Source organism: Tinamus guttatus, unplaced genomic scaffold (assembly GCF_059628265.1).
Source record: "Tinamus guttatus ecotype Peru unplaced genomic scaffold, ASM5962826v1 Tinamus_guttatus_pri_ptg000419l, whole genome shotgun sequence".
In the NCBI taxonomy this organism is placed as follows: domain Eukaryota; kingdom Metazoa; phylum Chordata; class Aves; order Tinamiformes; family Tinamidae; genus Tinamus; species Tinamus guttatus.
Window position 1 is genome coordinate 386331 of NW_028288953.1, and position 72089 is coordinate 458419.

Consider the following 72089-nt stretch of genomic DNA (forward strand, 5'->3'; position numbering starts at 1 on the left):
GGCTCCTTGTTAGCCCCAATAACAAATGTCATTCATATTTCTTTAATGGAAGTATGGTATCTAGCCCAGTATTTTCTAGTGCCTTGACCTTTTGATGTACTTTTGTGTTGCAAAATGATTGCATAAATCCATACGGTTATGCCAGTTCTCCCAAAGGCCTGGTGCCTTTGACATGGCAATTTATGTGTAATTCCTAGAGCAGACAAATCTCCAATGCCTTGTGCTAGACTATGGAATTTGGCCACCCACGTGGCACTCACCTGATTGATTGATTCTTCAATTTTAAACTTTGTGAGTGCAAATTTCCTTGAAGCTAGCACCAGGCTGCATACAAGCAAGTCCCTCACATGAGGTTCTCCATCCTACATGGGATCAGCAAATCCAATAATACTGTGATTTCATGAAACTTTGAAAGGACTCAGAAATTGCCAGTTTGAAGCAGCTTGCAGTGCCTTGCCTAAATCAGGGCCAGAACTGCTACCAGGTTAATTTCTACTGCATAACCCAACAGGTCTCATTTAGATATCCTAGATTTAATGTAATTAAGATTTGTAAAGATGCACTGAGAAGTTACTTAATTCATTGCTTTGGTGTTTCAGTTTTCAAAGGTAGCTATTTCCTACGATACGTGCTTTTGTGCACTCCCTGCTGGCTTTTCAAAATGTTCCTGGGGCAATTTATGCCTATGGAGATATAAATCAATTTTCATCCACATGTATCAGTGAAAAGACATCTGCCTCTGATGCATGCTGTACAATGCAAGCCATAGTGGGGCAGCTTATCCCAGAAAGAGGCAAAAGCAGCCTGAATCTGCTGTGACATAAGTTCACACCAATGAACTGTAGTGGAAATATCCATGCTGGGAGTGGGGTGTAGACAGGTGATAATTGCCTTTCAGGTGCTTATTGACTGACTTGCTAGGCAGGAAGGCAGAAGTAGCAGCTCTTAAGCCATACATACAGGAAGCAACTTGGAAAGCTGCTTTGAGTTCTCACAGGGGATTTTTTCTTACTTACAAATGATGGTGTGCAGTAGCTAGAGGGGCTTGCCAGCAGAATACATTGTTATTTCTTCCTCTGTTTTGAAAGGATGCAGGATAATGAGTAAGAGCCTCCCTACTAGGCTAGAAAGGTCGAGATCCTCTCTATGGCTCTGTCAGTGTTCTTGACTGATTTTCTACTAACTGAAGATAAAAATTTATCTTTTTTAGTGTGTCGAAATTATCTAATGAGAACTTTTGCTGAGCAGTTTGTTTTTGTAAACCAAGTATTTAGCTACTTTGAGGGAGCTACTTTTAGCTCTTTTCCCACCTAAGCTGAAATTTAAACTCTCCTTCATCCCTCTGCTGAGCCCCCTTCTCTGTTTTAGACTCTTTTTTGTGTGTGTTCTTCTCTTCTCTGACATACTGGAGGTGGGGCTGGGAAGGGGCAAGAGGCTTTCTACTGTGAGCATGAGAGGAAATACTTGAAAATATTCTTTTTTTTCCCCTTATATATTCCCATATTTAAATTAAATGCAAGGCAGAAGACATACAAAGAATTGGACAGGAACAGTTACTTTAATATTAATTCTGAGATACTTCGGATTCTCACTAGAGTCAATTAACAGAAAAAAAAAACATATCATTGTAAAGGTGTATACTCAACGTCCTTTCCTTGGCCTCAAGGACAGCAAGTTTCTGTGCTATCCTATAACTAAGTAACATGCACTGAGAAGATCTTTCTGCTGTAGGAATCATGACAACATGGTGAGGGAATAATTCAAACCAATGCCTTGGCAGCATTTGCCTCTCCTCTTATTCTTCTAAGTGTCTGCCAGCAAATTTCATTCCTCGCGAATTTGTCTTTAAAAGCACTAGTTTCTATTCCTATTGTATTTCTAAATTTTAGCTTAGCTACCTTTTCTCATCTGTATGTTTTTAATTCTTAAATTAGGTGACTTTTGTTTTAAAATCATATTTCTAAACTGAGTGCTAGGGAGAGTGGATTTCTGGCAAAACCTGATATTTGAGCTGCTGTCATTTTTATTTATTTATTTACTTACTTACTTACTTATTTTTCACTAGAATGTCTTTAGAAAGTTCACTATAAAGCAGGACCACCAATAAAGGCAATTCAAATGTGTAAACTTGCTCTGCATTCACCAGCCTCTACTTCAAGCTTTTAAAAGCCCTTCACACTGGAAGCCAAAGAGAGCTCACTGTTGGAAAAAAAAAAAAAAAAAGAAAACTATTTTCTGACTGCTTGAAGCAAATAATTTTCAAGAAGGATAAGTGGTGTGGAAATAAGCTATACGTACTGTGCCTTGAAAATAACTTTGACTGTATTATAAGAGACTTGGTCTTGATGAGTGAGAGAAGCAAAATACCTACCTCATGATCATGTTTTAAAACTTTGGTAAGATCCCAAATTTCACTTTTCAAACCTATTTGTTTTAGATGCACTTTTATTTGAAAAGAGACTTGTGGATTTTCTCTGTAATCTTGCCAAAGTGATCCTGGCAATAAATTAAAAACAGTTCCCTGACCACTGCAGACTTGAAAGATTTTTTCGCTAAAAATGAATTTACACAGCCATTTCCTCCTTTTATCCTGACTTCTGTCTATATTAGACAATAACATAAAGAAAATATAGTACTGAAGGAAGACGTTGTTTCTCAGCTCTAAGTGAAAGAATCTCAAGTAATTATGGAGCCACTGAAAATACGGAAGGCAAGATGTGAAGAGGCCATCTTATCACCCAGACATGTGGCTCAGGACAGGTTAAAGAATACCCAAAAGCAACACAGTCCTTGTGCAACAGATTTTTCAATATTTCATTATTTTACAATCTCTCTCTGTCTCTCTCTCTCTTTTTTTTTTTTTCTTTTTCCTAGCCCACTGTATTTCAGTACTGTTAAGGGAACATCAGCATTTATAATTCTTTTGGATGATGACAGACAAAAACATATGTATGTGTGAAGGTAGGGGGTGGGAGTCTAACACAATTTTTAACCAAATCTCATAGGCAAGGTATGAAAACACACTTTGCTGAAAAAAAAAAAAAAAAAAGAGAGAGAGAGACAGGAATTTGTACATTGGGTAGCTTTTGTGAATGCCTGAACCACTTAAGAGGCTAATATTGTGACTTTGATGAATGGAAAGGTAAATGAAATTATTAAAAGGAGTCTATTTTCTGTCATTCTACCAGTAGGCTCATTTCAAAAGAGCTCCATTCTTCTACTCTTAACTGAGACTGTGATGCTGTTCTTCGTGGTACAGAGGAACTGCTCTCTATGCAAACATGTTTATGGGACTCTGCATAGCTTCCCCACATATTTCAAGAAGACTGTGGAAAGTAAATTACCTTCAGCAACTGGGAGAGCAGATATATTATTTGCTTTCTCACTAGGAAAACTCTTAAACTGTTAGGTTGTAGGGATTACTCCAACATTAGGATTAGGACATTAAACATAGCAAAAAACATCTTGGATATACCTACCATCACAGATGACATTGCAATTAATTGAGGGAAAACTGCCAGATAGTAGATTTGTGTTAATTAATAAAACAAGCAAAACTAAAGTACAAAAAAAAAAAAAAGGTCCATAAAAAGCTGTTTTTGGTCAACTACCTAGCCCAATACTCTGACTTTGGCCTCCCATGTAAAGGGTAAACTGCACAATTGCCTTAGCTTTTTAGCTCGCACTAGCTTCCCTCTCCTGAATACTACCGTTAGCAGCTATTCACAGCTCCTTTGAAATTTCCTGGGCTTCTGAGTGCCCAGCAGAAATGCATGCCAGCAGCTCAAAAGGGGGTTTTGAACTGAACGAGAAAATGTGCATGTGCACACCTGAAAGGAGGCCTCCTTTCATTTATTCTTGCAGAGCAAAGCAAGTATGAAGAGAAGAGTCTCAAAATACTCGGCCGGCAGAAAACATGTATTTTTTTCTCACTGTTCATATTCAGATTTACAGGGCAAAAGAGGCCAGAGCAATCCCAATTGTCTTTGGGATTACAAGAGGATTTTTCAGTTGTTTTTTTGTTAACAGAAGAATTTTGAAGAAGTTAACTAGCAATAATGGCTTCTACCAGTGGTTTTAGCAGGCCTGTGAAACTGAAGGAGATATTTCTTCTCTTTCTGATTGTGCAGTGATCTTTTACCGACTTCTGAAGAGTTAACAAAGAAACAACACTACTGTCAGGGATTCTCAGGTCACTATCCAGGGATCTGCACACTCCTTTCTTGTGGGGGAAAAGTGGGAATTCATAAATCAGGATCTTAATGATGATCCACAGGATGTCAGTTTCTTAAAATGTATGTAGAAAATGATTGTTCCCTTAAAGATATATGGCTTCCACAGACTGCAAGAGAAGCATATCAGTATCTCTATTTCCCCAAGTTATTTTTTTCTCCCAAATACTGCAAGATAAAACTTTTTTTTTTTCCTATAAGAAAGATTCTAAGGTAATATATTAGTTTAAATGATTGGCATGAAAGGTATGATGGAAGATTAAATAATGCAGTACCCATTTAAATCATTTAAATAAATACATATTAAGTTTTTTGTTGTTGTTGATGTTGTTTTGTTTGTTTGTTTTTCCCTAGGAAATTGGGCAACTTCAGATACCTGAGGCGACTATTCCTCACACCTTGTAAGTGTTTCTATCTCTATCTCATCAAGAGCTTTAATTTGAATGCTACTTAGTTTTACTTTAGATTTCTCTGTTTATACCTGTCTCCTGCCATGGCTGGAAGTGCTCCTGCCATTCATGTGCAAATACATTGAGAGAATTACAAATTTAATTGTATTATAAACTGCTATTTTAGTTATCTCTATATCTTTACTACAATCATGACAAACCAAGCAAACTCTATAAAGTTTCCCAGACCCTTCTTTAAGTTAATTATTTTATAAGAAGCCAAAGTGTTTTCTGAAAGTTTTAAAGCCTGGAAGTTTTCCCTCCAATATTCTTTGAACTGTTGACAATTTTTAAACTTCATATTTGTCTGTAGAAGACACTTTAGAAACAAGTTTAGGAACATTAAAAAAAAAAAAAAGGCAGCATAAGGTGTGGCATTTTTACAGTTTAAGACCTTTTTAAGGTCTTTTGCTACATTGCAGACTTTCAAACTTGGTTGATTTTGATCTCAGCGTGGCCATTTCCTGACTACATGGTCCAGGCAGAAATGCCTCTTCCATTGGTGTGCACAGTGGTGGGAGTCTCTTCTAGCAATGACTCTAATGGGCGATAGCTTGTCCTCACAACTGCTAATAGCCTGTGATTTTCCATCAAAAGCAAATCCCCTCCTGCTACCGGGCTCCCCTGGAAGGACCTACCTTTGTTTCAATCAAAGGAACAGAGAAATTTAACAACAAAGGCCTATTGTGGTATTAATTTGTGCCACCCGAGTTTCCAAAAATGACTTGGACTGCTGACTGAAGAAGGGATTCTCTGCAAATTAGCAGCTATGGCTTTCACGTATAGGCTTTACAATAGCATCACCTTGTCCTACCAGCAGGCCAGAGATCTCAGGAAGATAAGTACGATATAAAGAGAGGAAACAGATGCTGCCTTGGGGGGGATTACAGCCTAAATCAGGCAGAATGGACTAGTGACAGAAAAAGTTTAAAACTCATCGTTGTTTTAGGGCTGAAAATTGAGATCCAGCGACAAAGCAACTGTGGAAATAAAATGTACTTCTGGAGGAAGGAAAAGGAAAAGGAACCAGCCTTGTGGTGAACACATTGCTCCCAAAAGCTAAAAATGAGTCTGTGAGGACGTATCACTAGGGAGAAATACATAGTATCTTCTAATTGTTTTGTGTTTATCCAGGCATTAGCCTCATTTCAAATCTAACTATTACTTGACTATCTTCCCAGGATTACCTCCTATCAGCTGCCCAGACTGGATGTATTTATGACTTGTGGGACAGTATGACCCCTCTCTCCCTCTTTCTGATACTTTTATCAAAAAAAAAAAGTATGAAAATTTATAATTTTTTTAAAAAAAAATGTATTGCCTTCTCTTTCTCTCAGTTTCCTTTCTAGTTTCTAATCTTGTCACCACTCTAGATACCATCTAAATTGGTTAATAGACTGCTGCTGTGGAGCACTGAAAATCTGCCTAGGCAATCAGCGCTCTGTTTAAAGCAGTCAAGTGAAGATTAAATTAAAGAAGGGGCCTGCATCAAAATGTTAGGTCTGAGCTCTTTTACCTTGTGGGGCCTGAGTTCACAGTCATGTTTTGTGGCCCTTCTCTGAGCAGTTCCTTATTTCACTTCTCCCTATTTCACAACTATCAGTGGGGACTCAATGGTTTTCTTCAACAGAAAAAAAAAAAAAAAAAAACATGAGGATTCATGTAGAGGTATATTAAACAGAAATGACCGCCATTAATTAATTAATGCCAGCCGGTGAACTGAAAAGATCCACAACCTGCTCTTAGGAGCACATAGGTAAGTCCAGGTTCCTGCTGGCCATGGGGCACAGGTCTCCCTTCAGGTAAGGAGGAAAAGATGTAAATTTCTTCTGGTATCCATGGCACAACTGATCATATCAAAGAGGACGTTAGGCCAAAAAGTGCAAAATGGAAGGGTGTCCACAAGAGAGGTCTACTGTGCTCCAGACATCCCTAGAAGAGCGGGGAGATCCTGGCACAAATGTGATCCCAGAGATGGGGTGGCAGCTGCTGTTCATGGGGACCAAGGGGCTGTAAGAGCCCTCTCCAAAAGCACTCAATTATTGTCAGCACTCCTGATTTAGGCGGAAACAAAACAGCTGCCAGTGACAAGCTGTTGGGAAGCAATCCAGCAATTTCGCCCAGGAATCCTGGCTATGATGCATCTCGTGGGGACTCTTGCATCTCCCCATGACTCTTCATGGGGAAAAAAAGAGGTGGGAAGGATGGGGAAAGAGCTTGGAGCATCCCTAACTAATGCCACACACCAAATCTAGCCTCTGTGGGCCCTAAACCTAAAAAATGGTGTAATGCCAAAGTCAGGGCAAGGCCTACCTTTTGTCTTTGTTCCTTTTGGAAGAGTATCACAGAATGACAGATGCTTAGAGTTGTCAAACACACATACCCTTAAAAAACAGTATTGCCATTATAAATATGAGTACGACACTGCAGGAACCTCAGCATTGGCATACTGAGACCTTAAAGGAATGTTGATAGTACAAGCCTAGTGGGAAAAAAAAAAAAAAAAAGAAAAAAGAAAAAAAACTTTTTGGGACTCTTCTCATTTTGACCTACTCAATTCACTAACTGTACAAAAATTCCATTCAGCAACACCCAGCAACTTTTCCGCTATAACTCGATCCACACCATGGATTCTTTATAGCCATAACTCTACTGAGTACCTGAAAGCAATAAAAGTACAGGTTTTGCTGACCTTCAAAGAAAACAGAAAAAAAAAAAAAGAGGTATTTTGCTTGTGCAGTTGTAGCTAGAGTGAGTTTGTCTCTTTTTGGCATCTCTAACTAACAAAAATCTCTGTACCAGCAGAATTTCTATGTACAGAGAGAGGAAGAGAGAAAACTTTGCAAGGCTTTGACTTTTTCTTTTTTTTCTGGAAAGCGGGGGGCAGTCTGCATATTTGCAGGGAGCGCTGCTAGAAGCAGTCAGGAAATGCACCTCTAAGGCTGTGCATGTCTTTTTGTTGTTGACTTTTTGCAATCCTGTTTCAAGATGGGTCTATATCCTCTTGACAAAGCCTGGCAGTAATATGTGTTCTTCAAGAAGGGATAAGGAGAGATGCTGATCCTCTTTAGTGCTGTGTTTCGGGGGGGAAATGCCTGCTGTGCACAGCAGGAGCTGGTGCCAGGCTGCAAGCTCACAGGATGGTTTGTGACAAGATCTGCTTTTTTTCCCATATGTTTAAACTTAACCCCCTGCCTCCAAAACGTTTGTAACTGGCTTCTTCATTCCAGATTTTCATTGTAACTTAATTACACCTTGTAATTATTTGTTATTTGAGGGAACTTTCTTGGGGGAGGTTTTTTTTTTTTTTTTCCAACTTTCTAACAGGCAGGTATGATTCTTTTTTTGTTGCTGTTAGTATGGCACTTTTTTTTTTGCAAAATAGTCTTCCAATAATATCATTTGTCTTATGAGTTGATTGTCTCTTTGAAGAGATGATCAGTTGAAGAGGTGATCAGTTTATCCAATGTTGCTAATGTAAAGTTTTAACATAAATTGTTTGCTTGACCTTTTCAAGAGTGAAAGTCGTATATTTTCTTAAACTCATAACAATGTATTTATTTGGTAAAGGGGAAGAAGGCTTTCCTCCCTATTCACCCTTTATTTCAGACTGATAGTAAAGGATATGCACTCCGGTTTTATAAGCTATAAAATAAAACTCTAAATACCTCCATACAGATCTCTTCAGTCTTCGCTCCACCCCTAAACCCCCCGCCCCCAAAAATAGCAGTACGTTTTATCAGAATCATTGTCATTTATCGTCCAATTCTGAAAGTGGTGCCTTGTTAACTACATAGTAAATATTTACATGTTACCTAGAATGGTAGGCTAAAGCAGCTCTACTGACTTAAAGGAGAGGAAACTATAACAGCAAAAAAATGGCACCTAAGCATTTCTGAAGCATGCAACTTCTTTATTGGATTATAAAAATATATTCACACAAGGGTTTCTATCAGGAAATCACACCACTTACCAAAATGATTGCAATAAGAAAACACTTAAAGTTCAGGCAAGCTGTAATGATCTTTCCAAGGTATCTCATATATATCTTTTCTATAGGAGAGTTTTCATAAGGACTGAGGCCTTCTCTTGGGTACATAGTTATAACAATAATATTAGCTATGTATTAGGAATCACCAGGCATCACCCTACGCAGTAGCATCCCAGTGTGGAGACGCCGTGCCCCTCTTGCTTAGGCTCATATAAAATGCATTGCTGTTTTCCCGAGAATCTTACATACTCCTTAGCATTGGGCTCACAGGAAAGTAGATGCACCTACCCTGTGTTTCAAGTGCAAAACGCATATAGAATTAATGAGCAAGTCAAAAGAACCTCAGGATTGTGCTGCTTTGCTAAACCCAGACTGGATGCCAAATTTAAATTCTGAATTAACTCATCAACTTGCCACAAATATCTCCGTTGTTGTTAAATTTGGCAAATTGTGTGAGACCACAGAGGTAGCCTTCTTGCTCTATCATCCACATTGTATATGTTTTTATCTAAATCCATTTAACATGCTTGAATACAGAGTTTCAGGAGCACAATCTGCATCACAGTATAAGAGACCTGCCCTTAAACATCCATTTCTAATGGTGTTTTTATGTCAGAATGTTTCAGACAGTATTTTCAAGGGCTGAAGAAAATCTTTCACTCTGTGTTTCCATAATTATGATCAGCAGGATTACATCAGTTTTGTATCAAGGTTTGATAATTGGTCTGTGGGTGGACTGTTTTTTGAATGAATAAGATACGATCCTTGAATATCCACCAATTTTGTGGAGGAACATGTGCACAAGACAAGGACAGTGGCATCTGTGTGATGATATGTCTTAGCTTCTTAAAACAGCTTGTAGCTTGAGACTAACATTTTAAAGATTAAATTGCCTCATTTTTTCCCTTACGCCTCCTGAACTTGGCAACAATCATATTGTAATAAATTCAGTCCTTCTCCTGATCAGCGATGAACTAAAGCAGGCAGTTGTTGCTTGCTGTTCCCACTAAAAGCCTTCACTGTAGCACCAATAGATATAAGCTAGTTATAGAATAAGCTGGTTGCCTAGTTTATCCTTTCAATTGCTTTTTCAGAGATCTGAGCCATTACATCAGCATAAATCCAGACAGATGCAATTAATTTCAGCACTCAGGCTGGACACAAGAAAATGGAAGCAGAATTTAGGTTTCAAATATCCATAATTTACACTGATTACAGTCTTAAGTTTTTGACCTTGGTGGAACCTCAAAGTCTTAAGCCCAGGGAATTAAGAAGCATTTCATAAATTACTAGTGCTTCCTATGACACTTTTCATATTCTATGAACAGATGAAAAGTTTATTTATAAAGAGCTTGATTCTTATCTTCAATAGGCAAGAAATAAGTAAGATCCCAGCAAAAGCTTAAGTCCGCAGAAATGAATAAATGAGAATTTCAAAGTTTCAATTTTCTGAGACAGAATAACGAGAGTGAAATCTAGTGTAGCTATCTAGAGAAGTTCCTGACTACCCAAGCATATACATGCAAAGCAACACAGAAAATAAAAACTGAGGACTTTGTCAAGGGGAACAGTCCTAAAGTATATTCAGTAATAAAACTTATTAAAAATAAATAAAACAACTCATTTTGACCTGAAGCAAAGAAGAGAAAGAGCTCTCCAAATGCTATTTGATATTTTTAGCAGCAAAGGGAGAAACAGCTGTTTCAGCAGATGTCTTCATTTGCATTGAGCTGTATTTTAGCAGGTGCTTGGATGAAAAATACTCATCCCACATCTTTCCTGCTACCTGCGACCAGATAATTTCTGTAGAAGTGAATCCGGAGAGCTGAGACTGCGAGAGATGTTAGTTCACAACATCTACTGCTATGACTCTCTCCAGGTGCTACTCTCTCCAGGTGGAGACAAAGGCCTCTTTAGGAAGATTAATTCACAGTGATGCTACGGATAATGCCACAGTAGGCACTGAATAGTGCAAGTGAAAAGTTACATGGTGTAATGAGTTATCTATAACCCATAGTGCTAATGAGTTATCTACAACCCATAGTGGGAGTTTTCTGCTGATGATTCCCTTGCCATTATGGGTAGATCAATATCAAAATCCTGCTGCCGCTCTCTGGCTACCCAACCTGTGCGTGCATAACTGACAGCACAAGTACACGTGGTCTTTAAGGAATCAAGTGATCAGATGTCTTCAGCTGACAGAATTACAAGTTTTCCACCCCTGAGCTGATACTCATTTTTATACAAACAGCCATTAATCTATAAGTGGAAAATATATTTCCCACTGTGGGCAGCCCTCATTCCTCCCCCTCCCTACAAAGTAGAGAGCCATAAGCCCCAAGTCATCATGTAGGTGTCAGTGAGGGCATCCCTCTGCTGCTACTGAAGCTGTGCCATCATGCAAATGCACAGGTGGGATTCACAGGACCAGAGAGAAACCAGAGAGCTGCACCTTTGATTTAGTCTGGCCTTAGGGGCACTCGTCTTACAAGCAGAGATCTTGGCTACCATTCTCCATTTACAGATTCCTTTCTAAATTACACGGAGACAGTTGAGGCAAAAATGCATATATTTGTCACTGTACAAGGAGTACAGATTTATGTGCCTTGTTCTTTCTAGCCCACAGGCTTTTTTGGTATGCAGGGACATAATTTTAAAAGAGCAGTGTGGAAGTTTAAACCTCCTCTGTGCTATGATGTGCACATGTAGTCTAGTGGCAAGGTCATTCTCTGCAGACCTAGAGGAGCTCTGTCTGAATTGCCTCAGGCTGAGAAAAAGCTGGAATATGTCTCCAGCCACCTGCCCTCTACAGCTCTGATAATAATAACCCTCATCAGTGAAGCATTCAGGAAGAGGTGCACAAAACCCTCCTGGATGGGTTTTGAGACTGAAGCAGAAGCAAAGCAGACCCAGGGACGCTCTCTGGACACCCAGGCTCTGTGTGTTACTTACCAGAGCAAATTAAGTGCAGTAGAATCAAAAGTACTTCAGTAGCCTCTGGTACTGTTCACATAAAAGGTGAGTTAATTGCCCTTTTGCTTCCACCTCCTTTCCTGCTGAGTCAGACAAAGTGTTTCAGCCTTAACTCCATAGACACTAACAGGAAAAGATTGCAGGCCTCAGACTGGCAAGAAAGAGAAGTTGAAAATCAACATTTTACCTTTTTGTGGCTCCTAATAATCCTGCATTTTCTTCTTGTATTTGACAAGGAGCTGGGATTATCCCAGAATCATTTATTCTTTTGCATTAGTAGCACAGATTTCTTTGTTTTTGTAGGCATCTAACAGAAAGCCTACAAAGCCTGGGAAAGCCTACTGGCTCTTTCCCAGTATCACAAAGTCTAGGTCCTCTTTACCAGCAGGGCAAACTTTAGCAGGAGCTGCAGCTGAAGCCCCATCTCTGGCTGTGAGATGTTCAGCCAGAAGGGACACCCAAGTGGCACCCTTACTGTTGGGACAATCTGTGTTGTGGGCTTAGAGCATTTTAATGAATATTTCATTAGTAGCCCAGCTGGAGCAGTAGCACCATCAGAACTCCCTGAGGTACAGAAGTCCTAGGCAAGCAGGCGCAGAGCTGCATTATCCACGACATATATAGAGAGCCTTTCTTTAATCTATCCAGGATGCACCACACGAACGAGCCAGTGTATCCCAGGCATTTCACGCTCAGTGTGCTTCTATGTGAGGTATTGATTTCGTACACCAAAGTACGGACACCCTGAACACAACATAACAAGTGACCATGTACCAGCAAACATACTTGTTCTGATTCTGTGATGAATATGCTGCCTTCTGGTATAAAAAAAAAATATATCAATAACATAAGGTAATAGTTCTCAAATGAGCCTGCCTGTACCTCACAGCAAATGCAAGATAATCAAAGGTAATGTGCATTTTATAGCTACTTAATTTGAATGGATTTAGGGGGAAAACTGTATCATTAATCAATGCTGAGATTTGAGGTTTCCATATCTTCAGGGTAATAATGATTAGAGAAGGAAGTGCTTGACAAGGTATTTCCTGTATAGAGCTACATCGGTTGAGTTTATACTGCCCCAGAGCCTGGTGAATTCTTTTTTTTTATTTTATTAGTATCCAAATACACATATGAAGGCTACTACAAGAGATAAGTTTTGCTAATAAGTCTTGGTAGCATAGACCAGGCTCAAAGGCTCCACAAAATCTACATGGGACAGCACTTCTTCTTCTGTCCTTGTATCCTTTCTGTGTCCATTCCAAGCTCCCTCTCGGCTCCCACTATCTCCTGCGAAAAGCAGCATTAGAGATGTAGGGGCAAGGAGAAAAATTAGGGCAAGAAAATGTTCTCTTCATCCAGGAGTCTGTCCCCCATTCACCAAAAACAGAGTTGGCTGGATCACGAGGCATGTTTCAAAGAAGACCCGAATGCAACTTCCTATTGTAAAGTTGTTATTACACTTCTCTACCTGCTGACAAACGAAGAGATCTGCCAACACACTGCCAAGTAAACTACTAGTTGTGGAAGTAAAATTTGATCCATTGCTTGATCAGGCTTCAATTCAAGCTTTCCAAACTTCTATCAAGATTCCTGAAGTTTCCTTCTTTCCCCCCTGTCCTCAGGACTTGTCTTTTTTTTTTTTCTTTTTTTTATCAAACAACACTTAAAAGGAAAAGATATTGAAATCAAAAACATCAAAAATGCCAATATTAAGGAAGATTTTTTTTCACTCTTTCCCAAATATACAAGTGCAAATATGAACTGAACCTGGATTTCCTGCTTTCTGAGAGTTTATTTAGCAACAGCAGCAAAGCTCATTGAGTCTGCACGCACACACATACGCAAAGACAAACCAGACTACAAGGGAGCACATGACAGGTCTGTCACGATGGGAGAGAAGAAGCCTGGTGGTTGCAAAATAAACAAACTAATTAACAAGGGTTAGTTTTAAAACTTCATCTTTGGAAAGCAATATGACTGTAATAGAGATTACATGCCAGTACTGGAGCCATGCAGAGAGGAAAACAGGCTAGATTTCATTTCACTGCCTGTGGGCTTTTTTTTAAAAGTCCTTTTTTTTTCTAAAACTCCAACCAAACACCATCTCTTGTTTTCCCCAACAGCTTCTGTTGTTTTTCATTATTATTTCATCCTATATTTTATCACATGGTTTCTGAAGAATGTTCAAAGTTGCTTTTGTTTTTCACTGTTTGTCATGCCCTGATACATTGAGTAAAAATCTCAACTGCTCTGGCTAGAATCACACATTCAGTCTGTGGCCCATAATGGTCCCCATATTTACAGCACAAGCATCGTTCTTGACTCTCTGGCAACTGCACACAAAGATGAGGCCACATGCAGCCCCAGCACAAATAAGAGGCAAGACTTTGTACATCCTCTTCACATACTGAAGTTATTGCACCTCTTTAGGTGATGTGTTGGTCCACAGCTTACGTCTGTCTGCCTCTCTTGGCACTATTTTACTCTACCTAGCGCTGGTGACGCTGTACTTGGAGTACTGGGTGCAGTTCTGGGCTCCCCAGTACAAGAAGGACGTTGAGTTTCTAGATAGGGTCTAGCGGAGAGCCACGAAGATGATTAAGGGGGGTGGAGCATTTGTTGTATGAGGAAAGACTAAGCGAGCTGGGCCAGTTTAGTCTGGAGAAAAGAAGGGTGGGAGGAGATTTCATTAACATGTTCAAGTACCTGAATGGTGATTGTAGGGAGTGAGAAATGACAAGTTTTCCTTATGGTGGCCGTACAGAAGAAGCAACATACACATGTTGCCGTACCTGAATGGACTTCACATGATGAACAAGTCCAGATGTTGAAGGGCAGCCTCCTCCTCCAAGCAGCCCCAGTTCATGCAGCCCATCAGCACAAAAGGACTAACGCACATCCAGCATCTGAAAAACAAAATGAAATATAATCAGCAAATAACTGCAGTTGGTACAGCGCCTCTTGCTGGCTTTTCAGTACATCCTGCATTCAAAAAGGGCAGAGAGCTTCACTTTGTTTTATGTTGCCCCCTAATTCTCACTTTTCTTTTTTTTCTTGGCCACAACAGATATTTTTAGCCACCTGATATGAAAGTGTAGACAGCAAGAAAATGTTTTCAGTCAAGTGAAGAACAAACATAGTCTTCTAGGATGCTGAAAAGAAGAGGAATGGTGAGGATTTTTGCTGTGGAAAAAAAAATGAGGACCCTCCTTTTTCCTCATTTTGGAATGGAAAAAAATTAATTGATGGCTGCCTGACAAGCGTTATTTTCTGTCGGTCTCTTTGCCTGCACCTATGCAATAACAAGTAGACATTGGTCAATAATAGGATCAATAATACGAATTAAAGCTAAGGATATTAAAATTGCTATAATTATGCTCCAGACAGAGCTAGGCAGGAAATTGATTCCCTGTCTTGCAAATGCTGAGATGTAAAACATTTTCCTGCTTTGCATCAAGGCAAAGCCAAGGGTTTTTCTTTTGCTTTGGGTTTTGTTTTTTCAAAAATAGAAAGAAACTCAACTAGACAAAAAAAAAAGACAGAGGAAAGTAGAAACAGATGAACAGAGATAGGCTTCAAAATAAGTGATATACTTTTGGCTAGGATACTCAAATTAGATTTTCTGAAAACCCAAGTCAGCTCCTTAGGCTAAAACAGAAAAACTAGGAATTCAGACCTGGGTCTCACAAATCCCTGCTGAGAGCTACAACTGTCAAGTTATTCCTCTTTTTTGAAGGCGAGTACCTGTTCCTGAACAATGCTCTGTCAGAACGATGCATTTCCACAGCCTCTCATTTGGACACCAGGCCTTTTCCAATTTGTCAACAATTCCACCCAACCATAGTTACACGAGTGCACTTTTGCTGTCAGCGTAGCAGAGCATTTGCTTGAGGCTGCTTCTTTGCAAGCCCAGAAATCCAGCCTGGCATAAAGACAGAGCATTTTAATTGTTTCCTTTGCACTTACAGATAAGTCTTTTTGTTAAGTGGACACCTGGGAGTGGACACTTCCTGACACCATATATGCTTAACAGTATAAACTTTACTTAAAGTAGGACTTGGCTTTAAAAACAGTAGGAAAAAACCTTCACTTAAATTTTTGACAGCAAAACATTTTCCAATATAGTTATGATTTTTTGCTCCCATCTTCCTGAGTAGAGGCTCAATTCCCCACTCAGAAGCAATATGGCTTTACAATATTCCCACCTCTCTGTCCCTTTCCTTCAATCCCTACCTCAGGACAAGCCATTATTTCAGGCAGGCTGATCAAGTGCTTGTGAAGCTTATGCAGTAAATTAGGTGGGGGAAACAATGAGACCAAAAACACAAGCTCTGATCACTAGTTACTTAGCTTCTCTGGAGACAATTTTCTCAAAGTAAAATCCTAGTGCACACAGAAATTGTCTAGTCGGTCAAGGTCAGGTGCACAGAGGTGGGCATTTTCTCAAATCACTACCAGGATAGTAAAACATTACATATCGTAAAAGCAGCACTGCTAGTCTAGTCATTTGTTCATGTATCTCTGGATTTGATTTGCAAATTACCTTGCTAGGAGTTTCACAGGAGCTTATAAATGGCAGTCCATATATGACACAAATGGGTACCCGGTTCAGATTTATCGCTGTGGGATCGCCAGGGATGAGCACTTTGGTGATGTTATCCCCATCTGGAGTATTGTGTGCAGTTCTAGGCTCCTCAGAACTAGAGGGACATGGAGTTTCTAGAGAGGGTCCAGTGAAGAGCAACAAAGATGGTTAAGGAACGCGAACATCTATGATATGAGGAAAGACTAAGCGAGCTTGGCCTGTTTAGCCTGGAGAAGAGAAGATTGAGAGGGGATCTGATCAATATGTAAAAATACCTGAGGGGAGAATGTAAAGAGGATGGGGGCCAAACTCCTCAGGACAAGGGGTAATGGGTACTTTAACACACAGGAAGTTCCATTTGCATATGAAGAAGAATTTCTTTCCTATGAGTGTGACAGAGCCCTGGAACAGGCTGCCCAGAGAGGCTGTGGAGTCTCCTTCTCTGCAGATCTTCAAAACCTACCTGGATGCCACCCTGTGCCACGTGCTCTGGGTGTCCCTGCTGGAGCAGGGGAGTTGGACTAAATGATCTCTAGAGGTCCCTTACAGTGTCAACCAGCCTGTGAATCTGTGAACACCAGGCCCAGCTGACATAAGGATTCCCCATCAGAGGAGATATCATAACCATGTGTCTCAGCTCACCAGCCCCAGGGATGCACTCATCTTCCGCAGATGCTCCTACTTTTCTTCAGAAAAATAGGATCTATTCTGTGGAACATATTTAATCTGTAATGAATACACAAAGGCTAGGCCTGTTGAAGAAGTCCTACACTACCAGGGAAGCATCAGGACAATTGGCTAATAGGGGGAAGTGTTTTTTTCTTGTCAATTTTTATTGAAGGGCAATTTTCCAAATGATGAACTGTCATAGTATCCTGGAAGTCTGTCCCTCTGTAAAAACTGGAAGATTTAGCAGAGCAAATGGTAGTTTTTATAAGTGTTCCCAAAGCATCTATTAAGTGCCATTTTAAATGAATTAAGCTAAGCCAAGTTTCACCATAAATGTTAAACATATATTTATCTCAAACTATAAACTTCACCCAAATTTGAAGATATTTCCTTTAGTGTCAATGATCCGATGAAGTTTACTGCTCACTAGAATTCCCCAATTGTCTCTATTTCATCCTTAATCAAACAATATTGCATTAACAAAACATATACACACTGCGCTCTCATTTCAGGCCTCTATATCCCTTGGAATCCCAAGAAACAGTGGAAATCTATTAAATCAGTTCAATCCTTTTCTGCTTCTTTAAAAGGTTTACAAGTGCACGCTGCTCAAAAATCACAGGACTTGCAACTGATTTTAGAGTTTCATTCATGAGTCTTTCAGATGTACCATATTCAGAGGGGCTGAGCATATGGCCAATTTTTTTATTTAAATATAACTATAATGGTTCAACTATTTGTGAGGCTGCCCAATACATTTTGATCTGTAAAACGACCAAATTTAAGCAAAATAATTAGAGACTTGAATCTTTCCACTGTTCTAGTTTGAATGATGATATGAACATTGTAGTCAGCATAACTAAGAAGACAGTAATCTGTGGGAGGAGAAGCAGGGCAAGAAGCTCATTAAAAAGTCATATTTTCTGCCAAAAAAATAGTGACATACTATGCCATAGTAGCATATAGATACATATATCACAATTGGAAAACTGCATCTGTCACCCTGTTTTGTGCCCTCCAGTATCTTTACTATCAAGTAAAACTTTGTATTCCAAAGAAGTCTTCATATCAATCTACCAATTCTGGCCTGTTCCTCAGGACATAATATGGTTAATGATAAAGCAGTCACACTATTAATATAGCTGGTTACAAAATGCCTTTCTACTTGACTCACACTATTTTTACCCTCTTGTCTTCAGGGAAGTACTCTAGTCACTGTCCCACCAAGTTAGTGTGGGACTAACTACTATGTTACCTAAATCCAAAAGTGATCTCACAAGGCAAAATCTCAAGCAGAGGCAAGGATTTGATCTTTCCCTAAGAGCATCTACAGAGATCCCACTGTCACTTTTGCCATCCAACCCTTCAACCCTGTGGCTAGCACAGAGCCCTTCTGCACACCAAAGCCACCAACTACTGGCAGAGCAAGGGCTCCTCATTTTGTAGTCCTGGGCCTGTCCTAACTACTTAAAATCATCCTTATATTTTTCACTCAAAAATTGCTAGTTCGAGCTTTATTGTTTTTTTCTGGTATTCTTAGAAGAAGTTCATAGGCTGTCCCTAACACCCATTAGCTGAAAACTTTCAAAACTGTTTTTTGATATGCTATGCCCCTTTGTGGGTGCCTGGATATTAGATATGCTGGCAAATGCACCTTTACCAAACATCGTCCCAATTGTGCTCACTCTAGCACATGGATGAGTTTTTTGCCAACCTCCAAGACTCAGTTTCAGTTCAAACAGCTACTCAGCCAGCGCGGACTAAACCTTAAGCTATTATAATGGCAGAAAATCACTTGATCCTTCAATATGCTCTTCAGTACTCTCTTGGGGAAAAAGCACCCTGTAACACAAGCCATCTGTGATTGGTGGCACACACAGTGCATTTTGGATGGTTGGGCCAGGGCTGAGGTAGAAGCTGAAGCTTGTTGCTTCCAAGCTGTGTGCTCAGTGGGGCGTTACATGCGCAGAGGCAAGGCAGCACCAGCTAACAACATGCTACCCCTTTCTCTCAATTCCTCACTTGTGTTTTCAACTAGTACACTTAATTTGGAAAAGATATCCATCACTCCATTCTTGAAAAGCTGCAAATGCTTGTGCAGTCTTCCGGGTCTTGATAACTTACCCTAAGGCCATGATCTCACTGTCACTTTAATCCTTTATATGTCTATAGTGCCATAAAAAGGAAGGGGATGGATTACCTCTGCCTCTTCCAGCTGTTCACTCTTGCTCCTTCCCTGCTCAGTCATTGCACTCTAGGGCTCATCTGGCTGAAAAGCTAAGACACCATAAGTGATTCCTGCCCTGTTTTACCAGTTCTCTAGCTCCCAGCATGGCTCTGTGAACACCAGTGCTGGTACAGGGGAGTCGAGCAATCAGGTGGAGACAAAAGGAAGGTCTGGACAACTTCCAGTAGAAATACAGATTATTATATGGCATTATTTCTATATGCTAATGCTTATTTACATTTAAATATTATTACATCAGATTAAAATAACTGCTAAATCTCTCATTTTTGCCTACCACTCCTCCTGCCTACAGGTATAACGTGTTATACAGGTATGTTTCTATACATATCTCATTACCTATATGCACTTTTGCAAAATGCCTTTTTTACTTATAGATGCTGCCTTCTACTTTGGATTTGAATCAGTAGATTTAGGAGAAAAAAAGAGTATATAAGAAGGGTGAAGTTTCATATAATAAGGGTGAAGTTTAGAGTAATCTAGCAGTCTGTAACACCTGAATAGGAAATATTCTCTCAGGCCCTTGCCTTTAGCCTCCGGATCTGAGCCACCCATTCCTTTATCCCTCACACCAGCTCTGATACCCACTGGACCTCTTGCTGAGCTGATTCGATTCACTAAACCAGAAAACTAACCCAGCAAAAAGAAAGACAGATAGACTTATTCCAGATTAGCAAGTGGATTCAGCAGAGTAAGGAGTCCGGTACCACTGGAGACAGTGCAAGGAAGGGCACAAGACCTTTCAGTAGAGGCAAACTGTTACACTGGCTCAGATACAACACATTCTAAGGTAATGGCAGGGTCCTTGGTTAGTTTTAGGGCCAAAGGCAAGATCTCTCTGGAATTTCTATTAACTTCCATTCCAGGATTCCATTAGGCTGTGGGAGCCCCGCTTGTTTTGGGACCATTCAAGGTTTTTAAAAAGTGCTTTGGATCATGATGTGCAAAACCAGTAGACTCTTTCTGGTCATATCCTACTGGAACAGTTAACAATAGGCTTTACCATACTTTGATATTTCCAAGTGAAACTGAGGAGAAACACCTGACAAGCATTCAACCTTTGAATAGCTTTACCCCTATGCTTAGAGTTGTCTTTATTGCTAGGGTTGATCAGCTAGTTGGGTGAAAACTTCACTCTGGTTTCAGCTTAACACACCAAACAGGCCAGGTCTAAATAGGCCATTAAACTCAAGCAATTGCATTTTATTTATAGAAAAGATTTTTTTGGATAATTTTGCAAGAAAGATATAGCTTCAGTGCATGACTACAGTAAAAAAATGTCCCCCAAATAGTGCTTTAGTAAGAATATATGACTCTCAGTAAGCTCTATATAACTGATAGGAGACTATTCTTAAAAATAAAATGTTCGCACAGCTACCCAAATGGTGGACACCCACTTGACTGTATAATGAAAGAGGAGGAGAAATTCATTCAGCCAGAAATATGGTAGGACCTCAGTAGTACTGAACCGGGGAACATACAGTAGGACTCTGCAGTTGCAGAGTCTGAGGTAAATTAAAACCTCATCATTTATTTTTTAACTTCAAATGAAATGATTCTGGAAAACTTCTCTTTACTCAGTAGTCTCATTTTGTCAATAAAAGACAAAAACTTCAATTTTCTTTGAAAAGGAAAAATAAAATCTGAGGTTTGCAGTCCCTTGGTATTGGGACTGGTTCATTTGCCAAAGTATTCCCCTTAGAGGAAGATGGACAGAGTTTCGTGATAACATTTCCACTGTGTCCCAGTGGAACAGTACGTTGTCTTTTGCAGTACCCAGGAGACATGAACTGTGTTGTTTTTCATTACACAGTTGCACTATTATATTGATTTTTTTTCAATCAGTTTAACAACTAGCTACTAGACTCAGTAAAAAGAAAACCTATTACAAGGCTGGTTTTATTCCATAAATATACATGTCAGGCAGTGACAAAGTGTTGCTTGGGTATGATATCTTTATACCACATTTGCAACAAGGTTCCCTCTTCAACCGCTGTAGCCGCTTACTCTCGTTTAGAGATGAGATCCCATCTTGTTTGTACTAACGTTCATCCCTGTGTTGTCAGAGAGCGGTAGGATGACTCCTCTAATTCTCTGTGTGAGAGTGCTGATATGAAGAGCCCATGGAAGATGGCACTGTTATCATGTGGCAAATTGGCTGTGGTTTATTTCCTACAGAGGAGAAAGACACTTTAAATTTATGAACTGCAATCAACTTACAAATTCCAAACCCCACAGTAGGTTTAATTCGGTATAAGACAGACATGTTGATGAAAGGGGCTGCCTTTCTCATGTCCACAGCTGCTTATTCCAGCTTCCCTCTTCTGCCAGCACTAGTGCTCATTTTCTATGTCAGGGAAATAATCTACCTGAAGACTAGTCCTTTTTTTTTTTCCATCTGAGTTTTGAGATAAATTCTCTGCACAGCTCACTTGCAGTGCACAGGCATTGCAGGCAGTGTGAAGGAGACAATGTAGCAGACAGATCATGGTGCAAGACAGAGGGGGATTCCTGCTTTCATCAGCAGTATCTGTTCATCTCCACTTAAGTTGATCACGAAAATGAGGATTATTTAAACTGATGCCAGACACTGAAAGGATTATCTTATTTTCCTGTTTCTTACCCTCTTAGGTCAATTACTGGCAGAATCAGACTAACCCAATAAAAGCCATTCTTAACTCGAGAAAGAAAAGTTGGTAAGAAATTTAAGCCAGAGTAAACTTCTGTGCCTATATCCATATATCCACATCTTGAGAAAGTCCTATAAGAATGTAACATAATGTACAATGTGGCAACTGTACCCAGCAATAATAAAAAATCTGAGGCAGATCTATCCATCCAACATCCTCATCACTAATGAGCTGAGCACCCAGAAAAAATCCATGTGGGAACACCTCAGCTTTGCTCTTACCCGAGAGATGAATTTCTCCCAGTCTTCATTTTCCAGGTTTCACAAGCTAAAAATAAATACTTGTGACCTCATACTCATTCTACACAACTAACTAGACAGTAGCACTGCCAGTACTACTCTGGCAAACTGGTCCAAGCCCTACAGTGGAATTTGGTAAAATAAAGGTATCAGAGGCATTGGCTACACCACTGTCATTTGATTTTCCATACCCTGGAGCAGGCTTTCCCATGCAATTTCCAGAAAGAGGGGACACTACTACTTTTTTCTTCCTCATTTCTTTTTCCTTTGCCTATGGCTTCTTCTGGTCCTAGGCGTCTATTGATTTTGCAAAGTGCTCGGAAGCACTAAATATCTACACATAAATACGCTTAGTATGAAACAGTAATATAGCAAAAATCAGCTATCATTTGTTAACCATGCATCATCCTTCAGTGTAGTCCTCCACTCACACGTTGGGCATCAGTGCCAGCAGAAACGAGCTGTGGAGCTACAATTCCCTGGATGAGCACAAGAAGGGTCATACTACCTAGATAACTACCCCTGTGTATCCCTATCACTTTTATACCACCTTCAAGAAACATTTGGCCTACAGTAGCAACTAACAGCATTAAAGACTGCTAACACTTAAGCAGTGTTTAACCACCTCTTATGTAGACAGTGATTGGCTGACATTTTCAGGACCAGCTCTTTGGCTGGCTCCACTCTTATCAAGCTGATAACAGAGGTGCATCTCCTTACTGTGGCTGCTCTGAAACCTCTGCTAGCTTTCCACAAGCTTTCTGGCAGATTTGGTCAACAGTGAGCTGCAGTGCTTTTCCTCAGTATTACACCAATCCCCCCTCTGTAGGACAGTTGGGCAACATTGTCATCCTAGCAATTTTTCTTCTCATACCTGTGTCTTTTTGGAGAGGCTTTAGGAAGAAAAGAGCAAGGTATCACAGCAAGCAATGTTTACCAAGTGCTTTATGGCTCCCCAGGCTGTTAGTTCTTGCATTTACAGAGCTGACTTCTGATCTTAAACAAATGGCACAGGGTGTGAAAATTGATCAATATTTCTTTACTGGCACTAAAAGTTACCCCTGGTACAGAGCTGGGAATCTGATACCCAGAAAAACTCTTCAGGAGAGCTATATTGACACTGCATTTATTAAAAAGCTCAGCAAGTGTGATGTTGCTGTTTACTTATCTCTGTTTATTTTTTCTTCTTTCAGTCTGTGAAGAGGGGAAAAACAGCAAACTCGATCCTAAATGACAGCACTTTAGGTCTGAAGATTATAACTTAAAGTCATAGCTAGACCAGAATGAAAATAATTTTTTTCTTCCTAATAAAATAAGCAGTAAGAAATGCAATTTAACTGTTCGTTTTTGAACTGCAAACACTGTATTTTACAGCTTAGGAAAACAGAGTCCTGAAGTCCATTTAAAATAAGTGTTGTTTGAAGTGGAAGTGCTTGACATAAAGAAGTATTTCATGTCCTGATAAAGCTCAAAACACACAAATATTGTCAATACATGGAAACATGACACCGCTTTCATTTTGTGTGAAACACATTACAGGCTTAATTTGGGGCAACCATCTATGCTTGCTACAGCACTTGAACACACCATAGATTTTAAACAAGAACTCAAATCTCAACACGTTTACTTTAGAAATTCTCATGAATCATAGCAGAAAAAGGCAGACACAATAGTGAAAGAATAACCTGTCACTCCAAAATTACTTCAGTTTAAGATAGAAGAAACAAAATCCCTTCCTGAGTTAACAGATTGCGATTTCTATCATGACATTCTTTGTAATAAATATCTTAACTAGGTGTACAAGCATATAAATTCTTCCAGCGAGAATCTACCAGGTTACACACAACAAACACGAAAGAAACTTAATTCCAAAATATTTGTTACTTCAGTGCAAGCCAGGAATAAAAGCAAATTTAAGTAAAAGAATTTAAATCAGTTATTATTATAAAATAGACTGAAGTTACTGTGTAGCTAAAGGAGTTATCTTATGTCTATCAAAAAAATAGTTGAACTTAGATCATCACAGTCAACAGTTGTACCCATGTTGTATCCACCAAGCATTTATTTTTGCAGAAACTCCAGTTTCATGTCTCTAGCCAGAGGTTAGTGTCTCCACAGAAGACTTGAGAATCATAGAATCATAGAATGCTTAGGGTTGGAAGGGACCTCTAGAGATCACCTAGTCCAACCTCCCTGCACACGCAGAGTCACCTAGAGCACATGGCACAGGGTGGCATCCAAGCAGGTTTTGAAGATCTCCAGAGAAGGAGACTCCACAGCCTCTCTGGGCAGCCTGTTCCAGTGAAATATGAGGGAATAGATCCTCAGAGCACCCCACACTATGAAGCCTTGACTTAGTCTGGATCATTCTGAGTTGCACCAACCTTTATACCATACTAGATTTTTTTTTTCAGCTTTTGAGCAGTTTGTTCAGATGGTGCAAGACAGACAAGCATCAAACCTTTTGAATTACAAACAGCAAGAGACCATAACCACCTTTACTCACTAGGACTGTTTCTTCAGTGAGGGCCTGACCCATATTCCTGCTGCGTGCATGGTAATGTTAGCCTGACTGCAATTTGTGCCACCTGGACTTGTACAAGTTCAGTAAAACCTTCGTCTTCTGCAATTCTCCTACCCCTCAAAAAATAGCGCATCGCTGCCCCTTCCTGTTATAGCTCAGGCAAAGGGAATCAGCTCCCATGTGGAACAGTTCACACAAAGGTGCTGTGCTACCAGTGTGCAGCTGCAGGTCTCTGTGTCCAGGATGCTGCATCCCCTCGCAAGGTGGGACCATGCAAGGGGACCTACTCCACTCAGGGCATGTGGTTGGGCTAGTTTGGTTGTCTCACACTTTGAATATTCACCAAAAGGTTTGCCATGGGAAAAAAAAAAAAAAAAAAAAAAAAAAAAAAAAAGGAGTTATTTTAAAGACTCTTGAAAGATCTGTTAAGAATCACACACTTTTCTGAAATATTGCTGGTAGACATCTGCAGTGCAGGCACTATCTAAGTATTTTCTTTCTTGAGAAATGGTACAATCAATAGTTAGATCTGTCTATGGGAAGCTCTGCTGGAGATAACACACTTTGGTAGTAGGACTGAGGCTGTTTTGTTGTTATTGTTGTTTTTGTTTTTTAAACTTCATTACATATATATACATACACATGCTCTAGTTCTGCAGAAATTACCAATTTCTCTTCCCAAGCAGCATACGCATATCCTCCCCCCAGTAACAAACACGATCTCTGGAGCCGGGAGCTCCGGGATGGGTCTTTGCTGGCCGTCCCAGGCCCTTAATTCCGCCCCCCAGCAGAGCTGCTGCCTCCTCGCTCCACCCCGACGGCCGGGCATGTAAATCAGGACCCCAGGTCCTAGCGATGGTCACGGCCCACGGCCCTCAGTGGGGGCTCAGCCCTGGCGCGGCGGGGAGCCATGTCCCTGCCCCGCTGCCATCAGCCGGGAAGAAGGACAAGGAGCCCGCAGTGAGGCCTTGGAACACAGACCAGCGCGGGGATCTCTCCAGCCTGCCCAGCTGCAGGAAAATGCAGCGGGGACAGCACGTCAGGTAAGGATGCACGGGAGGCTCTCCTGGCAGCGCTGCTCTTTGGGGACAACCTGGCCGGGGACTGAGCAGGAACAGGGTGCCTGGAGCTGCAGGCCGGCTGGCGGCTGGTGCTTCTGCTGCTGGTGACAACCTTTCTGTGCCCTGGAAACCTAGCCAGAGAGTGTACGGAATTGGTGGTTTTCTGTTTTTCTTTTTTTATTATTATTTTTTGCCTGATAAGAGATTTTTGATGTGGTTTGTGATCCAAACCACTGCGAGCACATATTTTTTTTTGTGATAAACATTACATTACATTAATAGTTATTTTTGCATGTGTGTCTTAATCTCACAAATCAATTTCATTTCTTTCTTTTTTTTTCCCCTCTTTTTGTGTGTGTGCGTGTGTGTAGAATTCTTTTTACTGTGACTCTGGTCTGGCAGGCCATTCATTTAGGAAAAGGTAAGGCAGATTTCACATTTCCTGCTTCATTTTTCTCTAGTACCTTTACATTATTTCATTACAAGTTATCTTCTCTTTCTTATCTGCACTTGTCAAGGCCGTGAAAAAGAAGAACATGAAAAAGATGTGGAAAACGTCAATGCCACGGCTCAGAAGCAACAGCCTAAAAATGAAGAGACTGTTATAAATACTCTCAGTGACATGAATCAGAGCTACGAAAGCAGAAAGCAGCAGCACTCCAGGACATTTGTACCTTTCCCTGGGATTACAGAGAGTAGGTAACATTATTACTTAAATGGTGTCACAAAATTGCTTTTCTAAATATTCTATCACAATAAAGCTTTCCCTCTTCTCCTGTGCACTGACTCACTGGCAGATTTCAGCTTGTTGAATTTGTATGGAAGATAATTTAAACCATTCTCATGGCCGCTTACAAAGTGGTGATTAAAGTTTTAAGGTAAAACTTCTTATAAACTGTATCTTTTTTATCTTTTGAACTATATCTTAAACTACTCTCTTTAAAACTCAACCTTTTATCTACAAACTGTTTAATGGTGATGATAATAGAAAACAGAGAAGAATACTAGGAAGTGAAAAAGGAGGGTACTCCCTTAGACTTGCAAAGTGGTTGTAAATTATGTTCATTTTGTAAAATTAGCTATATCTTTGGGCCAAAAAATATTAAAAAAAAAAAAAAAAAGTTTTGTATCCGGGCAAGAGTATTTTCAGAAAACAAGGGCAGATTTTTGTTTCCTACCAGTAAAGGATTTAGGTCAGTAGCTCTGCCCCAGGCACTTGAGAAACAGTTGAAAGAAAATTCTCTTCCCCTCTGAGATATAAGCAACATTTCCCACTAACCCTAATGCTGCTTATCCATAGCAACACTGAGACCTGCCTCTGACAAAGTGAAAGATTTCACCTGAGTTACTGCTACTTCTGCAGGACTTGACAGGCGTTGCCTCTTGACCATCCTGTAATCCCTAGTAGTTTGCTGCTAATCCTTAACTAAATAAACTCGTCTTAACTGAGCAAACACTCCTAACAGGCAGCTTAATTTTATTGTCTCTCAGGACAATAAAACTAGACAACTTTAAGATCCTTTGGCAACTGCAGAGACCCAGAGGAACAAGTGTAGAAAAGAGGAGGTTTGAAGTCCCCCACCCTGAATTCTGGGGAAAATGGGTCAAATTGCCTTGCAGGTAAAAAGCTGAACAGGAACTGCTGCCAGAATGGAGGGACTTGCATCCTGGGCACCTTCTGTGCCTGCCAAAAGCATTTCACCGGCCGGTACTGCGAGTACGATGAGCGCCAAAGGTAAAAGCCGACCCAAAAGAAGCAGGGACAATCAAAGCCACTTTGGGGGTTACTTTGGGTATCCACCAAAGAAGCCCCTTCCCTTTTTCTTGACAGCAACTGCGGCAGCGTTGCCCATGGTGCGTGGGTGCTGCAGGGCTGCCGGCTGTGCCGCTGTGGGTACGGCACCCTCCACTGCCTCTCCGACATCATGCACGGCGACTGCGGTAAGGGCTCATATACCCATCTTCACTTCATGCATAACATATTTTGTGCCTACTTACCTTCTGCAAAGGTGGTGGGCTTTCTATGTGCCCCACTTAAACCTAGCGCATGGGCCTACCTTGCTTCGGAGAACACATTAGCGAGGAGGCAAGTGATAGAGCTACCACTTGCATGGCACGTCACGTAAAATGCTTGCAGATCTTCATAAAATTTCCATGCAGTTGGAAACTAATTTCCCCATTTTAATTGAAAATTGAAAGGATAAATGTTTCTCCTGTTGCGCAGCTCTATATGTGTCCATGTCTTCTCATTTAAGCAGGGCAATTTGTTTAAGTTTAGCTGCATCCAGGCATAAAAAAAATGCTTGAGTAAGGGAGAGTTATACATACTTCAAAACCATTTGTTTGAGTTGGTAAGGTAAGAAGTACAAACCAGTATTTTGTTAGAGAAACTGAAGTAACTGAAAACTTGGGTGATCTTGCATAAATCACTTCCCGCACAAGCAGCAAAAATGGGTCTGAATCCAGATCCACATCATAATCTCCAAAACATTCTTATATAGAGCTCTTAAGACTGAGCACCCTGCACAAAAGTATGTAGCCTTAAGCCTTGATTTGTGTTTGGCAGTAATATTCGTACTTTCATTCTCCTAAGCAATAACTCCTGAGGGTTTAGCATATCTCCAGGGGCAAAGCCAGTGCAAAACATTGCTGCCCTCCTCCATCTGTGGTGACTTGCTCCCATCCTGTAGATAACCTGTTGCTCCTGTGCTAACATCACATGTTGGCAGACTAAGGAAACAGCTGACCGAAACAGACAGTAAATCGTCAAGGATTTGCTCATGCCCCCAAAATCTGGCAGGGACTTGTTTGGGGAAAGAAAAGGCTATCTGAAATCAGTTTTCCCTTCATCTTGGAATAAAGCACAAATTTCAAAACTCGAGCCTCTCAGATCCCCAGGGAATGCCCTACTGCACATTAAGAATATAAAACCAGCAAGGTGAAATGCTTAAAAAAAGCAATTATTCCTATCTTTGCAACCACAGCCAGAAATATTTTTGCCTTGAAGTCTTCCTTGTTGACTGCTTACGTGTGGCAGCTAAACCGCACCCTTCAGAAGAGTGAGATGTTTTCTTGCTGAGTTTCCCTGAACATTTAACTCTTGAGCCAGCCCTACTGTTGTTTGTCACAAGACTCTGCTCAGTGAAGAGTCTTGCAGCAAAGGTGGCAGAGGGACCAGCTGCTCACCCCCTACCTGGGCGAGGGTATCACTCCCCATTCATGCTAATGACAGTAAGTGGAGGCCCTTCCTGCCAAAAGAAGGGTTAAAAGGCCCCGTGGGGGCCAGAGTGCATTCCTCTTGTGAAGATCTTGCTCTTGCTTTTGCTGAGTATTTACTTTTGATTATTCTGAGATTAATGCCTGCAAGAGCTGATAAGTGCTATCAGTTACTCCTCAAACGATCATTGATGGGACATCTATTCACATCTCTTCCCCAGAGAATAGCTTCTTTGATCGGCTTTTAACAGCTAATACCTTTAACTTAAGTACCTGTGAGATGCTAGAAAAGTTTGGAAAATAACATTTTATTTTTCATACAGTTTGCATTTTACTCTTGCTAACCATTTTATCATTGATATTTTTGTAGATCTGAAAGCAGAAGAGGAGGAAATGCCCAGGCTATATTCTAATGGCCGAAGACTACAGCAAACTCCATTTGCACTCTTTTGCCTACTCCCCTTCATCCTGGAGCTCTGCTGCTGGCAGCTATGAAACTCAACAAAGGAAAATTATCTCTGGTTCACCTAAACCTCACTATGAAGCATATGCAATGTCTCACTTCTTTGAACTAGGTGATGCTTCCACCTGCATGTTGGAGGCATATTTAACTAAATATTTAGTTGATGTTGAAATGCCTGAATTATTATAAACTCAGATTATATGAATGTGAAGTATTTATTAATATTTTATTATTTTATTACTATTTTAATGTCTGATTCTAATAGTTGTCTACTTTTAAAGCATTGTTTTTCCAGAGGAAGAAAAAACACAGTGCTCTGTGCCTTAAGCATTGGAAATTATAGTCATTTCCTTTGTATATCATACAGATATTTTAACAAATAAAGTTAATTTTGTTTCAGAAGAGCTTTTGTGTTTGACTTCATTTAAATATGGAAATTCTACCTGCCGTTTGTCATTGCACTGTATCCAGTATCAAAATGGTTAGAAAAAGGCATGCTGAAAAGGAAGGATGAATAGTCTAAAATTTTCAAAAGGGCATATTTCCATCCCTAATAAACAGAAAAACTCAAATTTAAGACAGTCTTTCAGTTTCTGTTATTATTTCTTATAGCTAAATGTCTTCTATGCATAATCTTATGCAGGAAACAAACATTTCTTGAGAACACATAGTTGATATTTATTTTTCTTTTTGGGGTTTTATTTTACATCTTATAAATATGAGCCCTTCAGTTGTTTCCAAATGGATAGTGAAGAGCAACCTCTTTAAACTTTTCCTATGGGCAATCTATCTTGATTTATATACCACTTAAATGTTAGTATTTCCAAGCTGTTTGGAACGTGTGACTGCATTTGTGATGTAAGCTTATAAGACACCAAAAAAAAAAAAAAAAAGTTAAGAAGATCTACAAAAAAAGCTCAAATATACCTTCATTCTCTCAAGGCAAAGCTATCATATATGAATAAATCAGCTTTATAATTTTATCGACTCTAAAGACATTAGGGATCTCTCAATAGTTCCATAAATCATTAACGATTTTGGAAAGGTAAATAATTTTACCTCTTTTAAATTTCTTTACTAATTTCTTTAGAACCACAAATCAAGACAACAGTTCTGCTACTAAGCAGAGAAAGATCCATTGCCATAATATGGCTTCATATGTTGGCTGCATTTGAACCGAGGGATATGCAGCAATAGACTTTTGCAGGGAGTCATTGTCTAAAGGCATGTTCCTATTAAACTGCATTTCAGGTTGCTACTTTTCAGACCTTGGATGTTGATGAAAAGAGAGTGATTCTTCCTAACCTTTGCATAAAATGCACTAGACCAGAAATGATCCTTTTCTCAGAACATTACTTCCTAGAAATTCATCTGTATGCATATGCCTGTGTTTTCTCATCTTTAAAAAAGTCAGATATCAAGAGAATTAAGTACCAATGGCAAAAACTTGCAGGAAAGCAGTGATGCCTTTAATTATCGGGTTGTGAAAACGTCTCAGCTTACCATGAAGCATACCTGAGAAGTCTATAGGCAATGCCACTTACATCATGTTACTTATATGCTTTACTTTTCTGAGGAAAAGAGCAGCATATGCATAAAGCACAGAGGGTTGTAAAAATATATCTGAAATATTGCATATTATTTTTCATCCCTACAGAAAACATACAGAGCCATTAGAGACACCAATTAGCAAAAGGAGAAGAGTGGTCTCACAGGATTTGCAGCAGAAGAACTATTTCAAAGCAATAACATCCATAGCAGAATTAATCAGGAAAAACTGTTGGAGGGTAATTCCCTATGTAGATGAGCGTACATGCCTGTAAACTTACTCTGATTGAGCTATGTGTAACTGGGTCGGTATGACTTGAATGATTAGAGCAATTAAAAAGCCTAGTAAAGCACCATTTGCCTGCTGTATCAGAACATCAGTCCAAGATATCTAATTGGAAGCAGGAAGGTGTATTTTTGAAACATTGCAGAAAGACTTTGTCTGGGTAAATGATTCTAATCAATGTCAGCGTAAATTACACCTTACTCTAAATGCTAAGATTTCAAAACTTTATCCCATATACCTGGAAGAAGTAATGGAGATGCAATAGCTTTTTCATTTATTTTCTTTTTTAATTTCCTCTTCTAATGCCATCACATTCTGGGCTACTCGAAAACCATAAAATGATTGCTTGGGACTGCATTACTTCTACCATGTGATTACTAGTTCTGGAAAATGTTTTACTGCTCTTTGCATCTGGAAGTTACCATCAGCAGGACAGAGCAGAGTGAAAAAACACTGTTATTCTTGCATACCCCAGTAGCAAAGGGAGCGTGGGAGCTGAGCTTGAAATGAGACAGACATCTTCACATCTTCAGCTGGAGGAAAAAAAAAAAGCTTTTGAAGACAGCTCCTTATATAGGCTTGTTCACAAATAAAAATATAAATAGGAAGAATGAAAACAGAAGCACTGAGGCACAAAGGAAAGCACACAGTCACGATCTTTGCTTAGGTTAAAACTGTCTCCTCTTTTATCTGTCTCCAGCTGTTTGAAAGAACAGATAAAAGAATGCATTATTTTCCTCCCCTGCTACCACACAGGCATGGTCAACCCTCTCACACTGTAATTACAAGCACTTTATTTAGGTTTGTTTATAGCAAACAGCGATGCTTGCTCTCCAGCCTCATGCTAGCTCTTTTTATGGGCCACTCCGTCAAACATGGCACGTCCCAGCAAACCAGACATCTGTTGCCATGAGCTTCTGTGTGTGCCCTCCCTGTATGTGCCCAGTTTGGGTAGTGGGAGGGCCCTCAAAGAGAAATATTTATCAAATGCTTCCCAGGCCCCAGAGCCGTCAGACCTTCCACTGCTCGCTCTTGACTCCAAAGCTAAAGCAAATGGCACAGCCCATCACCGGCCAAGCGGCATCGCGCCGCACTGATAAGAGTCCGAAGCGTTGTGGCAGCACGGCCGGGGCTGCCTCCTCCACCACCCCATCACTACCTGCCCAGAGAGTTTTAATGCTGCAAACAAGCCACAAGTCTGCAGAGGGTTGCTGCCCTCCTCGTGCTGCCATGCGAAGGCAGTGGTTTGCATTGCAGAAAGCCCATCACAACTCGTATAATGCATCAAGACTTACAATCCCATAAGATCAACCAGCCTCTGCAGGCACTCAGGAGGACTAGGAGACACTAGGAGAGCATCTCTTGCGCAGCTCTTTGAGTACCTTGAATTTCTCAAGGTGATTTTACTCCAAATGAAGTAAGATGGATTTCTGTTGTCACTATGAATTGCTATTCTTCCCTCACCCATAATTGTGAAAAAGACTTTATTCTTGTTATTTTTTACAAGCGGCCAAAACAAAATCAGAAATAGTTTCCCCTCATTTGTTTTTGCAGGGTTTTGGGATTATTTTGAGATATGTAAGATAAGTAGAATCTCCCTTCACACGTTTTGTCACTTGTGTTTTGCTGACTCTAACAGTAGTGTGTCAGCAGGATGCAGTGTTTTGATCATCACACCTACCATTTCTATGAGCTGGAGCAAATACACCTCAACTTTGTATTTTGGCTTCCATTCATTAGAAGGGTAAACCAATACAGTGGACTGACTTATGTACTGGACAGTCCTGCAAATTGCTTGTTGCAGTTGTATACTATATGGCAACCTATCAAGTCACCCCAGTCAGGGCTTCTTACCTTTCTCACCACAGTCATGTAAGGGTATGACAGGCTTATGACAACCAGACATGTATAAATGTTTTCTGCAGAGTTACCCAAGCATCATGATTATCCCTTGCTATTGTAAAGTACGTTGGAAAGGACAGAAAGGACATTAAAAACTGTAACTCCCTCTGCATTTGACTGATCTCTAAAATAATGATTTGTGGATGCCAGTGACAAAAATTTCTAGGGTGACTTTGCCCTTAGCTGGTGGTGTCATTTGGGTGACTCCTTGTTAAGAGCGTGAAGCCACCAAATGCCAAAAGAATAAAATGAGGCCTTTGCAAAGCTAAATTTAAAGAGCAATCTATGAGGCTTCAACTCATGATACACATGATATCTGAGTTGAAGCCTCATAGATATGATATGATACACATGATATCTATCTGGATGAAATGCTGGGAATGTACCGCAAGTAGAGGAACATTCACAAAGGTTCAAAAGCAAACAGCCCCAAAGGCATCATCATTATCGATCCACTATAGATCCAGTAGTGAGAGAAGCCTCATTATCCTGGCTGAGCCTCCTAGCACCTGGTCTCTTGGACTCAGCAGAAGTCCTTTCTTTTTTTTTTTTTTTTTTTCTGCCAGCCAAGACACAAACTTCTCGGACCATTACACATTTTATGGAGCATATTTGGTCATCTCTACCTAGCGAGCAGAATCTGTCACAAAACTTATGAGGGCACAAGCCACCTTTTCTTATTTATTGCCTTGTTTATTACACACAATCATAGCTGGGATAAGCTTGCTGGTAGGCAAGTGCACTGCTCCACATAGTGCAGGCAGCACAGGCAGTCCCATAGATGGCCATGTAGTTAGCGATGGTGTGGGAAGGCACAGGTTTTGGGGGCACTTTGGAAGGGGTGATGATCATTCCACTGAGTTACTAGTTTTCCTCTTGCTTCTTCTCTCAGGGCTTTCTTATCTTTTCTTTTTGGTTTTTGTTTTTAGAATATTTGGTGATTTCAAGTCTCTGCTTTAAATTCTTACCAACAAGTATCACCTCTGCAATCTTTTTTTTTCTTTTTTTTTTTTTTTAATGCTCTTTGTTTCAGGTTCCTTATTGTCCTAGTGGCCTACATAGTCCACTGAGACTTTAGTGTGATGGAGTAGCTACAGATCTCCATGAACTTCTAGTAAATGTTAGATCTGGGTCACAGAATTGGGCCTCGCAGGACTGTGCCGTAGGTCACATTTATAACCAATCCATCCATTTTTTTCTGTAAGACAACAGAACGACACTGAGGAATAATTTCTTTTATAGACTTGGCTTATAACACTGCATCTGTTACCAGCAGCAGACCTTTTTCCTCTGCTCTTCAGTGTGACACTGGACTCTGTTGCAGGGAAGTTAGGGTAAAATGCTTGGGTACCTCACAGGGCAGGTTCTGTTGGTTAGAGCCATCCATGGCTGCAGCACGTGAGGAGTCTAGATTTGGCACAATAGAGAGGACACCCCAAATATCAGAAGCATGCACTAACACAGCTCCACAGCAACCGAGAGACAGACCATCCCTCACTGAGCGTACACACTCAATTACATTAAAAGCTACTTTAAACTTCTGCTTAGAGTTTACCACCTCTGGATCTCCCGTACTTGCAAGGTTTTTTGCTTTTTGTTGTTGTTGTTTTGTTTTTGTTTTGAGGTTGGGGGGAAAGAGCATTGAAATTGATTATAGGCAGATTTTAAAAGGCAGGGAATGGATACAGATAAAAATATAGGCAACGCTATCTCCTCTTTGGCTAGAAGAAGCTCAGAACATTGACTGCAAAGGCTGAGGAAAGCAGGAATCCTTGAGGAATCTAAATAGTGGATACCTGCTGACTTCGGTAAATGGTATTGTTCTTTTTCACTGGATATTTCTCCATAGAGAAAGGATTCTAGGTCTAAGCCATACAATATTTATGTAATTTGTTTAAGAGTTCTGGGCTTGTACAACAAAGGACTTACTTACTTAAAATAAAGCTTCTCTCTTTAACGCACTTCCATGATGGACATCTCCTTCCATCTGCTACATAGCTACCTACAACGCTTGAAACCATTTTGCAAAAAATTAAGATGCTGGACAGATATGCAGTTTCAAACAAAATTCTCATTTCTGACTGGTTTAAAATGCTGCTCTGCCACTGCTTTCTTTGCCTACAATGCTTGCATAAATGATATAATAGTAACTGATATTCAACAGAAATGTGATGAATTTTTTATAAATTTAGCACACCAGCACCAGCACAGCAGACAGAAAAACAGAGTCCAATTCATTTTTGTGGAAAATTTGGCTTTTGTAACTTAGCTTCAAAGCTAAGAACAATGTTTCCTGACACTTAATTTTGTTTTTTAGTTGGGATTTCCTCTGTGTACTTCAAGACAATTTACCCAGATGTTAAAAATGCAGTCAGTGTCCTAGTGCTTTTAACATCAGTTTTCAGTAGCTGAAGGACAATATTAGAAGAAAAGCTAAAGAAATAGACAAGAGCACTAACTTCTCCTCTGTCTCTCCCCTTACCTCTTATTTGCAGAGGCAATACCCCAGTTCTCTCTGTGTGGAGATATGAATAACAACCAAGTGCAAAACGCTTGCACTGAAACACCAGGCAGTGCCACATCTTCAGCAGAGCAATATTGTGTTGCAAAAGCCAGTTCCAAGTGCATTCCTATGCCAGCTCCTCATTCAATTGAGCGCATCTTCTTAGTGACATGCCTGTCTTGAGTGACACTAACTGAAAAATAAACACAAAAGTTAACAGAGAGTGGTGCTAAAATACATGCGGGCCCACATCCCAGTCCAACAGCTCCTCACTACAGCCAGCAAGGCTTGTGCCAGAATCCATGGGGGAAATGGGTATGAAATGAGGCAGTCGGGCTTCAAGTTTTAATTAAAAAAATAATGCATGGAGTCCAGGCAAAGTGATATAGGAGTAAGGTGAATATGTAGGTCTACTCCTCCTCTTTCTCGTCAAGAGCAATGATGCTTTCCATGAAACCAAAATTTTTCAGGGCTTCTTCCTGAGGTCCTTAAGACCTGTTCAGATCAGAATGTGTCACCATCCAGAAAAGAGCTAGCAACATAACCTTGTCTATTATTTCTATCTGAATCTGGAAAGTGGAGAAAGAAGCCAAAAATCCTCATCCTTTATCTTGAGTGTACTAATCTATCCTGAACTCCTGTGAGAAGAGCCATCTCTGATAAGATCCTACCCTATGATGACGGGCATTCTCCCGAAAAATGAGCTCTCACCAGATTTCGGTAAGGAGAGGGAATTTCATGCCTATAGCTACATTTGCACAGACAGACAACCAGCTCTTCTCACTGACCCAGATGAAATATTTATCTTTGGTTTTACTGGTCTGGTTTTCAGCCAGGCCATCTGCACTGACATGGGTTTATGCAGAAATATGCAGCAAAGTTGAAGGGGGCTCCTCAGTTAGTCAGATCAAAACTGATTATAGAATCCTTCCACTAATGCTTAGCTAGAAGGAACATTGGTTCTGTTTGTGAGAGAAGATAGCAACCTGGACTGCAGAAACAGTAGAAAGAGATAAATGACAATGAGCAGATTTTTTTGTGTGTGTGTGAGCCCATTACAGTATTAAACAACTTATTATTATTATGGTACTACATTTCAGAAGGACAAGAGGAAGAATAAATTTATATATTTGCTATCAGTGACACCATTACTGGAAAGCTAGCTGCTATTTTGTCACCTTCAGCTTGCAAAGGATACTGAAAAGTTTTATGAGATTGAGAAAAAAATAGATACAGAGATCATTTAAGATCTGAAGATATACACTGCAATGAAAAGGGTAGGAAATTCAGCCTATCCATAAAGAATAGACTAACTAGCATCTTGATCCTTGTCAAGAAATGTTCTACGCATCACTCAAATTTAAAAATTTAAATTCACCCAATAATTTCAGAGTGGTTGCTTATAGAAAAAATATTCTATCAAGTCAATGAGCAGTTGTGGTTCCTGCACTTGTGTGTGTGCACATGTGTGTGCATGTAGGTGTGAATAAAGACAGCCCTGTAGCAGGCTTTGATGCAGCAATTGCAGAAGGTGCTACAGTGAAGAGAAAGTCCAAAGAAATGAAGCGAAGAAGATGAGACATTATTACCAATCTGCCCACTGATTCATTGCAAATAGCAGTGTTAAAAGCCATGAACACGAGTTGCAAGTAACATTACTGTGTTAGAACATGGCTATATTAAGAGAGTGCCTACAAGCCCTGACCAAGATTGAGATTTTGCCGTGCTAGGCACTGTATGAATGCATAGGAAGAGTGAGCTGCCCTGAGGAACTAGGAAAACCTAATAGATTTTTTTTTTTTCTGACAGTTAATAAAACATCTGTCACCACAGAGTCTGGCTCCAGCCTCCAAGGCAAAACCCTTAGTGCATGTACTCCCCTCCATCAGTCACATATTCATCAGCTCTGGTGGCTTTGCTGTTTATTTTCCATCTTCTCAGTGCCACAGCGAGGCCACAACACCAGCACAGGCACCACTCACCAGGAGATGGCATCTTTAGAAGTAAATAATGCTGATTCCTAGATTTGCAGTCAGAGATAAGCATAAGACTGAATATAGTGCTGAGAATAACATATTGAGCCTGAAACACCCAACAAAAAAGTATTTTAGTACAAGGGACAGGTTTTTATTAATGTAATTTCCAAAAGATGATCCATTGATGTGCATTTCTTTGGCTACAAATTGTATAGCTCTCTGTATTTGTTAAGGCTGAGCATACTGTCAGCACTTAGCAAATACTGTTCTGATGATTACAGTAGAATCAATGCAAGACTGTTTTTCTTAGGCAATTAAGAGAAAGAAAATCTTTGACTGGTTAAAAGAGCATGCAATTAGATAAAAGCTATTACAAAACACAGTATTTTTTCTAGTGGTTTTCATATCATCATTCCACTCATATATTAAAAACTCACAGAGAATGAACAAGCATGATCCGACCTACTGCAGGGAGGAGAAGAGATTCTTGTATCATTGTGCAAAGACTTACAGAAAGAGAAATAATTGCCTTTAATCCTACTGTTCTATCAAAGAGACTGAGGAACCCACTCACTGGGTTAAGTGTGTCAAAAAGACAAATTATAGCAGCCTTGTGTGCATGGATTCTGAGGCACTGAATACTAATTTTAAAGGAGTTTTATCAGATAGCCAGATGAAAAGAAGTAACAGAGGCTTGTTACTTTTCAAGAGTATATGCTCTGCCTGGTTGCTGACAATTGAAGTTTGACAGTGTGTCAAGATATGCATATAAAATAGGTTTGAAAATACTTGTTTTCAAAAATCACTATTTAGTATAAATATTCAGATCTTGGAACATTTTAGAGTGGAGTTAGGAAATAGACTATTGTATTTTGATCATGATATCATTTGGAGCCACCATAAATAAGTACATGAAGGTAGGTTAATTAAAGCACTTCACAGAACTCAGACTTATAGATTGATGCTGAAGAGGAGAATGTGTCAGTGCGTGAAATAACATTCCCAAGAGATAAATTAGTTGTCTACTGCATTTATTGTTTTTCCTTAACACTCTTATGCACCGACCTTGATATTCAGTATATGTGATTATCTTAGCTACAATAAAAATATTTCTTTAATAATTCAAAATATATTGAAATAGGTTCCATGGTGTATGCTATCTGGTCTCCTTAGCTAAATCATTCTGCTCCTGAATACTGATGAGAACTGCTGCTAGGCAAACTAAAGGGTTGCTCTAACCTTAGCAAAAGCTATGGGTAAACAGCTCTGCCTCTGATAACGTTTGCAGGAGTGATGAGTTAAAGACTGGTACTTTAGCCATTCCAGCATTCCTCAAATTACAGAAACACTGAGGTCAGGGAAAGAGAAATGTTCTCCCTCACTGTCTTGAGGACAAGGCTGTGTGGGATGGACATTTTCCAGCTTTGTTCAAAAGCTTGAGGGTAGAGTTAGGCACACAATAAACCTATGCTACTCTTAACACAGAGGCAGCAAAAATCTCAATTATGTATCTTTTCTGCTGAAATAGCCCTCTCCTCTCTGTACTGATATAATGTTGTCCACTATCTATTCCGTTTCCTGTCATAATCTTGGACCAGAAGCTCTCTCCAAGCTGCATAGGCTTTGTGTTAGCAAGAAGTTCATTTCCAAGCAGCACCTGTCGGCTTAGTTGCACTTTCACCTTAAAATGTTTCCAGACTGAGAAGATACTAGCTGGCACTTGGAGGAGGTAGATTTCCAGAGACATGTGAAAGGCCACCTGATATGGAGCTCACAGTCACTGTAAACTCAAAGGGTCCTATTTCTGCATTATCTATAAAGAAAAGACACCAACAAAAGACAAGGGTTGAAAGTTTCAAAAATAGCCTGAAGGCCATAGAGCTATCTCTGATAGTCAGATTATCAAACAAGAAAGTTGAGTGACTTTTCTTTCAAAATCTTTCAACATCTCAAGGATGAGGTTAAGGAACAACCAGTAGCACACTTAACAGCCTTGTAAATTCCACTTCACATTCTTGGTATGACCAAGGAATGTGTAACATAGTAGGAAGAAATTTTTCATTTATGGCTGATTATTGCTATAAATGGTTGTACATAGAGAGAGTAGGATTTCTTTTTGGTTATATGTTTCTTCCTAAGTTTGCTTATAGCATAGTTCCTTGGTCCACTTTTCTTCTCCGCCCACACAACACAATTTAGGCAGTTGTTGCAGCAGAGAATATATAATTACTTATCCTTTTTTAATCATCAACTACTTGACTAAAAAAAAAGAAAGAGAAAAAAAAATAAATGCCAGAATATGCACAAAACACACATGGAAATATATCATAGGACAGAAGTGGGATCTCAGGATCTAGGGCATCTGTGACTTCAAGTAGTAATCATTAACACACGTTAGATTAGCATGTTTCACATACAAGTATATGTGGTTCATGTAATATCCTGGCTATAGGAACAGCTCCAGGACTCAGTTTCACAGAGCTATCAGTAGATACCTTATGCAGCCACTACTATGACGGTGGAGGAGGATTCGGTTGCATAAAAGCGCTCACCTTCCAAGGATACAACAGGGACTAGGTACAAAGGAAAGTTTCCTCCATTCTGATCTTCAAACACATCTCAATCCCCACTTAAAATAAGATCAACCCGCCCTATAGTCTTTAAAAGTATCAATCTGGAAACAATTCCAGGACTACTGAAAGACGTATGCAAAGGATAAACATCAACAAAATCTATTTCTGTAATGAGGATCATATGCATCTCTTTACTGCCCACACAACATTGTGAACATGAAGTTAAATAGGAGAGTTAGGAGATCTGAACTGCATTCTCAGCTCTGGCAGCCTTCTTGCCAGGATCAGAGGAGCCATTGTTACCAACTTCATGGAGCTTACATTATATTGAAGGAGGTTACTATTTCAGTCTCATTTCTTTTATAGGGCCATTGTTTTACATGGTTACTGTAACACTGGCATGTAAAAAGCTTTTGCACTTCCTGCATCCGTGGTCTCCTTTCCTCATGCAGCCTTTTGCTTTCAGGGGTGTTAAGCACTCATGACTTAAAGTGTCTTCTGGCTGCCCGGCCCAAGAGCCCAAGAATATCTATGTTACCAGTGGCACAGCCTGAAAAACAGCAGGTGCTCAGGCCAAGGTAATGAGAGTACAATCCAATTAAGGCTTTCTCACAAATATCCCTCTGTTTCTAGATCTATATCAGTCTGAAGCATTCGGACTAATGTACCTCCACTAGGAACTTCTACATTCATCCAGTGCACTCGGTCATTTGTCAGACAAGAAATTCAACAGAATCTAGGTCTTCTTGTAGGTCCAAATTTTTAACACTAAATTTATTCAAAACCAAAAGGCATGATACAGACCATTACATGATGCAGATTACTGCAATCAAGTTATCTTGTCACTCCACAATAAACAGCTTCCCAGGACAGAGTAACACCTTTGATTTGTGTTCACAAGTATGGTATGTATAATGGCCAGAAAAGTTGAGCGGTTAGCATTCAAGAATCTCCTAGAGAGCACTACTGGGAGAAAAGAAAAAAAAAAAAAAAAAAGGAAAGGAAAGGAAAGGAAAGGAAAGACACAGACAGAGTTGCTCTGAACATGAAGTAGAGCAGGAAACGTGATCATTACTGAGTGCTGAAGCCCAGTGGGTACTGTGTTGTCCTAATCAGAAGTGACAATGATGTGAGACCCAGGGAGAATATCATTTCCTTTGAGATAAACAATCTCAAAACATAAGTGGAATAAAAAATGAGTCTTGGCTCTCACTGGCTCTTTTTCCTGATTCAGATATAAATAAGCTTTGCGTAGCTGAAAGTTTCCAATTCTGCTGATTGAGTTAATGAAGTTATTGCTTCTTCTGCAGACCCCTGTTCTCTCTTATCCTCTGTTGTCAGATGGGATCCAACCAAACCTTGGCTCAGTAACGTGAGTAATAAAAGGCAGACTGGTGTCTTCTGACAAAGATATTCTTGGCCCACCTCCTGGTTGCTTTTGCCTTTATCTGGACTGTGTGCTTCATCCATCAAGAGTTAATCTCCACTACACTGACAGAAAGGTGCTCAGCCGCAGAGTAGCATTTTGAGAGGGAAACAGACACTGGCCCAATTGAGGGGCATGTAGCGATAGCTGCTCCCATCTCTCCAGTAACCCTGGTGTATGGATCAATCAGGAAGGGAGATGAGATCGTGCTCCATGGAGCAGAGCTCAAGAGCACCCAGGGCTCTGCTCTTAGGATACCTTGATACACTGGCATAATTGTGAAGTATTTTCCAAGCATATTTGGTCTTGGATTCAATTTCCTGCAAAGATAGATTTTAAATGCCTGCTCAGCTAAGATTATTTTCTGGATGATTCAACTCCAAAGCAACTTGAACATAGGTCAAATTTTTACTGAAGGACTTTTACCTTCAAGTAAAAGGGGTCACGTAATGCATTTTGTGAAGGTCCTTCTGGTATTTGCTAAGGATATAACGGCCCCTTAGGTGAGTCTGATTGATATGTTTGACACATTAAACACTGAAAATGTTATCAGCAATCTATGTCTGCCGAGCAGGCCAGGTAAGAATTTATTCTGCCTCCTTGTAGAAAAAAAAATCTGGGCCAATTCATTCCCTTTTTTTCTGCCTTTTGAAATCACTGTGGTCCTCTCTCAAGAAATACAGACAAAAGTTCCAGCTTTTGACATGTAACTTAATGCATTTAAATCCGTATTTAGTGGACTAAGTGGTCTGATTGCCCAAAGCATTCACACTTGAAAGTGTTCACCTATGCTAACCTGTATTATTGATATGCATTGATGTAAAGGAAAAGGAACATAAACCCATTCCAGGTTGCTTTCATCCCTTCTTGAAGTATTGCCTGCTTCACAGCTTACAGATCTACATCTCCAAACAATTCTCATGTCAGCTCTTGCAGCTAAATAAGCACAGCTTCGGCAGTGCTCAGGATGCCTATGTTTGCTACTATACAATGGCCCGGGCTGATCCTTACTCTTTTGTAAATATGTGATCTTAATCTGCCATGACTTAAATTTTACTTAGCACATACCTGGTACCTCTGTAATCTCACCAGCAATCTTTGCTCACTGAGAATTGTTCTAGCCAGAGGCTTTTTAGTGGCAGCTTCTAAGAGCTAATGGTCAGTTTGGATTTCAGTGTTTACAAGAAACACGTTGGTGACAACCTTTCACATACGACATTACTTTTCATCACCAGATTGAGTACGAGACTTAAAAATCAGATCTATTTCCAGGAAACATACATGAGACAGAGAGGGGTCCCTCAGATCTCATATTCATGTCCTTGTAGTCTCAGGTCCATCTCATACGAAGTTTAGCACAGATTTTTAATGTTGACTCATAGAGTCATAATAGGAGCCAAGAAGAAGCCAAACATACACTGCTGCTTAGTTTGGTTAATTAGCCCAAGTAAACAACTGTAGAACAGCATAGATATGTCCTGAAATGTGATCCAGCCGCATTCTTTCTTATTACTCACTTTCTTGTCTTGGTGTATGGAAGCTGCTGCATTGACTATTCTTGATCCTACATCCAGTTCCAGCACAGTTAAAATATTGGCTCAGCTAAACCATCTTTGCGATACTTGCACGGGAACTCCAGCCACAGAATTGTTCAGAACCATGAGTTTCACTTTTTGAAAACAAGTTAGGGAGGACCATAGTTCTTTATTCCACTTCCTTACTTTCATCTTAAATAAAGCTGCTCAAACTCATCCAAAGGTGGATATTTGAACATCCATTGAAGTGACATTTGCATCTGCCACAGGCACAGAAGGTTTGGGAACTAAAGATGTGGCACATAGTAAAAGATGATGAAAAGTCCTAGAACTGATATGCTACCTTATCCCTCCACTTCCCTATCATCAAAATATCTGAGATCATGCCATGGCAGCTAATGCCAAAGTTCCTATGAACATTCATGAATTTTCTGGCAGCAAGTGTGAAACTTTCCACAGCCCCATTTCATCCCTACCTAAGGTTTGGTTGTATGACATTGAAGTATATTTCATATATCTCCTAAGAGAAATGAAAGACTGCATTGTCCCACTTTCATACTGTTTTCTGTGCTTGTATTAGAAAAGATACAGTCCCAGCTGAAAAAGCATGCGCACAGAAATATATTCTGCCTTAGCTGATTTTAACAGAGAATCAAAAACCTCCTTACTGCACTCATTAAACTGATGCCCTAGGGTGTCTAGAGAAATTGAGTTCCTAATTCTGATGCCATAGTAAGATTGAAAAAGTCCAGGCCAAATTTCAACTCATCATAGAAGCCTTTCTGTACAGAATCTTATAGAAGTTAATTTGACATGGACTTTAAGGTAGTTTCAAACATACTGAGATGCTGAGAGAGAGCCCATGACACCACCAGCCCTTTCTTTCCTTTGCAGCAGTCTTCCTCCCCTGTAGAGCAAGGAGCCAGGCTAATTACACTTCCACACAAAAACATCTGTGCATCCAGCAGTTCCAGCAGGTAAATTTTAGCCTGATGCAATTCAAACTGCTCGAAAACTTTACATTCCTGGAAAAATAGAATTAATTATGAAAAACCTGCAGGCAGGCAACTAACATGAGAATTGCTAACAGGTACCACCAGATCTTACATACCTAATTTTTCTGGTCTGTGTCACAAAGTTAATATCATGATTGCAGTAAGCACTAAACAACCTCAGTAAGTGTTTCAGATGTCATGTAAGCACTGTCAATAAGTTCCGTGCAGCTAATAAAACATGTCAGCTCTTCAATCTGCTGCTTTACTGACCTTGAGATTGTCCTATAAGAGGTATCATAAAGAAAACAGTTGTGTCATAAGCAGGGATGATGTGATATATGCACCATTCCAAATGTGCTCAGAGGAAAAAAATCTAATGTAGATAAAAGGTATTCTTGTGTGCAAGATGGAATGTCTGTTTCTACTTAATCCTCATTTCCCTGTTATTTAAACAAGTCCCTGCTGCTTTCTCCCTGCCCACCCCAGAGCTCTGCCCAAGAGAGGAAGAACAGTTTTGAAAATCTGTGTGAAATTAATTGACCTGTTCAGTTGCTCAGTCATTTTTTTCCACATACTTTGATCCAAGATTTAGCCCTGCATCCAGCAGCCCTGACTAGAGACTTCTAAATGGGCTTTTTTCTTTTGGAAAAAAAGGACACTGTGGCCTATGCTGATCCTTGTGCAAGGAGAACAAGCCCAGAAATGACTGAAATCCCTCCTCACAACTTTCTGTCATTGTGTCAATCAGGAGTGAGAAGGATAGTAATTTAATAGCGTGAATGAAAGGAACAAAAAATAAAAAGTCACTCAACAACATGGTACAGTACAGGTTTGAAAAATCTTTTTTCTCTGGATTTCTTCCAGCATCAAAGGGGAAAGAGCATGAGATGCTTAATTAGAGAGTTCTTCAAAAACTTGCATAAATTTCCTTTTGCCTGTTCTTCTTTAGTGCTAAGTCTTAAGAGCACATTCACAAAGGGGCCGGGCTGAAGAAAACAAAGCCTCATACTGCCAAGACTTAGTAGGACTACTTGAAAGAGTAAGAGGACTTGCCACTTTTATTTTCCACCTCTCCCACATAGTAGCAGCAGCAGCACAGAGTCACAACAGGCAGAATTTGACTGCTACTGGTAAGTAACATCTCGGCTCCTCCAAAGGTTTGCACTTTGTTATTCATTTTACAGGTTCTTCTTCTTCTACAGATCCTTTCCAGTGACATTAAGCAGATGCTTTTAAGTACTTTCACAAACTAGAGAAGAGTGCCATCACATCACAAGTTTACCGTAAGCTGCTTTAAGGAGATTTGCCTATGAAGTAAACAAGGATGGGAGTGCACAAACAGCCAAAATAATTTTCGCTGCATAAAAGCTTCCTTGAGAGTTATCTTACTTTTGAGAGTAAATGACTGCTTTCCCAGTCACCTACTACCTGAATTGTTTTTTCAGTCTTTCTACCCATTTCCAAATACTGGGCGGCCCCACAGAGCATTACTTCTGTGTAGGATTTATAGATGTTGAGTACTGAGAAATCCTACGCAATGGGCTACAGGGAATACGCAGGCTAACTCCACATTGCAATGCACCGTGCATGAATCATGCTGACTGTGTTTAACCCTCTACAGGTGGTCTGTACGAATGTAATTTCTACCAAGTCCCGGCCATGCTCTACTGAAAGTGTCTAAACTATACAAGCGCAGAAATGTCAGCCCATCTAGAGCATATCAGACCTATACACATGGTTTGGTTTGATCGAGCCTGCACACTGAAGCCCCCTCCTGAATTTACATGCTTGCAAATATTGAGGAACCTTACCCTACCAATACTGCAGCATTAACATACACACATATATGTAGTAAATCCAGCTACATTTGTGTGGGGAAGAAAGGAGGCGAGAGAATGGGAATTTACAAGCTTGGAGTCAAACAGCAAAGAGGTAGGCAGTTCAGCAGCACTGCAGTTATCAGCATTGCTGTATCAAGCACGGGTGCCAACCTGTCTCAGCCATACTATTCTTTTCTGTGAGTTTAGAACAGATTCATCCAACCACTGCAATGTCTTGTGCAGATATCATTAAGGGCAGGACAAAGGAAGCTAAATTGTTTTGCACATCCTTATAATGTTGTATTATTTTCATGTAGAAGACAGTATCTGCCTGTGATTTCCAAAACCAGTGTTGTTTTCCAAAAATAAGATTTTGCAGTCAACTTTGCCCAGGGCATTTTTATGTTGAATGACATGTATATATGCAGTATCAAGCAAGAGCTCACAGACTCCCAGTATCAAGCAAGAGCTCACAGACTCCATTACCTTTGCTAACACCATGCATGGAGAGAGGAAAGTTGATTTCTATGGTCTCATATGATATTATGTTAAAGAAAGTTAACATTTTAAAAACATTAATGCATAAGGGTGACAAATATGGCACGAGCTGAAAATTATTCTTAATGAAGAGTGTCTGTAGTTGTTAGGTTTATTCAGGATTTTCTGCTGCAAAGCAGACTGCAAGAAGTGGGAGGGGGAAAAAACACACAAGAGAACGGCAGAAAACATCGATCTAATGGCTGCTGCTTTTGCTACTTGAGGTCTGAAAAATGACAAGGAAGATTAAAATAATCAGCAATGTTATAAATACTGCTTAAGCCAGCAGTCACATATGGAACATTAACAATGTAGATGGATTTAATGAAAACTGAGATCAGGGCGTACATCTGTTATCAGCCAAATCTACAAAATATTTTCCTCAGAAAATGAAATGTAATGATATAAGTGCTCATCTGTAATAGAGCTATAACAACTTCAAATGCTAAAACTAGTGATGGTTTAATGCATTTTGTCAGCTAATGTTAACCAAACAGACAATTCCTATGACTATTTCTTTGAAGAGAACAGATTGTGCAATAGGTCATAATCAAGCACGCATCCTTAGATTAACAGCTCCAAAGCACCAAATACTTCTCTAAGTCTCCCCGTAATGCAAAACCAAGTGTGATTTGTCACATCATTTCAGCCTCCACTACAGCTAAGATAACAGCGTGGAATTTTTCAAGCTTCACAGGAGGAATATTAAAACAGACAATGCTAGCATGCGTTTTGAAAAATAATTCCTAGCACTTGCCAAGTCATGCTCTTGGTGGTATCTGCCAGCGTGGGAGGGATGTGTGCTCAAGGGGGCCTGTGTTTCATGGTCATCTCAGGCAGGGGGCTGCAAAGTTCATTAAATGATCTTATCTCACTCTGGTTCTGTTCAAAATAGCCTTGATACGATGAAGGATTTATGTTACCCCCCACTTCAAATAAAAAGTACCAAGGGATGCATTTCATTACTGTCCTGTGACACTGGAGAAGCCAGGGCTGCAGTTGTTGTATTCCTCATTTGTTTGTGTCATACAGAAGATTTATTTGTAGGAAGAGTCTGCCTCTAAAGGTAAGTCAGAATTTGTTTTTTTCTATAGCAGCTTTATCATAATAATGTAACAAGAAATGCTTTTGTCCTCTAACTTTATTTCTCACAAAATTATATTCTAGGAAAGATGAGAGTGTGAGGAAAATGCCAGGGAAGATTGCCCAGTTTAGCAGCATTCTAAGGAAGCTGTGTAGTATTGATACAGAAAAAATATCTCAGGGCATTTTCCTTGTCACACTCCTGGGACAGGGACAAAACACCGGGTGTTATGGCTGTGTGTTGTCAACTGATGGGCTGAATGCTAGTCAGAGTTACACAAGCTTTCCTCCTCAAAAATTTTAAGTCATCTGCTTTTTAATGTAAAAATAGAAGCTTTTCACATGAAACAAAACCAGTTTCTCTCAAATGGTTTGTCAGAATGGCATCACCTAACGAGGAACATGTGCCCCTGGCAGGATTTCTCTTCTTCTTTGATCCTAGAATTTTAAGTCCTCCTGTACCTCCCCTTAAAGAACGTTGAAGATTTTTAGTCTGCTTTGCATAAATATTAATTTCTGCTATTTATTTATGACCCTTAGTTCAGCAATTCATAGGATAGCCTTCAAATGCAGGGGAGAAGGATGGCAGAAGATGTAGCTATTGGAAACAATAATTTGTTCAAACAGAAAAGCTATGGTTGCTTTAATATGGCTTGTGGAAAATGTAGAAAATCGAGAAAAGTTGGTACTAATTGGGCAAATGTAGAGAAAGCTCAGGAAAGATATGTGCATATGTTGCATTCCATGATGCTTACAAGCGCTTCTTCATCTGATGTTTGCATCTGTGTAACAGATGCCATGAGTGAGGAGATCCAGATTGGCATCCGAGCCCTGTCGGAGCCCAGAGGGTTACATGGGAGAGTAAACGAAGCTGGGGAGAAGAGGGGAGATAAAGAGAGAGAATTTCGGCAGAGTGTCCTGACCAGTGTCAGAGAAGACCAGCTTGAGTAGGAAGCAGAGGGAGCTTTTCCATAGGCAGCGGACAAGTTGGGGAATTCAACTGGGAAAACCTCTGCAAGAGAAGTGAGCTGGGTCTGCCAGGCCGGGCTGGGAGCCCTGGAGCCTGGGCTGCCCCTGGGACAATGCGACAGGGAAGGAAGGTCGATGAGCAAAACAGACATTTGAGAGGCCCTGGATTACGGGTGGTGAAGAGGCCTTCTCATGGGAGCCCTCCATTATGGGCTGGAGCAGAAGAGCTGACAAAAATAGCTCTGGAGCAGACGGTAAAGATTTTATATATAAATTTTATGTACAGAATAAACATTAGATACATGTAAAATATATACATATATATATATTTTTAAAAAGATGGACATAATAGATATGGATAATACCATATAGCTGCCAGGAGTCTTGTCATACTATATTTCCTTCACATAAAGATATTATATGAGAAAAGGTCCACATTTTGTAACAGTTGAATGCATTTTAAGAATAGTTGCTCCTGGGTCTGAAAAAATGGGGTCTGACCTGCCAGCATTTCACAGAAAGGCAATAATGAACTGTAGGAACTGTAGAAGAACAAAGGGGAATGGTTGAACGTGGCACTGCTGCACAGTGCAGGTCAGCATACTCACGCTTTTATTTGCACACTCCAGAATGATTTTGCTAGATGTACGAAGGTAACTCATGCACACAGGTATCTCATATTAACATTAATCAGTCACACATCAATATAGTTGCTATTTGTGTACATGGAAAAATCCCACTGCACAAAGAAGTCTTATTAATTTACTTGCTTATTTCCAGGGCATGACTCCACTGCTAAATATATGTCCCAACTTTCATTTTAATGCCCAATTTCACTTTAAATTCTGCCAAACCAGAAATAATTGTTAGTGGAATAAGTCGGTTACCTATAATTCCCTTACTTGATTGGAAACTGTGAACAGTGCTGTGTATAGTTAGAGAAGCAAACACAAACGTAAAGCAAGTGACATATACATGACAAGCCACACATTTTTTTACTGATGAGGTACACCACTAAGCAGACACAGGTGTACTTAAACCCAACTGCATTTCAGCTCAGGCAGTTGTGCTGCACTGTTGACCCTTCCCTTCTGAATCCTCAGCAGAGGGATGGGGAGGATTAAACCAAAGTCCTCTCTTTTCCCCTACAGAATTTAAACTAGGGTCTGAAGATTCAACCCTGAATTTGAAACTGAGATGCTTTCTTACACAGGATCTTGAAGTAAACCTCAATCACTCTTTCAGATATGCACTACTACCAGCTGTGAAAGCAGAAGATAAAGATAAATGACATAACCCAGATCTAAGTCAGTATCAGTATCAGTATCAAAAAAAAAAAAAAAAAGCATGACTGCAATTAGTAGTCTTATTTTTTAAATCTGAGTGAGATTCCTTATTAAAGTCATACATTTGCATTAACATAGACATACTCTCCTATATCTCATAGTACTTTTATAAATATATAACATAAGGTGCAATCACTAAGTAAGTTCCATGCAGATGCATATTAAAAGGAAAAAAAAAAAAAAAAGATTATTTCTAGGAGAACGTAAAATATCTCGAAAAACAGTACCAAAAAAAGAGAAAGAATGAAAGAATAAAAACTAAAAAATAACCAAAAAAAGCGCAGCAGGCCTTTCAATACGACAAAGTTAGGAAGATTTGCTACAGTAAAGAGAAACAAGCAAAGAGCATGCATTTTAGCTGATGGTTGTAAACACTTTGGGTACATTCTGTGCTGGTCTGCAAGAACTGGAAAATCTAACTTCAGTAGCACAGTGAACACCAGCATCATTCTTTCTTTTACTGCCCTCAGCCATTTTCTGAAGTATAAACCCTCCAAGATGTTCATCAGAGCCAATGGTCGACATTTGTCTCCCTGAATATATACTTAGTCTTTTTTGCTGTGATGAAACCTAGCTAGTATCTTTCCACAATACAGAAAATGTCACCTGTAATCAGCAGTCAGATGCTATGAGTCCATTTGGCCCGGCAGATTCAGAAGTACGAGGCCATGCAGAAATACCCCTTCAGTCTTGCTAATGACTAATCCAGCCCAAACTTATTTTCTATTCCCACAGGAAATAACTTGAGGTGTTTTACCTTTGAGATAACCAGATACAAATACTTTTAACCAGTGTTCAGGAACCGGTGTCTGAGGGACGGGGAAGGTGAAGGGGAGGAACACAAGGCCCAACATACTATCATTTCCCTGGCTAACTGTACCACGCCGTAGACAAGAAAAACAGTAAACAAAATAAACAAAAAAAAATTATTGTGTAAATACTTGGGGAAAGTGAAATAATGAATTGTGCTCTTTTACAGTAAAAAAAAAATAAATCCCTTTTTTTACATACCATTTTCTAGCTAAGCAACTTGTGGCTTCCAGTTCTCCTTATGAAGCAGTATGTTTCTCTTGGTTGTAATGGCTTCTCATAGAATCAGTGAGTTCCAACTACTGGCTATTGATTTTTCTAGTCACAAAAAAAGTCAAGATGTCACATCCAATTGATCTTACTTTCCTCTCTCTTGTTTTAACAACATTATTTTCAGAGTTCCAGATACCATAGCTTCCCTACCCAGAAAAGGAATCCTTTAGCAAGTTATATCTAAATATTTTCAACCTGTTCTAAAATGATTATATCTAAAAGTAAACTATCACATTCATCTTGTGTAGCATGAACCTTTTCCAGGTTTATTCAGCTATTCCTTTCATTTGTGAGCAACAGCTTCACAGCCAGGGGGTCTGTCAAAGAAGATCTCATTATGGTCCTTTGGAAGGATTGTCACTGAAGACTTAAATATAGCTTTATTTAGTCCTAAGTCTGACTTAAACTGGAATAGCTAACTCCAATCTATAAAAAGGTTGCTTACAACTTTACATGCTCTAACAATATATTCTATGTGCTTTAAGAATGTATTCATGCCCATGTGCTATATCACACAATTACATTATTTGTTCAGGCAGCTTTTGGGGCTGCTTTGAAACTACCTTCTTCATTTTTCTCTTTATATATTAAGGAAGTTCCTCTTGATGCATGATGTTCTGATGCCAGAAAATAAACTATATCCTGCTGACTGCTACTGGTTCAAAGCCACAGTACCTGTTCCCTTCCTCTGAATAAAAATCCTTTCCTCTGAATAAAACTGAAGTGGAAGCGAAGAAAACAGAGAGCTTCTGTCACCAGCGGAAGATATTAGCATAGAGACTGAATCTCTGGAACAATGATAACAAGATCTTGTTTGGATTATTGTGTTGGATATCCCTGATCACCCACACAACCTTGAGGGCTTAGTGGCAACGGTCTGGAAATGAACATAGGACACCAGTGAATTCAAACACCCAGGCACAGGATGCACGAAGGCAAAAGGAATCACATGGATTATTTTGGCAGGGTTGTGGTGTGATTCCTACAGCCGCTGTGTGAATGGGCTCAAATAAGGGGTGTGAAATAAGTGTAATACAGAATAGGATGATTTCACAGTTCAGAGAAAAATAATAGCACACGGGTGTTTCTCAGAGCCTTAATGTAGCTGTGTATAGGACTCAGGTAAAATGACAATGCAGAATCCAAAGTTCAGTGGCTTTGATGTATTTTCAGGTGTTATGAGGTAGTAGGAAGAAAGAGAATAAAGAGGAAGATTAAGGGGAGAGAACAGTAAGTGGAAAGAGAGTTAATGGAAAACTCAGCATCAAGACATTTAGATGAGATTACAAAATAAAAGGTTAGGAAAGAGGACAAGTCTTAGCATACCTGATCCAGCACACCGGCACACAAACAAAATTCGCAGATAATGCACTCACCAAAGCATCAGATTCAAAAAAACAAATAAACCGAAAAAAATGTATAGTACTACATACTCTTTGTAGTTCCTGTTTTCTAATGTGCCTCTAAATATCACTGCACTATACATAAGATAGCAATGAAGTAGCAACTATAACAAGGAAAACTAATTCTGGATTTCTCTTTTACTGGGTTTAAACATCTCGCCCTGGGATTTTTATTGGGAGGGAGAAGCAAGGAGGTGAAGAGTAATGGAAAGAAGCAAAAAGAAAAATATATTTGAGTCATCAATGCAATCAAACCAGAAAGCCGAACATCCAAAACAGATTAGGAATATGTATATTTTGGAAGTATATGATAGGGCTCAGTCATGCCTTGTGGCAATTAGGTTCACAAATTCACCCACACGACCTTGGGGGCTTAGTGGAAGCAGTCTAATGTCAATCAGAAGAGACATTTACTCTCATATATTGAAAAAAGAAGCACTACAGTATATTACACAGGAATTTAGAAGGACAAAGTTATTATGCCTCCCTGTCACCTGTGATTAAGAAAACAAGGAAAGATTACTTCCTGGCATGTCACTCCCATAATGTTTATTTTGAGCTTCAGGGATTTCTGGAAATTTACTTGTTTTTGTACAGAGATATTGTTATTCTCAGAGATTAAATCTTGCACTGGAAGGTCCATTAGCCTGACCCAGATGGTTACTGTTGTACTTTCTGTGAAAAATTTCAAGATTACTCCTGGGTACACAGGAAGTATAGAGAGTAGTAACCATTATTTTGCAAGAGAGATTTTTTTTGACATTGCTATACATGTAAATATTTATAAAATACATATCTTATAAACAAAAACTCACATTAAAAGAGCTTTTTACCTGGAACTTGTTGTCCCCCAGCACAAGTGCAGTTGTTCATCTATACGTGCAATTCACATTAGAGAGAGATGCCATCACTACAGATGCCAACTATAATTTGTTCAGAACCAGGTAAAAAAAATTACTTAGTGATTTTTCTTCTGCAAATCTTCAGCGTAAATACACTGCTTTTGTCATCTGGAGGCCACAAGCTGGCTCACAAGGAAGGGAGGGGGCATAAGAGACAATAAGAGAGTTGCAGGGAAATGTCAGAGAAAGAAGCCCCTTTAAAACAGCTGCTTTTGTTCTGTACTCCTAGCATCTTTATTATTTGTCTCACAGACTCTCATAGAACAGCTAAATCTCCAAATGGAATTACACAAAGATTACCAGTTCCTAGTTTTGCTTTTCTTACCATGCCTGACAGGGGAATGGCAGCAGTTTTTTCAAGCTTTTCCAAGCTAGCCTGAAGGGTCTTTTTTTACTACCTCTCAGTGGCTCTGATTAAAATAAATTACAAATAATTGCCATGAATTCAAACAAGGCTTGAGAGAGCCCTAAATACTTGTTAAAACAATGTTCTGGAAAAAAAGATGTAATAGCATGTTCAGGCAAAACTACACAGCAATTTGGAAGGCATAATATATATGCTCATTTCCTATTTGATGAAGTTTTGAAAGTAATGATATGATTTTCTGGCTGTAATGTGGGACTCAAGGGCTTGACTGTTAGCCCATGAAGAGTCCATCTGAGATAGACATTCTTCTCCTCTGATAAGATTTCCTCCTAAACTTATTTTTAGGATGACATTAAATTGTCAAATGAAGGGCAGAAAGCATAGAATCGGCATCAAAAATACCTATAATCAGATAGATAAATATATTCAATAAAATTGTTCTGTTCTGAAAGTTACGGGAGAAGGAGAAGCATTTAACAGGCAAACTGGCTTTTGCAGGCTATGATCTTATAAAGTTGTCTGTATAATGAAGTTTAGGTATATTTAATTAAATTTAGATATATTTAAATGTCCTCTATTCCCAAATAAAATTAAAGTAAGCATCATAATGATTAACAGCAGATCACCAAAGCTCCTTTTCTTTATTGTTTTGGCCCTATTCCACAATAGCCACTTTATCACTATATAGCTATGGAAACAGAAAAAAAATCCACTAGTTCAGCCTATTTTTATATTTTCTTTCATTTAGGATGAACAGAACAAGGTATCTTAATCATTAAGCTAGAGAATATAACAACACTGCCCTACATCACAAGCTTAAAGGTCACAGCCACAGATGGAGGCGAGAGATATTTGAGGTGAACAGCTAGGAATATGAATCGCTGCAAACAGCAGATTCCCAAAACTCAGTATTAGGGATGAGAAGGTTAAAGTGTAGGTCATGTCCATTGTATCCTCATGTTGTGGGGAAAAAAAGAAAAAAAAAAAAAGGTGTGTGTGGGGGGGATTTTATGTGAACCCAATGTTGCAAAAAAAATACTATGGTTTAGCCATCAACAGATTCAGGGCCAATGTCTTGTCATATGGATATTTTGCCTTTCTGCTTTACAGAAAATGAATAGTCAATACATACGTCATGAAGTACGGGGATGTGAAACCAGTGACCTGAGAAACTTCTGGGAAAAGACTATTGAACAACAAACCCAGTATCTGCAAAATGAGAAAGAACGTCAGCGAAGAAGTGCTTTGACAAAGTGCGTAGTTTGGAAATGTTATCTGAGTTTGTCTGTCATCCTTTAAATATATGTAGCACTCATTTAAAGTCAGGCACTAAGACCTGAAAGCAAGCTTTATTTTTCTGGAATTTTTAGAAAGCAATAAAACTTTCCAAACTGAGATAGAAATGTGTCTAACCTGTGGCTAGGATGAGGTTCACTTGAACCTTAGAGTCCTTGGTTCACTAAATAAACCCCAAATTTGGCACTTCAAGAATTTATTAGGACAGTCTCTAGCAGTATGAGTTTGCTTTGAACAAGAAGGTTCGTTTCCACAGCAGACCGAGCACAGAAGTACCTGGCCCACCTTCACTCTGTGGCCTTGTCTTCCTGATAAAGGAGTTAGCTAGAATGAATTCAGATAGGTTAATATGCACAAGGTAAATCTTTTAGAAAGGAGAGCAGTGCCTGTGCTAACTGACCAAGGCAACCATAATCCATAGCCATATACCTCAAGCAGACAAAAGGAGAAAAAGATAGTCTGCTGAAAAGTCAATATAGTTTTATGTCAGGCAAAGTCTCCAAAAGATGGTTAGGTTAGGTTAATTTTTAGCCCAATAGGAAGAAGAATGGCCTTTCAGTTTGTTTTAATTCAGGATTATCCCTGAATTAGAGTCAATCTCTAGCATATTTTACCCTTTTATAAGAACCAATTCCAACATGTTACAGCTCCTCAGCCAAGAGATTCATGTATTTTCCATTTGAGGCAGAGCCCTAAGCACTATAAAAAAGTGTCAGCTGTCACCTAAAAAACACCTAATCACCTAAAACATCAATCTAATCATATCCAGGAAGCTACTATCCCTTCATATGATACTTAAATTGAAGTCTTAAGTTGGAGTCTCTGGAAGGAAGGGGACATGGAGACACTGGGTGATGCTAGGTGGCAGCAGGCAGTCTCAGTGGAGGTGACCAGGCCTGGGCGCAGCGGTGCTTGAGAGGACGTACTGGAGGTGAAGGTAGACCACGATGCTCAGGCAAACGGTGTCGGGGTCAAGAACAAATCTTCATTTGCCTTAGAGCAAAGGCTTCAAGGTCACAGAGTCTGCCGGTCTCTGTGGAGACTGGGAAGATGTACTGAGATGTGCAATGTGAAGATTATAAATAAAATCTCCCCTATAAAAAAAAATGTGGACAAGATAGACTAACACCTGCTTGGTGTTTCTTTTCCTAGGCTCAGAAACGAGTGGATGGAAAGGCTGGAAAAAAGAATAAAAATGCTGAAGACCACACCTGAAGAGCCATCTAGCTGAAGATCCCACATTCATTACATGTTAGGGGGAAAAAAAAAAAGAGAGAGAATGTGTGATATAAAAGCTTAAGCTAGTTTTACTTCATGGCTTAAATGAGTTATAATTAGTTAGCTGTCATTGCTGTAAGTTTCATATGCGAAATGTATATTGTCACTTTAAAAATCATTTATTTATCCCCTCACTTGATGAGCGCGAAAGATGCAAAGACATTGCAGCAATCCAAAGCGTTCAAGATTAATAAATCACGGTTCCCTGAGGTGTAGATACCTGGGGAAAAAAGAGTTTAGAGATATAGTAAATGTTCAGCAGAATATTTCCTGAACACTTAGAGTTTCTGTATAAACTGATGGTAATTTAATGAAGTAGCTGTTTCAAAATTGTTCAATGAATAAGTGAGTTTTTTTTTTTCCTTTAAACAATGGTTCAGACTAAGGAAAAGACAACATTACACAGATATGGCACACATCCCAAATCACCAGTGATGCCAAACTTGGTGAGACTTACAAATGTTATTAGCCACTCTATTAAATGTCTGCAAAGCTAGTAATACATATTCTGAGACTCTTGTACATTGAGAACCTTCACTTGACATTGAGAATAAAAGCTGCTTAATTAATGGTTAATCCACTTCGGAAACATGAGTCACTATATCAGTGGAGACAAACTACTTGTGTTTTTATGAGGCAAACTAAATGTTACCATTCTGCTTCTCCACAGGGCAAGTCACCCTGTGCAAAGTTCATCCACAGTGCCGCAGATAAGTTGTTCCTGGTACCCCAACCAGGTTGTCCAGAGCTGGCCTCAGCTGTTTTACAGGGATGCATCTTTGCAAACATCTGCCACCAGCATTAAAAAGAAGACAAAAGGAATCCACCACAACCACACACACACCAAAATCTTCTTTCTCTAATCCAAGCATTCCCTGCTATTTTTTCCTTCACAGCTGGTTTGTCCTGTTTCCAAAGGTACAAAATACCCTAGCCCTACATTTGCCATCAGTCAAAAGTATTTCTACTTCTCTTTCTAATGCTTCATAAAGAGGTGACGTTTTCTATAGTAATATGAAAGTTGCTGCCTTTTTAGGGTGACTGCTTTGTTGCCACTGGAACACTTTAGGCAATGTACCGCAAAATGGGTTTTGTTATGAACACACTAAAAATCTCTTCCTTCACTTGTTTAAGCTTTTAGTCCCTTGTTATACGGCCATGTCACTAGTTCACTGATAATCCATATTGTTTCAGAGTAGGAAAGGCTTGAATTGCCAACGGCAGGGTGAAAGAAAGAAGAAAAATTTGAAGCTTTAAATTATTTAGAACATCTGTTCTTTTTAAACCAAAATAAGAGCTGGGAATGCTGCTTGTTCTGTCTTTATATATCACCTTTAGAATTTACTTTTGTATATTTCAAGGTCAAGCCAAATCTATTACGGGAGTTTAAACATGCAGATAATGTTTGGGGACCCTGAAAAATCCATTAAAATCCATTAAAAAAGATGACCTTGGAACATGTGCTCAGAAATCAAGACATCAGCAGGTATGACAAACTTGAGCAGAGTCTGCCTTGGCTGAAAAAAAACCCTCTTAACTCATGTTTATCAGTCTGGTCTTTTCTCGAGAAAGTTTAAGCAACATCAAACATAAATACGCATTCTTTTCCAGTCTAGAGGAAAAAAAAAAACATAATCACAGTGCATCTGTGCTTTACTTATTAAAAAAAAAAAAAAAAAAAAAAAAAAAAAAAAGTAGATACCCACCTTAGTATCAGGTTTTAACCAAAAGTAAAGTTTATTTGAAAAGGCCAGTTCACACAGTTCAGTTCTCCCATCTTCTCTCTGTGCTTTGTGCTTACTGAAGCTCTACTAGAACTCTAATCTGAAACAGCATTGATCTTTACAGCATTTTAACTGAAACTGGAGCTTGAACTGCAATAAGGACAGCACTTTGCATCCCTTATTCCATTGCATGAGTGACTGTACAAAGTGCACAACAGAGCTGGCATATCTTAGAAATGAATGAGGCACCCCAGAATGAGTTTTCCCTGCATTTTGCATAGGTTAGATCCTTCTTTTCTCCTTTTCATGAAGCAAAGCGTAAGGAGGAAAATCTGTTCGGGGAAGAGATTGCATTGCAATGCGAGGAAGTGACTAACTACTTTAGATTGTGACACTTCCTCCACCTAAGTCACTCATTGCAATCTTGTATATTTGCATCACAGAATAATGCTTTGGTGTATGTCTTTATCAAGGTAGAACACACCAAAATAATCTCTTTAAAACGACGAAAAGGAACTTATCCTGTATAGGCTGTGTCTTTTTCAGCCCAAGGCCACAGGAGTCCTGAAAACATATTTTCAGAATTAAGCCACATTCCTGAACTTTGCAATTTCACCTTTGGTGTCTAGACAAATTATTTCAGGCTCAAATTCTACTGTGCTAGATTCAGGACTTTGGGCCATGTAATCTTTATTTATCCAGTTGCTAGTAACACATTTTGATTACAACCTCCATCACTTTTGAAGGGGTAATCTGCCTAGGAGTTTTATAAATTACTGCCAACAAAAGAATCCAGAGCAATAAATATAATCTACAGTCAATCAATAAAAATAGGAGTGTGATAACATTAAAATTCAAGTCTAAATGTCAGGAAACAAACTTAATCAGAAACTGGAACAGACTGACATGAAAGTGGTTTTGACAATTTGCAAACATAAAAATACAGATTTACCTGGAAGGTCATAACAGAAATAAAAGACAGGCAAAAGAGTAAACTGCGTTTTCTATAAGACTCAGAAAATGAGCCACAAATAAAAGGAGTAAAGCAACCTGACTGCAGCACTGGAAAAGTGATCAGCTAAAAAATTGATAAAATCATCAGGGTGTTGCAGAAACGTGATTAGAAAGGACACCAAGATGCTCATTAGGCTATTTTCCACAAAACTAACATGCAGTTTCAGAGGAGCACAGTTAATCGGTTTAAGCCTAAAAACTCAAATATGTATAAACAACTCCTTGAAGAAACATGTCATTTCCCTAGATTTTCTTTTAGACACATTTTCACATTGCTTTTGAGTGTAACAGCAAGAGATTAAGTCATGACAATCTCTTCTTATTATCTTTGTAATTAGAATGTGAAAAATGCTTGCTTATCTTCCAAGCTTTCGAATTTTAGCATTCTTCTTTTCATGCTGACTCAGCATGGCAAGATGCATGACACTTCCTCATTACAAATGCATGGTACAGAACTGCTTAAAAAAGGGCTCACAACATTAAAAAAATAAATAAATAAAGTCATAAAGTGTTCGCACCCTCTTAAACAAACACTACGTAATCTGGACCCAAATCCTTTTAAATGCTATTTATGAGAAGCACCTTCTATGCTAGGACAAGAGTGACAGATACTCCATTTTAGCTGTATTAATGGCCCTTCTAGTGCATGGATAAGGGCTGACAGCTGTGAAGAATGATCCTGTCAGTAACTTAACAGACCTCTTAGCAGTTCAACCCAAACTGAGAGAGCTTAAATACAGTTCTTTACTCCACAATCCTTCCTGACCGATGTCCTTCCCCAGTCAAGAAACTAATGTCTGGAGTTCTGTAATTAATGAGCACATGAGCATAACTCAGCCACCATGGCTGCTCTGTGAATGTGAGTGATACTCATCACCTTCAACATGAAACTGCATGGCCACTAACCCTCTTTGTCCATACAACCACGTGAATTTGGGCCTTTGAGAACATTCAGAGAAGAGGAGGATGATCCATAGCACAGATCCATACCACAGTCTATAGTTCTCAGTGCTTCAGGAAATCCACCGTATGACATCAGCTTCACCTATTATAATCAATATTAAGCACAGCATTAACAAAAAGCAGTTAATTTCATTCTAGAAAATACCCCCGGCTTCATCCAATGTTCGGATCCCATGCTATACAAAGAACATCAGATAATAGCTGCCCCACAGAGCTGCCCCTGTAAACAAAGGAGGAGGAAAAGGAGGAGAAAGAAGGGCCAATCTCAGAGATCAAGGGGAAAAACACAGTACCTAGTCCTGGCCAACTGCTGCATGCATTAGATTATATGACCCATGCATGAAACAGTCAGCACTCCACCTAGAACTGAAACCCACAGTTTCAGGAAAAAAAAAAAAGGTCTTGAAAAAAATAAAAATAAATAAATAAAATAGTAAATAAATGAAGAAATAATAATAAAAGCATCTTAAACCAAATCCATGAGACATGCCAAGGAAAACACACTGGTTAGCAAGAGCAATTACATCACTCATATAAATGGATTCTCACCTTAGAAGTGTTAAGAGTCAGATGATGAATCAGATGCCAGTGGGTGCCAGATTCACTAAAAGAAGGGAGTTAATTAAATCTGGGAGAAAAAAAAATGATATCTTCTGCAGGAGAAGTTAAGAGTGTGAAGACATAGTGTCTTAAACCAAGCAGGTTTGGAAGAGGTGCAGCTTAAGGCCTATGATTTATTACAGGTTCTCCTTTAAGCTCATTTTCTCATCTTTCTGTATGAGATATGGAGCTTTTCCCATACATCACAGCTTGCATGAGCTCAGTGATGCCTGTGTATACACATGAACTGCAACAGCTGCTCAGCAGAAGCTACATTTGGGTGACGTTTGGTCCCTAATCCATGGTGTTTTCTGGGGTTTTCTAGTGCCATAAAAGACCTTTCCCCACATTGAAAGATGTGCCAGCCCTTTTGTTGCATAACTGGGGCTCAATTTACATCTTACAAGCAGGACTGGTAAAAGGGTAGCAAAGTTTCAAGGTTTGACAAGGGAACCTCACACATCTTATGAGGAACATAATGAAGTATATAAAGTAGTCTTTTTGAACGGTCTGTGAATTTACAAGAGTGCATTTATCCCCCCATAAAATAATAATCCTACTCACAGTGGCACTATGAGAAGTGTTGTCTGCACCTACTGATAGCCATTTCTAAAGTTAATAGAATACTATCACAGAGACTTAAAGACAGGGAGACTCCTGTCCCTTTTGGTTTATGCCTATCTACTCATTAGCAAAGAGCAGATTGTATTAGTGGAGGAGTAACGCCTACACATCTAAAATTCATTCTGCTTTTTAGGATTTGTATTACTAATACAAGCACATCCAGAGTGCTCCTCAAAAAGCAAGAAACCCCTTCATCCTCCTCTGCAACTGTTTTGTTATTAGAAAGCACAGTGTGCAAGATCCTGGCTATAGTTGCCTTAAAGGCTCTGAGCCTTTCCCAGAGATTTGCTTCTGTTCCCACCTCCCTCCTTGCACATATTTCCTTTTCTTATCTCACTTCTCTCCTGTCCCAGAGGATTGAGTGGAGGTTGCTCCAGTGGCAAGGGTCACTGGTGAAGTTTACTCTGAGATTTGAATGCTTTGTATTTCTGACCCTTTGCCCCTTTTCTGCCTCCGAAAGGAAAAGGACAAATCCGCTGGGCAGCCTAATAGCAACCTGCCAAAATTCACTGTAGAAAATAAAGCTGGTTTTGAATTGTAAAACTGGTGAGGAGATTTCAGGAACCAACTCTGACAGCTTTAAAAGTCTCCTGCTATCTCCAAAGCCAGGACATAGTCATCAATAGTTTTTCTTCTCCTAACCCTGAGATGAGATTTTAATAGCAAATGCCATCCCAGAACAAATTTTTATGGACCTTAAAGTCCTTTGAAACTAGCAGCTTATAATAGAAGTGCTGACACAGCCTTATCTGTGAACAGGAAAGAACAGTGCTGATATAATTACTGAATACAACCTATAATCGCCATAGTGCTCCAAGTCAAAAGGAAAATGAGAGGCTTTGCATAATGCTGAAAATCTGTCAGAGCTTTGATGTTGCTCTAATCCTACACTACCTAATTGTTCATTTAATGCCAAAGCAATATGAATGAAACTTAACATGTCATTTAAGATTATTGTAATTAGAAAGGTTAGAGCAGAAACCAATTGGAAAGATAAATATGCTCTGTTTGACTTGATTTACCCAAATTAAATGCTGTTTTCAGAACATCTAAGCAGCATTTTATGATTTAGGCCATTTTTTTAAGGGAAGGTGTGGGAGATTATCAGGTAGCTCATTCATAACTAAAAGCAAACAGAAATCATCTCATATAATCCATATATTGTTTGCAGGTTATTAATAGGCAATGTTACATTGAAAGCCAAATCCCAGGATACCTTTTTTTGCTCATGGAGAGTAGCTTCAAAGCTGTGGATCAGCTGTACCAAAAGCAGTGAGGCTGATTGCTCCCTTGAACAGTATCAGTCTCTCTCCAAAAGGAGAGATGCAAGAGGTCCCTCAATGGATACTAGAAGGACACTTGCATAGATTTAAATAATAAAATGCCACCTGAATCCCTAGGCACCCTTTTTGATCCTTCCCAACCTCCTAAAAGCAGTAGCAAAACAAGCAGCAGCCAGTGAGACATACTAGAGCTCTTTTTCCAGCCTTTGGGAACCTGCAGAGACTCTGGGATCTCAGAGGCTTTTGCAGCAGGTGCAAAGAGGAGCTCTGCACTCAAGCCAAGTCCTGGAGTAAATCCTGGCCCTTTACATGAGCCAGTTTGCTTGCTCCATTCCTCTGCCCCGACCTCTTCCATGCACTGCCCAATATTCAGGGAGAGCTTTGAACTGATCTTTAGGTTTCGCTTTGCTGAGCTGGAGATTTTTGAAGGCAGGAAGCTTTCCTGAAGCTTCCTCAACAGAAGCTTGAGTCTCGACCTGCCCTTTAACAAACAAGTTTAGGCAGCAGTCACTGGTACTTGGTCCTAAACCTTCCTCACTCGCAGCCATGAGCTATGCCCTGCTCTCTGCCTCCCCCCTCAACCTTCTTCCTTGCAACAGCAGAGCTATTGGGGACGCTGCATAGAGAAGCAGGTCAGAGAAGCTGAAATAAATAGATATACACACATTCTTGCTTGTGTAGTTTTCAGCAAGATCAAGTCCCCAGCCTGCTTCTCTCGCTGCTCACATACTTTTTGAGAAAACAGCATAGCACTGGCAGAGCAGCTAATGGAGAGCAGAGCCACACAGTACACAATTCATCCTGGCTATGTAAGCCTAAACTTCAAGTAGATCTCATTCTGACCATGTCCAAGCTATTTAATGTGCTACCTCCACAGTCTGAGTGCAAAAGTATTTCATTAAAAATGCTCAATCTATTAAAAAAAAAAATAGTCCAAAGCACTAAACAGTAACATGTACCTAAAATCTATATTTTGTTTTATTAACAGGCCTCAAAGAATTTAAAGATGAGACTTCTTACCCTATTCTTTCGCTGATAAGGATACTAAAGTGAGGTAGTGTAGCTTGTCTTGGGAACATTCCTGGCCAGTGGTAGGGTTTGATCCCGCTCCCAGGTCTCTGCAGCAGACCAGCTCCCTGTCTGCCAGGAAGCAGAGATGGCCTACCTGGCACAATCAAAATCTATCCAAACCAACCAAAACATTGTGACCAGTTAGTGCTTATGTGCTCATTCACACATCATATTGCATGCCTTGGCTCTATTGTTTATTCCATTCGTCCTTTTCTGGAAGCTGGTACTCTGAGCTAATCAAAAAGAGCAAATCCATCCTGGACAAATATTAATGAAAGATTTGTTTCATTGTCATGACTTGGAGGATATTGACACCCTGCTTAAAACATTTGCTTTTTAGTCTCTCTCCTCAAGAACATCTTGTGCAAAACAAATAAAGACGGAAAATCTAGTATTTATCCAGTTTAACAGTCTCTAGAGATCTTCAAGGCCCGCTTGGATGCAGCCCTGTGCCACGTGCTCTAGGTGACCCTGCGTGTGCAGGGGGGTTGGACTGGATGATCCCTAGAGGTCCCTTCCAACCTTAAGAATTCCGTGACTCTATGACTCTACTGTATGAAAACTGATGCGGGCTGAATTTTGTCTATGGGGATAATGTCTATGGGATCATTTATAGGATTGTCTATCTAATTATGTCTATGAAAAGTTTTAAATTGAGGTGCCTTCTGTACAAAGGAGTCCCAACATGTTTACATTAAAACATATTATTCAAATCAGTGGCCATCTCAGGTCAGCAACTGTTCCATTCAACCAAATAATCCTCCTTTTGCAATTGCTATGAACACCACTCATTATTTTTATGTCTATGATGACCTTGATCTCTTCTCTCACAACCTCATTAAGTTCAAGAACAATATTGTTCATGGAAATGCTAACAGAGCCCTTCAGTGCCACAGCACAAGTGACCTGAAACAGACATGATCAAACTGTCTTTGATTAGAAGTAAAAGATCGCCTCCTGGTTTATTATTTCTCCACTTTCATATCTTGAGAGAAATAAGACAACACATAGCAGAGCTAGAAGTAGGAGTGATTAGCTAAGGAGCTACTACTTTTTCATCTAATGAGTCAAAGGCTGAAAATCATCTTGGAGTAGCTTCTTGTTCAGTTCAGTCTGTTACTCTCAGGAACTACTCAGGAGACCTGAATCAAGAAGGCCGGGTTTGGGCAGATAAATCCAAGAGACAACAACCACACAATTCTAGAGGAGCTATTCAGCTTAAACCTTGCAAAGCCTCTGTCATTTCAGCCAGGCTGTTCCCTGCAGCTCTGCTTCTTGCTGCCTGCAGCTGTCTCTGACTGAACTGTTGGACACCTTGCCCCAGACAAGCCAGCAGACAAATCCTCTGACAGGATCTGCACTGCTCACACACACAAGAAGATCTGCTCACCTGCAGAACAGAGTAGGGCCAGAATGGAGCCTAGTGCAGAAAAAAAAAAAGAAAGAAAGAAAAAAAAGAAAAGCAACAAAACATTTGCTCTTTTTCAGTAGTTGAGGTGCTTGTCTGGTGGTTAGAGCATTTTCCCAGCAAAGGCAAGAACCAGTGAAAATTCAACTGCCACACATTTATTTGAAGTCAGTTGCGATAGAAAAAAATCACTGTCAGGTAGTTGAATATACATGCAAACAATATATGAAAGGAAAAGTTATATTAAACTTATTAGCTGCAGAAAAAATCTTCACACAAGCATACAAATACCTTGGGGAGCTGAAGGGAAGAGGCCTTCTGGGGTCTCTTAGAAGTCTCACAGCTCTGCTTTGAAGCAAGGCTTCAGCAAGGAACCACAACCTCATTGACAAAGAGCTACATTACCCAGATCAACCCTACGGATGACAGTACTGTAATATTTCAACTTGCAGAGTTTGTTTTTCTCACATTCATATTTTTTCCCTCATCACAGAAGCTGTCAGATCACCTTGAGCAGATGATTTCTAGCTAACAGATACACAGCAACTTTTAATCAAACAATTAATTTACTATTCCCTATGATATTTTAGTAATAAGGATAGTGACACTGTACAATGTTCTGACATAATCTGCCTCCGTAGAAAACTCTAATCCCAATTAATTGCCTTGTTAAGCATGACTCAGACTCAAAGAGGCAATTAGTAAAGCACACCATGGTGAATGACTAGAAGCTTCCTGATACTGCAGCGCAAACAACACCTCCCCCAGCTGTCAGATTGTGAGACAGGACCTGCTGCTACATCTCTATCTGTTTTGTGATGTACACTGAAGACCAACTGACTAAACTGAAAACAGTCCTGATCAGTATAAGAGCAAGAAAGAGAAGGGTAATTGTAGTTCTTTCATGCATTTGAGACACTTAGCCCATCAGACCATGTCTGTGGAAGGCAGAGTGCTGTTCTCCCCTTGAGCTCAGGCTCTCTCCCTGCTGACCTTTTATTATTTCCATGATTCAACTTTATCAGGCCTTGGACACCATCCTTATGCCCCACAGATCACAAACCATCTCCTCTTCTTCATCAGGGATTCCTAGCACATTCCCATTCTCCAGGAGGGTCTATTCATATCTGTAGATCTTTGAATGATGATTGTCATGGTTATGGAAGAAAATCAGACAGTGCTAACTGAGCTGAGTTCCTAATCAAGGTCAATCTCACCCTAGCCCAGTCTTCTGGTGGGAACTGAGGTCTGCTCTCCTTACACTTCTGAATGTTTCTGCTGGGTGGAGACCTTCTTCCCCTCTCTGAGGTTTTCATGCCTTGCATGTCCTTGTTTCTCACAGGAGATACTGATTCAGAAATCAGTTTGATAACAAGACAGTGCCACTAAACCTATATCTCTGTGGCAGTATGATATTAATCTGCCTTCCTCACTCTCCAGAAAGGAACATAACTACGCAAAGATGAGGAACATCCACCACACCTTGTTAAACTATCATACATCATATGATGTATGATAACCCCTTTCTCTTCATAGTTTTATCTTTGTTCATACTTATTGGTTTGAACTATCAGATGTCTCATGAACCAAGGATCCTCTCCTGCCATTTTTCTCCTCATGCATTGTAGAATATCTACCAGAATCTATAAAAATTATATGAGATGTAAAAGTAACACATTACTCCAATTATCTTCTTGGCATTCATTATTTTTTCAGTGCCACTTCTGAACAGCCTCTCTGGCAGCAAAGAAGATCTAGTTCTGAATGATGTGATTTTGACAGTCCTTAATAAGAAACAGACGGCACATGTATTTGTAGTGATGCAGGTGGCTGGATTTGACTCTGCTGTTTCATGGGGATGCAGATGCTGCTCTGATTCAACTACTGGAAGAAAAGGAGGAGCAGGAGATTAAAATTTAATGTTTGTTTTGGCAAACTGTGCATTTGGACGAGTCTCACTTGGTGAAGTGCCACTTCAGGATGTTGTCATCTAAAACTGATTTAGAGGAAAGGGTAGTAATGCGGAACTGAGAAACTTTCAGAAACAGAAGGACTTCTGGGTTACAAAGGCCAAATGCAAATAAGCACCATGCTCATATTGGAGTAGCAACAGCAGCAGAGTACCATCATGAAATCTCTCCTTAAATTGAACAAGTTGCAGGTGTGTAAGAAAAAGGTTAGCTCCTTGTAGTGTCCTGATGGCTTTGATGTTTACTTGTCAAACCATTGGAAAACTCTGATGATTGGCAAAACTGATATAAAACATATTTATGTGCCCTCAAGATGGTAAATGGACCAAAAGGAAAGTAGCTTTATGAACAGTTCCAAATAAAATGTTTTTCCTTGCAAAGTTATGAAAATATAGAACATTATCTATACTTTCAGTTCATCTTTATGACTCATAGTCCAAAATTAATAAATAGAGCTCCTTTGACATATCCAATTGAAAAGCTCTGTAGGGATATTGATTGAAGAAATGTTCTTCATGGCATCTTATTTGCTATAACAGTTCTGTATATTAGTGACATTTTATATAAATATACTTTTAAATTTATTTTCAAATCTATTTCTGTGCCTACTCATGCATTAAACATGATGTCAAGAGACATCTTTCATTGTTAGACCCAAAATACCTGTTTTTGAACAAATGTGGGCCGGGGAATAGTGTATGGATTGTAAGATCATGGAAAACGGGAAAGGGTACACGAAGGCAATAAATCAGAGTGAGGTTGATACACCAGGAAAATAGGGTTAAATCTTTAAGTTGATTGTGGAGACACATTCGACATTGAGAGGAGTTTTAAACAATGAGTATTCAGACACAGGCTCTTATCTCTGTCCCTTACATCACCGTATAATGAATTCTTGAATGAAACGGATGAGTCACCACTAAAGTTGTACTGCAATATTACACAGAGCATTTGAAGAGAAAAGGTCCCTCTGTAGCATTTTCACAGTGGATGCTGGGAAGCCTTTCTGCATGCTGTTTTTATTCAACGCTACTAGAAGGATTTTGTAGATGGCCACTATGGAATGTCCTCCAAGCTAGGAGAGATGCTCTTACATGATTCTCCCTACTTGTCTCCACACATCAAGTGGGAGAAGGCAGTGGCTGTTACAATAGACACATGGATGCTCTTCTTCCTTTTGCTGAAAATCAGTGCTTTCTGCTGCCTCCTAAACTTGTAAAAAGAGCTTCTGCTTAGAGAGATAAAAGCTATACACGGAAGAACCAGGAGGGGTCACTCCAAGTGTGGAGCTTACTCAGCATGGGACTGCACCTGGACCTTCCGCAAGTCCTCCAACAGCATCTTTCAAAAAATAAACTCCTTTTCAAATATTATTTTCCTGAAGAGGATGAATGCATCACCAGGAGGAAGACAATAGTATAATTCGGTTTCAGCAGTGCGGCTTGACTAAGAAACTTTCCTACACCCAGCAGGTCACTCCTAACCATGTGTCACAGTTCAGCACACCTTCAGATCAGCAGTACCAATACTTGTGGCATCAAACTGTAATAAGGATCCCAAAAATAACTTGTGTTAAAAAGAACTCAAAAGAGTCTTTATAAGTACACTCTCAAATACCAAGTGATTTATTTTAAAAACAAAATGACTGTGAATCCAAAGGACTTTAAAAAGAGGCATTCATTGACATTTCTCTGGCAAAACATGACTGGAAAAAAAAAAAAAAGAAGAAGAAGAAGAAGATATATCTTCTCCACTTTCATCTGTTTCTGAAAAGACTTAATTTAGCCCTGAAGCTATTGTCCTTTTGACATCTTTAACTCTTAACAGGAAATTAGCTCTCACTTTATTTGTGTCAGCACCATGCACAACCTCTCCTTGAATAGACAGCTCTTGAAAAACAAGACTGTATTCTCATCTTGAACGGCATGAGAAATGGATTTTTCTAACCAACAGTTAGCAAGTTTCCATTTATATTTGTCTGACTGGGCACACCAATAAAAGATCAAGACCCATCCATTATTCTCATGGGATATATCTTGAGGAAGCGTATGCAGTTTAGCTGATTTTGAAACAGGCATACTCCAAGGAGAAAACGCACTAACATACATGCAGTTAAAAAGTCATGCCTTTTACAGATTGAACATACCTTTTCTTTGTATTGGCTGATTTGGTGACTAACTTGTTTGCCATGGTTACAAATATGAGCCAGTTAGCTCAAAGTATCCCAGTGTCTGAGCAGTGCAGACATTTGTACAATGTGAGTGAAACCTGAAAAACAGTGAGATTACAGAGCAAGCACACAATTATATCTGTAATTGTATCTGTAATTAACCCCACGGAAAAGTGCAGATTCACCCAGTTACTCCAGAAGCTGTTATGACATCCTAAAGAGTGATAAGGAAGCGTTTAAAGCATTAGCATAACTATCTTTAACAGATTTTTTCCTGTCTTCGATTTAACATCTAGGTTTTCGGTTTGTTTTCTTCTGATTACCTTGACTATGAACTTATCTTGCATGCAAAACCTATATTTAGACAACTCCAACCTCTTTTAAAATTTCCTCTTCTAATACTGCTTAACTTTGCAAGTTCCACAAGCATCCTAAAAGCCTTTATTTCCTCCCAAAAAAGCACATGCAGAAATGCCTACACATTTCTGCTGCTCAAAACATGGAGATGAGCCTGTGAATTATCACTAGGTAAATACAGAATATCAGATGGATATTTGACAACACTGACCCAAGGTATGAATTCCAAGAGCTTATGGAGAAGAGAGTTATATATCATCTTTAAAAGATTCAGACAGCTTTATTTTCTTCTTGTAATATGTATATGAAAAAGATGAAAAACGCAATCTTAATAATGGTTTTGAAGATAGACCATTTAACTATTAGATGGGCAGATGCACTTTCTTGAAGCTATTTATATCACTACTTTCTCAGCAATATGTTTGTGAACATCTTTATGTTACCCATCACCTCACATATATGAATGAATATAGACTTATAATACTTCATGGAAGGGAATACTTTCATCTGGGTTTTATATATGGGGAACTGAACCACAGAGATATGAAATAATTTATAGGTAAGTGAGAGTTAGCACTTTTTGGATTATGTGCTTGGAAGAACTGTAATTTGCCAGCTTTGTGTACCATATTTTCAAACAGATAACAGGTTATAGCACACTAGGTTGTGGTTAGATTGCAGCTATGGGATTTCGGTCACTATTGCTCAACACAAATATTTGGATTTAATAGGATTCTCAGCACAAATGCACACTTAAAGGAGAGAAACTGCAGGACTCATTTAAGAAGTGAATTAAGGTAATTGTAATTGATACTGATAGAACTGAAAAAAAGTGAATGAACTGACTATTGTGATGTAATGTTTTTGAGATTTAATCTATGCTTCTGAGAAATCACACTGTTTTTATTCAGCCAGGCAAATGGCACCATGACAATAACACCGAACACTAACAAACTTAAGTGTCTTTGCTGTTTCCATACCCGTCCTTCTCATCTATTAGGTTTTAAAGATCTGCTAATTTTTATTATTGCACTTACCCCAAAACATTGGCTTTCAACCTTTTGCCTTACAGAAAAATCAGACAGAAAGCTAAAGGGAAAGCAGGAATTTACTTTTTAAAAAGTATTATTATTTTAACAGGCATCACAAAACAAGGTAATTTCTGAGGTTCACTGTTATTTTTTGTTAATAATACTTTTTTTAAAAAAAAACTTTAAACAGTGATTATCATTGCAGAGCAATCCCCAGCAAGTTAATGTTATAGCAAGATGTTTGTATGAAAATGGTCAAATATAATTTGCCACTGTACATGTTTCCACAAAATCAAACTTTAGAGAAGTTACAGAAACAAATATGTTGGGATTACTCATAGCATATAAAAGTTTAACCCGTGTTTAAGGCCATAGATTTCATGCACAAATCTTGTTCATTTGCTTTGCAATGACTGAGTGGAACTGTTCATCTAAATGACCTAGATTTGCTGTAATCTTTGGAGACCTTTCAATGAAAAGGTGTTCAAATATTATCTGCTAATTATTATTTAGAATCATTAACCTAAATCAAAGCTGACAGAAACGAGTACTACTTCAATTTGCAAGTCTTATTCTCCTTAAATTGTCCCAAGATACTGAGGATGGTAATTGTTTTGAAGTTGTTTTGTGGACGATATGTTTGCATGTAGAAAGTATGGTGGAAAGAGATAGGATCAGCCTTGGGGAGTAAATCATTAAAGGAGCAATGAATTGCTCTGGGAGATTAGTGCAAGCTACTCCTCACGCATTATGCCTTTCAAAGAGGCACTCTTTCATGACTGAACTCCAAGGGCAAATTCAAACAGGATTGTAAAACTCCTGCCCTGAAAGAAATTCTAGGATTCAACAAATAAAACTGAAAAGCATTCACTGTATATAAAGCATATATGCTTTCTTCCTAACGTGTCCGTCAGGTGCAAACCTAAACTCCTGGCATTACACCACCACATGACAATCCCAGCCTTCATTTAGCAAAAACTCGGTAGTCTTTGTGAGAGCAGAGTTTGAAAAAGTGACAGTTAAATTTATTTTCAAAACAATGACGCAAAATGAATGGCAAACCAACAGAATACCTGAGACCTTTGAATCACATTTGATCTCATGGAGGGCGATCAAACAGTTATTTCAAAAAGGCTGGTATTTCATAATGATGCAAATGATATATAAGAATACTATTTGAGCATAAGTGTAGTAAATCTCTTTCTAGCTTTTTCCCTTCAAGCTCTCACCAGTTTAGTGACATTTATTTCATTAGAACAGAGCAAATACTAGAGCAGATATTTTTTAATTAGATCACCATAAACTTGCTTCAAACCTAAATAAGATCTTGATTCATTAACCTTTTTTTAAAATTACACATGAAATCTATATTTAAAATTCTGCACAAGTGCTCATTTTTTAATGAAATGTTAGTTTTCTAAATAAATAATAAATACCTTATTGTATTGCTGAATTCCTAAGCTCATCTCACAAGACACTAATGGTGCTGTTCACATAAACCAACCAATTTGGAAAATATTGCATGCAGTATTTAAAATGTACCCTAAAGCAAATGGGCATACAGAAATCTGAATTGATTAAAAATAAATCAAGCTAAAGATACTACCTTTGATAGCAGCTCCTCAATTATTCTAGTAATTGTATTTTGTTGACCACGTAGCTCTGAATTTGTACTAATCAATGAGGAGAGGGAGAGGAAAAGGGAA

General features: G+C 39.4%; 2 protein-coding genes across 2 annotated transcripts; both read left to right on the forward strand.

Moving 5' to 3' along the window:
* Positions 1 to 25620: 25620 nt before the first annotated feature.
* Positions 25621 to 29372, forward strand: LOC104580998 (cryptic protein). The gene is made up of 6 exons (XM_088531448.1): positions 25621 to 25643; positions 26033 to 26082; positions 26180 to 26356; positions 27282 to 27396; positions 27493 to 27602; positions 29248 to 29372. Exons 1-6 carry the CDS (start codon positions 25621 to 25623, stop codon positions 29370 to 29372), a joined length of 600 nt encoding a protein of 199 aa, XP_088387574.1.
* An 18048-nt stretch (positions 29373 to 47420) lies between these two features.
* On the forward strand, positions 47421 to 56132 carry LOC148593303 (protein FAM240B-like). Its single transcript, XM_088531449.1, has 3 exons — positions 47421 to 47507; positions 54705 to 54847; positions 56043 to 56132. The coding sequence occupies exons 2-3, from the start codon at positions 54708 to 54710 to the stop codon at positions 56119 to 56121; spliced, it is 219 nt and encodes a 72-aa protein (XP_088387575.1). The 5' UTR covers positions 47421 to 47507; positions 54705 to 54707; the 3' UTR covers positions 56122 to 56132.
* Positions 56133 to 72089: the final 15957 nt, after the last annotated feature.

Coding starts and splice junctions, on each gene's coding strand:
- LOC104580998 (XM_088531448.1), top strand. CDS start 25,621: ATGCAGCGGGGACAGCACGTCAG. Junction 26,357..27,281: donor TTTCCCTGGGATTACAGAGA/GTAGGTAACATT, acceptor ATTGCCTTGCAG/GTAAAAAGCTGAACAGGAAC. Junction 27,603..29,247: donor CATCATGCACGGCGACTGCG/GTAAGGGCTCAT, acceptor ATATTTTTGTAG/ATCTGAAAGCAGAAGAGGAG.
- LOC148593303 (XM_088531449.1), top strand. CDS start 54,708: ATGAATAGTCAATACATACGTCATGAAGTACGGGGATGTGAAACCAGT. Junction 54,848..56,042: donor CGAAGAAGTGCTTTGACAAA/GTGCGTAGTTTG, acceptor TTCTTTTCCTAG/GCTCAGAAACGAGTGGATGG.